The sequence below is a fragment of the Carlito syrichta genome, unplaced genomic scaffold (genome assembly GCF_000164805.1).
Source record: "Carlito syrichta isolate Samal-C Ts95f unplaced genomic scaffold, Tarsius_syrichta-2.0.1 Scaffold108870, whole genome shotgun sequence".
In the NCBI taxonomy this organism is placed as follows: Eukaryota; Metazoa; Chordata; class Mammalia; order Primates; family Tarsiidae; genus Carlito; species Carlito syrichta.
This window is the reverse complement of record NW_007052966.1, coordinates 553,089-625,177: the sequence shown is the minus strand read 5'-3', so window position 1 is coordinate 625,177 and position 72,089 is coordinate 553,089.

Sequence of the window (72,089 nt, the reverse complement as noted above, 5' to 3'; positions counted from 1 at the left end):
ACTGAGCGTGGCTTGTGCATTCGCATGTTTGTGTGCTGATCAGAGGTGGTGTGGCTTGGAGAGTGGTTGTCGTGACATGGAGACGTCAAGAATTCCATGTACTTGGGATTCAGAGCCCATTAAAAATCAAACTGGAGCAACCCCTTCAGGTCCCCTCCCACTATGGGAGCTTTTCTGTCCTCTCAACAAACCCTGCTTTCAAAAAAAAATAAATCAAACTGGAAAGAGAACCTAGTATGACCAAGGAAAAAAGAGGTACCTTACCAACCTGTGATGTGATCTTGAAATGACTTATTTTAACAAATATGCCTCCCTATCTATTATATTTTTAAAAAAACATAGATTATTGGAAAGAGATGGAGGATTAAACTGCCTATCCTTACTAGCTGAATGTCTTTCTACATGTTTCTTAGTTTCCATGAGTTTTTGTTTCTTCATGTGTTCAACAGAAGTAATAATAATACCCACTTTAGCAATTTGCTATAATAATTGGCAACAATCCCTTCTGTAGATTATAGTGTCGGGTATATAATAGAACTCTACTATCTAGTTGTATTTTTACTACTATCAAAATTTATTATTTAGATTTTTAGCTTGATCATGAACTTTGGGCCCTGACTATCTGACCTCCCTCACATGAACCCTCAGAGTCTCCTCTCTCTGACCATCTTGTAATCCTCCCTCTGACCATCAAATCCTCCCCCCTCGGCCCTTCTCCCTCTGGCCATTAGGCCTGCTTTGCTATCTCAGGCCAGCAGCCATTGAGTGGGTCTTGAAATAAGCAGCCAACAGCATCCAGGGACAGATTCTCTGGCACTGTTTTTCTGTGCAAACAATCAGAACTGTATCCAAAGGCCTGAAGCCTAGACTGACAAGACACATTGGGGTTATTTTTAACAGGGTAAAATGGAATCTTGAGGGAAACAACCCATAACAAAGAATATGAACTCCAACTGACTGAATTGCCTTCAACGATCCCCAAAGACTTTTGTGTTTGACCTATAACAAGTAATTACATCAATAAATAACTGCCTGCTCTTTGTACTTCTGTCCTCCCAAGGCCTGAATGACTTCTTCCTTCAAAATGGATTTCGGGACTTTCTTTGAAACAGTCTTGTAAACTTGTCATATTTAGTTTAAATTCAATTAAAGCTCAGTCCCAAAGCTTTTTTGTAAGCGTTTGATCTACATTTACATAAATGTATTTGCTCTTAAAATTGTTAAAGATATAGCTCATTTCTAATAAGAATGAGTGATATTTCATAAAATAGGATATATGATCATTTACTTTCTGATATCTTGCTTTTCCCAGCTCTAATTCTAGTCTTCTTTTATGGCTGTTAGTACTGGTGGCAGTGCTGGGTGCATCAGGGTTAAACTGAAGAATCACTGCTGTGCTCCCTGAGCATTGGGTTGGTGCCCACGTGTTCACTGAGTCAGAACCAGGGACCCAAGAGACAGACATGTTACCTGGCTCAGGGCTTACCTTGGAAATGAAGTTTTACAGATTTGTTTGTTGATTGGTTGTTTGTCTTACCCACTGTCTGAAGTCTTGAGTGTCATCATGAGGAAATATTCAGGAAAACTGTATGTAAAGTGATTAGCTAGAAGAAGATGCTCTTTGACATAGTAGTTAAAGAAGGATTCTCTTGGGCTGACACTTCAGCCAAGGTGTAGGGGATGAGAAGAAGCCAATCTTATGGAGTGCCCGCAACAGGGATAGAGAATAAAAGGATGAAAGGAATATTGAATCTTTAAGAGGGAGATATCTCCAGGGGGCCTGAGATGGACAGGTATGTGGCTCCTCATGGAACATATAAGAAGGCCAGTAGCAGTCACTGAAAGAGGGACAGCAAATAGCCTGTACTAGCATTGGAAGGGCAAGCAGATCACGCCATGGATTTGGAGTTAGTATTTTATTGTAAATGTCGTGGGAAGACATTGAAGTGTTTTAAGTGGTGCAGAGAGAAAGGACTAAATGGTTTTCAAAACAAAGCAATTTAAGAATTTGCTGATGGGTTTGACTTGCAGCAAAGGGTAGAAGGGTAGAAGAAAGAAAAATTTTGATAGCATCTGTGCTTTTGTTTTGTGAGCTTAGTATTGTTTAATATTGATAGCATTTTCTGTCATGGGAGACTCGAGAAAAGCAGGTTCCAGGTTAATTGTGTAGTGCCTGTTGCTGGGAGACCTGTGAGATGCCCCTGTAGCAATGTCAAATATATGAATATGGCATTCAGAGAAATTATCTAGATTTGAAATAAAGCATAGAAGTAGTTAGCATATTGATAATATTCAGAACCTAGAATTGATCACACCTAGAAAGAAAAGGCCAATAAGGCCAGGAGAGGGCCCTTAAGGATTCTAACAAAAGAGACTGAGAAGGGGCGTGTGGTGAGTTGGAGGACAGCCAAAAGAAAGCGTTATGTTACAACAGCTGAGAAGAGATCAGAGAAGAGCCATCAGTTATGTAATATGAAGTCTTTGGAGACATTGCTAGGAGCAATTTACTGAAGCTTCACTAAGAACAAGGATGGAGAAGCCAGATTAGAGCTCATGGAAGGGTGAGGAAGACATGATACTCTGATGTGTAGACTGTGAGACATCTTATGCAGCAGAATACTGTCAAAGGTGAACTGAAGCTGTGAAATCTCTTCTCTGAAGTTCTTTTAGAATTCTGCCTGCTTCTCTTTACATAGTGCCTACATTTCTGAAAATTCTAGTGTGAAGCAAACATGAACATATTAAATTATGTCAGCTTTACTTCTGTTAAATAAAACATGGTCACATTAGAGAAAAGCAAAGCAATGTGAAAGAATCCTAGCATGACCCCCACAGCGCAATGTGTATGATTGTAAAGGCATCACATGCTTATACTAGCTGGCTTTCAGTCCATGCACCATGGCCTCTTATAATGAAGCCAACCTTCTGACCTGCCATTATTAGGGCACAGGCTTTGTTTATCTTCCCAGTGGAGAAAAACGGATTCACACTGTTACTCGCTTTCTCCTGCTGATGGGCATTAGGTGTAATGGCTTCTTGGGTTTAGGGATGATGCTCGTGGCCCTTGAAGATAATGGGTTCACATTACAGAGGTTAAAACAGAGACTATCTTTATTGTGCTCAAAAGAGCCCAGAGTTAACAGGCCACAAACAGACTCCCTTCTGGACTACTTAGCAGAGCCATAAATTGTCTCTTGACAGTTCATTTCCATTTTGACACAGTGTTCTCTGACTTTGTGGGACTTGATTATGAGAGTCCTATTAGTCAAGTAGTTGCTCCAGGAATTCAGTGAACCTTACCTTCTGGGAGAACCAAATTGCCAATTTCGAATGGGCAGAACTCAGGCTCTCCAATTATTGATTCGATTCATTACATGCTCCCTACCAACAGAATTATCTCCTTGGAAAAGCAAACCAAGAAGGTCTTAGAGAAAGGACCATTTGTGATAAAGATGAACACTTGGGGTCATTGATCGTCAAGGTAAAATATTCAACTTCTCTGAGATTCATTTTGATCCTGGGAGAGGTAGCAAAACTCTCTATAGAAACTGTTTGTTAGCAACCATATATGTAAATAGAATTCAACATTTTGGTTGATTAAATATGCAATTATGAAACAGAGCTAAGCTTAATTGATATAATGGGAAGTTGAGCTATAAGTAAGATGACCATATAATTTGTCATCCAAGTGGGGAGCATGAGAGAGGTGAAAGGGTGCTATTAATATTTATGTCAAGACACCTGTAAACTGGGGCAGCCCTGGGAGACGCTTGGATATACTGTCACCTTATTGAGGATTCTTATCTGCTGAGAACATTTTGGTGGTAGTTTTCCTGGCATGGCATGGGAGAAACCAGTAGCCTGCCCTGTTGGTAGATCAGCTAAGCATGCTTTCAGGATTTTTGCTTCCAAGATGAACATGAGGGTAGTTTTCAGAAGTTTCCATCAGATGATGTGATTTGAAACACACATTTTTAGGGCTTCTCTTGTCTTATCACTCTTCCTCTTGCTACATGCTTTATTCCCTGCTTGAATTTACAACGGGAAAGGTGGTTGCAATATACTTGGTGCAGAACATGATGTTTCAAGCCTGGCTAAAAAGTTTACAGGGAAAGGATTTGTATGACAAGAAGAGACCTCCTAGTTCATGAGGCCAACTTCAGTTTGCCTTCTGAATACACTTGTTTTGCTGTCGTTGAAGCCTTTCTTTATCATTTGAATTAAAGTAGCCCTATTTTCTGGTCATACTGATTTTCCTCCCTTCTAAACGCCAAGCTATCATAACTGATTTTTCCAAAGTTTCTTATTCTTTCCATTTCCTCCCAGCTCCTTGGGGGATTCCAAGAGTGAGATCATGGGATGGTATTGGATTCAAAATAATTACCTTTAGTCAACTGTATCACCTTTTCTTATTTTCCTTTGGAATTCCACTGCTTTTAAAAAAATGCTATCTGTATTGTTGGACAATTATACATAATGCTAATCTTACAATGCTATCCATTATAATCAGTATGGTTTTGGCATTTGGTACTGAGTTATGTCATTTTAAGCAATTAAATTAATATCTCAAAGTTTAAAAACAAGCTAATTTGAATGATTGCTGTGGACATTTTATGAAAACACTTGCCAAGAGAAAAGAAATATAAAAAAATATATATTTTTCCCTTGCCAGGAATGCATTATATTTGTTTCAGATATGGATAGCAGGTAGAATTAAAATCTTTGGTGGGGAAATGGAGTCATAAAAAAGGCTTTTCTCAAAATCTGGATATGTTCAGTTACAAAGAGTATATAAGTGTATGAAGTGGAAACACTTTGGAAAGTTTACTGAGCGTGAAAACTGTAGTTTATTATTTGGTGGTTATTAAAAAGTACTACGTTGTGAACTGGAAGCAAGTTGACCACAGACTTAGGATTATTCTGATAAGGCCCACTTGAGCTCTTTTTAAAATATGTGTATGTGTCTTTTGAAGATACACAGAAAACTGATGATTTCAGTTTTGATCTCTAAGACTAGTAAAGGAGTCATACAGAGGTGAAAGAAAAATGTAGAACATGATTATCTTCTTTTGTGTCCAGGAACAGTGGGTTTGTTGTCAGATTTTTTTTTTAAAGTTGGGGTTTGGGGGGCATTACTTGCACTGAAGAAGAGTAACCTCTTGCACATCCCTCACCAGCTCAGCACAGAACGGCTTGCTGTGCACAAGATGTGGACCCAGGTGAGCTTTTGCAGTCCAGGTGTATTTTCAAGGAATGCTGCCTGCCTTTGCTTCCCTGGTTGTTCTGGAGTCAGGTTAGTAGGGGCCACACCAGAAGAAACAGCTCCCTCTGAAGTTGGGAATGAATCATTCCTTCTAAGACATAGTTGCCCAAAGTGGGCCAGGTTGTGAACTATTCCCATCCAAGAACAAAGACAACATACCTTTCTGAAGCTACTCTTTGCAGGCCCCTCATTTTACAGATGCTTCCCAGCTCTGACCTCTGTGGTTTCCTTAGCATCAGGCTGAGCCACACCTGACCTGCAGAAGAACAGTGGGTCAGTTCTACCTCATAGAAAGAATCTGGAGTCCTTGTTTCTATTAACTCAGCAATAAGGGGCTCACAGTTGTGCATGAGCAAATGGGGGAGACAGGAGTGGCAATGATAGGGTAAGGAAGTCCAAGAAAGTCTCCACAGAGGGACACAGGGCAACAGAGGAACCACTCAGCCAGTGGCTCTGGGGGTGATTTGCTTTCACTTCCCACTGGCTCAGGTAATGTTTATAGTTCATGCATGATTTGCTCTATCAATAGAGTTTATTTAAGTGCATGAACTTGTACTCTGGAAGAGGCTGTGGAGTGATCTGTGACCCTAGCAGTCCTGTGAACTATGGCTATTGGACTGCACAATTAAAAGTAATTTAACACATATGACAACAACGATGCCTGGCACATTGAGCCAAAAGCAACCTTAGCAGGGACACAAGTCAGGTTTTTACTGCTGAGTCTTCTCTCTGAGTCTGGGAAATTTTGCTGCAGAATCATTCACATTGTTAAGTAATTTGACAATGGATAATTTCCCATGTTACCTGACTTTAGCTGGAGAATATGCTGTTCTGGGCAGAAAGAAGCATGGTAAGTCATGTCAGTTTGAGCTTTCTTCTTTACTTTGCTGGGGACATATTAATTGGGAATTCTTAAAAACCTACCATATCCCCCATAAAAGAAGAAGAAAAAAAGTCTAGGAAATTCTTTTTGCCAACATACCATCTTTAGAACTTGGTGATGGAAGTATCTGATGCTGGGTATGTCAAGAGAGAGAGAAAGACTGTAGAAGTTGGTGGGAACTTAATGAATATTTTCTCCTGTCTACTCATTGGGGCTGGAACTGTCTTTAAAAAGAGATAGCTTGTAGCTAGCCAGAGCCAGTTTTGTACCTTGGTTGGAGAGTTATTTTTAGTACTACCATGCTGTACTTAGATGGCAGCTCCCTTTTAACCAGGAACGATTAGTCTCAAAACTGTGAACTAGAGTTCTTTTTTGAAGATGGAGTTGCTAAGCAGAAAGTGACAGGTGACCCAACTGCAAACCTATTCTAGTTCTGTCTCTGTCCACTTTACCCTCTGAAAACATAGACATGTTCAAAATAGGACATGGAAACTGAAGCTAGAAGGCAAAGAACTACTGAAGGATGTATAGCATCAGGTACACTGCTGGCAGGATGCATCTCAGAAGACAGAAATTCCAGTTTCCCTGAGGTTACTCCACCATCATTTCCTCCCCAAAATGGGTCCTGTGAGACTGACTAAAACAGACCAGGCATCTACCGAGTTGCTAAAACTTGCCAACCACAGGATCTGGAATATTTCCTTTAAACTGCGAATCAATTTCCTCTTCTGTAGAATTATGTTACTATAATGACCCAGATTTCATAAGATAATGCTACATTATCTTATAGGTTCTCATATAACCTGGAAGAGGGTCTAAAGCACTCATGATGTTCATGTCTCTTTTCTCTCTTTCTCTTTCTTTTTCTTTCTCTCTCTTTCTCTCTCTCAATCTCTCTCTCTCTCTCTCAATTACAGCCAGATACTACAAGAGTATACCCTATACACTCATTTTTCTCACAGACAGATATAGAACTTGGGTTGACTTTTCACATCTTTGTGTTTTACCTGAGATATAACCTCAGGTCTGACAGTCACTGGGACTTGGGTCTCACATCAGATGGGGAGAGAACAGAGCCTTCCAGCATTGATTTCTTTGGTGAGATAAATGGAATGAGCCCTTGGCCCATCTGCCTGCAGTATTGGCCTATCAGTTGTCAGGCTTTGGTCTGCAGCTTCACTGTACAAATGAAATAAAATAAGAGTAGACTGTACAAGTTGGGAAAAAGGCAACCTCGGAACAAATCACCATGTAAAATGCCTTAACCACATATTTTCAAGTCCTTTGGAAATACATTGACTATAGAGAAATATTCTTTTGTAGATATAGTGAGAGTCAATTTGATCATAAATGATGCAGCCTGCTTTAATAAATAAATCAGTGAGCTAGAAGTCAGTCTTTGAAAGATTCAGAATCAAGAACCAGGAGTCTTGACTGAAGGAACTTGGGAACTGAAGGAACTTCCTGGGTCTTACCTTTAAGGTGAGGAAAGGAGAGGATCAGATCAGTTTTCTATGAGTTCCACAGGATATTCGAAGGTGTTATGTAAGGAAAAGATAATCAAATAGGCTTAGAAACTTCTGGACTCAATGCAATTAAGTGTACTTATTTATTCGAAGTTTAGAAGTTATTTTGAGCTGATGTGAAATCCTACAAGGATTCCAGAAAGAGGAATGATATGTAGTGTAGCCCAAACTTACCTAGTTATGACATCTCTTTTCCAGGGATATCTGGATGATACCTAGTCTGGTGTTGCAAAAACTGATTTGGATGATCTCAAAGGCCTTCTCACTTTGGATATTCTCTGGCTGTGGTTGCCTAAAGGAGGCCAAGAATTAGAGTTCCATGTCAGAGACCCTTGTTACTAAACCAAGTCGATGTTCGGTGTGATTAGGAAGGCCCGTGTAGAACTATGTCACCCCCCTCAGCTACTTCCTAGCTATTGTTCTGTAATTACATAGTGTGCATCCAGAAAGTTATCAAAATCCTATTTGGAGAACATTGGATTAGAAGAATATTTGATTAAATCAATAATTGAAATAGTGAGGGATTTTTCTCTTACTAATTACATGTGGAGGAATTAATGTTGTCTATAGAGAGAGACTGTGAAGCTTTGTTCCTTATGTAAATGAAGATAGCTTAAGGAAAAAATATCTTGAAAAGGTGCCCTTTGGATTCTGGCTTATAAATGTCTAATAGAGAGATACTCAAGGAGAAAAGAATAAACAGTTTCATGAATCTTTACATAAATTTCTAATTATAATAGAAATGAGTTCAATTTATAAACCATGTACTCCTCTGAAAAGTTAAATATTAGCCTGAAAATAGAAAAAGAAATTGGGTTTTTACATACTTGGTTTCCTCCCAATAAATAAAACAACATTTTTGAAGGACGGATGTGGCGAGTATTACAGCTGAAGCTGAGACTTTATTCACTTCTTAAATGTAAGCCAAGTAGGAGAGATATTTTCAGTTACTATATGAGTTGATTTTTAGGTCTTGATGTTCTGTCTCGTCACAATTCTTATTGAGATAGAAATCATTGAACTCAAATCTTTATCAACCTTCAGTATCAGGGAAATTTTGAATGGACAGCTGATTGATTTGCTGGTTTTACTGCTGGCTTCATATTGATCTGACTAAGTATTTCCCTTGGCTTGCTAAATATATTCTGTATAAATCAAGTGAGGTTTTTGATGTCTTGAAGGACATGAGTAACTGACTGTAGTTAATGCCTAAGACCCAATACTCAACTCAGCTTAACTCACAGGGCACTTGCAGTGGGCCAGTTAATGGTGACACTATTCACTGCCCTGCTCAAACTACAAACAGTAGGCACACTTCTGATCCTTCCCTCTCCTTCCGCCCATATCTTGGGTCTGCAATTTTCATCATCCTCCCCACCCTTATACTATCTCTTTTATTCTCCTCCAATTTTCCTATGGCAACTCCCCGGTCTCAGGTCCTCATTTTGTTGCAATAGTCTTATAAGATGTCTCCTTTCATTCTTTCTTCCAATACATCTTGTATTGTACAGTGTGAAATATCTTGCATGTCTTTAGTGGGTTTAATTGCCTAAAGGATAGCATCTGTACTTCTCATTCATCTAAGAGCTTTCTATCATGTGGTCCCAACTGTCTGGCTTCGTACTTACTGTGCTACCCTTATACTGCACACATGACCCGTGTGGCATGGCTCCCAGCTCTGGTATATACAATGTGTTGCGGTGTCTCTACCCTTTCATCAATGTTATTTGCTTTTCCCAGAATGCTTTTCCCAGACTTTTTTGCCATTGGCAATATTGTTCATCATTCAAGCCTGGCTCATGTTAGCTCTTCTCCAATGCTTTTCTACTCTGTATGAAATGATCGTTCTCTCCTCTGTGCCCCATAAAGTTCATAGAGTATTGTTTGTCACTGTGTGTTGGACTCATGCATCTGTCTTTCCTGGTCTGTAAACTCTGTAGATCGAGAAAGAGAGAGAGGGAGGAAGGGAGGGAGGGAGAGAGAGAAGAAAGAAAAAGAGAAAGAGAAAGAAAGAAAGAAAGAAAGAAAGAAAGAAAGAAAGAAAGAAAGAAAGAAAGAAAGAAAGAGAAAGAAGGAAAGAGGAGGGGAGGGGAGGAGGGGGAGAGGAAAAAGGGGAGAAAGAGAGAAAGAGTCACTAGTACTGATGTAAACATTAGCTCTGGGGCAGGACTGAATTTGTTGCCTTAAAAATGGGAACTTATTTAGTCTTTAAAATAAATCACTTTATTGGACTTCATAGAAATTATTTCAGAGGGGATAAATACAATGCCCCAGGCACACACCTGGTCAGCAGAGCTGGGATTTAATCCAGGCTGCTTTGCGTATCACCCTTCCCATTACTTCTGCGTTTTCATCCCATCTCATCATGTGTGTCTTCCCATGGATTAGCCAGTGAATAAGAGTGGCTCCACAAATGTTTTTGAGTGGATGTGAAGAGCTCTCTGACACGCACAGAGTCCTTTCTCCGGAAATGTAGAGACATTCCAAGGAAACAGAAGATAGGCTGCTCATCCTCTCAAGCCAGAGAAAAGAGATAACTGTGTCCACTTTCGAAGATGACACTAGTCAGGCACAAGACATAATACTGCTGGGAGAACACAGGAAAGTTAGTCTCTTTCAACTTGCTAACTTCATAGGCTTTTGTACAATTTGGAGTTAATCAAAGAACAGATAAAGTGAGAAAAATGTGTGTTCAACAAGAAAAATGGCAGGGTGGGGCTGTTCTAAACCTGGGACAGCAGGTTCCTCGCTATATCTGGGACATAGACATTTATTTTCAGTAGCTGCTTTTGAGTCTATGGAGCCCACTTTCACTCCCATCAGCTCAGTGACTCATTCTCCCAGCATAGACTTGGTGTTATCCCAGGGAGGCAGAGAGGCCAACTCAGCGGTACCCACAGGACCATGCAAGACTCCGCAGTCTCCATCGGTCTCCTGTTGCCTCTGCTAATTAGGTCCACACCTCTGCTCAGCAGCTTGCTAACAGGATGAGACACACCTCATGCTGGAAGCGCTCTACACCCAAGTTGATGGAAACTCATGCCTGAAAGTTTAAAAGGCCAAATTCGCTTTACATGGTTTCACCCAGAGGGTTGCCACTTAGTTCAGCCTTTGAATTTAGAAACATTTCCTCTCTCCATGGGCAGTTTGACTGTTGAATGAGTGAGACAAGACGCGTAGTTTCCAGATATCACCCAGGAAATGCCTTGAATGTGCACATAAAACAAGGTTGGCTCTCCCTTCATTGTTTGTCCACAGGACACTCTCTTCCCCTTTGGGCTGAGACTTGTCCTTCTAGCAGAGACACCACGGGGAGGAGTCGGAATTTTGATGCTGGAAGCCTCCAAAACTGTGATGTAGTCCCCACTTCCTCTGACCCCGTTACCATGATGTCATCAGGTTCTTTCACAGCTATTTGTACAGGGAGGTGGCGAAGTGGAGAGGGCATCAGCGTGTGTTATAAGGTTGCCCAAAGAGGGAGAAGGACACTGTGAGAACACAGCCTGATTCCAGATGTGCTCGTTCCCACTGGGTCTTCCACAGGCTGGGTTCTCTTTTCTCCCTGTACACATTTTGGGTCCACAGCTTCCCAGAGTCACAGATGCAGAGAACCCAAGTGGTGTGTGGAGTTCATCCTCTTCCACAAGGAGCTGTGTGTGCTCTGACCCCTGCCAGTATCTCTGGCTTCTTATTGCACACTTCCTGTGAGTACACGTTTCTTGTGAGTGTACACTTCTTATGTGCACATACTTCTTGTGGATACACACTTTCTGTGAGTGCACACTTCTTTTTTATTTATATATATATATTATTTTTAAGATGTAGGATACAATTCAGGATTAGGTATGCAAGTGAACATCGTACAGGTAAAGTTTGGGCCTCCTTTTGGTCCCTACTTTGCCTGGTTTGAGATCAGGTACCGTTATTGATGCTGTGGCTCTCCCCTCTGCCCCAATCCTGGCACTATCTCACTACTGCCAATCACTTTCTTATAGTATTATGGTAAACATTCAGGGTCCATTTATGAGTGAGAACATGTGATACTCTCGTTTTTTATTTCTGTGATAGATTACTGAATATTATAGACCCTAAATTCATCCAAGTCGCTGCAAAGTCCACCTATTTATCTTTCTTTATGGCTGCGTAATATTCTATTGTGTATATGTACCACATTGTTTTCATCCAGTCCAGTTTGGATGGGCAGCACAATCGGTTCCATGTTTTTCTTTTGTGAATAGTGCTGCAGTAAACATGTGTGAGTGCACAGTTCTTATGAATGAATGCACACTTCCTGTGAGCACACATTTTCTATCTGTGCACTTTCTGTAAGCACATATTTCTTGTTAGCATGAGCACACACCCCGTGTGCATTATCATCTGCACGATCACTCTTGCTCTGTGACACACTGAATTCCTTACCACCACAGAGACTTTATCAAAGGTGTTGCTTTCCAAGATTTTTACCTCTTTCATGTTCCTCCAATGCCAGTCCATCCCTCTGATCTCTCCCTAGCTGCTGTTGGCCTCCCTGTGGTGTGCTTTCTCTGTGGCACTTATCAAAAAGGACTGTTAATTAAGGACAGTTGATATCTCCCTGCTAGATGGTAGGTTCCTAGGTGAAGAACCAAGTCTACCTTGTTCTTTGCAGTATCTCCAGGGTCAGCATTCCCTGGAATTTCCATATGTTCCTAACTGAATGGAGGTACTGCAGCTCAGCTTTCTCTCCCTAGGAGACATACTTACATTTAAAGTAGGTCTCATGTATTTTTAGTATGCATTTTTTACAAAAGTACTATAGAATTTTTATTCCAGATATTTGGAAAGGTGGACAGTTCATTTTATTTAGACTGGGAAGTAGTATTTTTGTATTTTGTTGTCAGTACGTTTTTCAGACACACATCACTTGTGCAACTCCTAAAATCCTTTCAAAGTGTTCTCTCAAGCCTTTAAACACATCTCTTCTTCCTTGTTACTCAGGTACTTCAGGCCTAGAAATCTGCTTTTGGAAATCTTGATTAGAATTCCTGAAAGGCAGTTTTCTTTAGAAGGTTAAACAAACAAAAAAAAAACCCTAAAATATTAATAATAGAACCTTGGAAATTTCTGAAAAGAAGATTAGTGTCAGACCAATAATTTAGGCAGAGAGTTCTGGAAAACATTAATCTATGAACATCTGCCTCATAGTAGAAAATTTACAAAAATGGCTATAAATATAATATTGTTCCAACTGGTGAATGTGCTTCAGAAACTCCCTAAAAATGTCAGTATAGTCCAATTGTAGGACAATGTGCTCTGAAAATTCACTTTACCTGTAGGCAGAGTCAATAGAACTGCCCTGTCTCACCCCTGCATATGTCCACTCAAGATACTTACAGGAACGTGGGAAAAGAACCTTAGGGTGACGTTCTTATGAACACCAAGTCTTCCCTACACCTTCCTGATAATTTCTTATAATTCCCTAAACTGTCTATTAGGGTAGAGAAATGATCAGAAAACTTTGTTCCCACACTCTTGAGGACTGCTTTTTAGGACTTTTTTATGCTAACCATCTGAACTCAGCTACATTTGATTCTAGTTTGGGGGCCATGTCTCCCCACCCTCCTGCATAATTCGTTTATGATTGAACTCCCTGCTGGAAATTAACCCTCTTTCTAGTGCAGTAAATGCCTTTTCCACACCCCATGCCAATGATGAAAAATTGTATTTCTATAAAGAGTTGAAGTCTGTGAAGGACAGGGTTACAGTGAGGGATGCATACATCCCAGAACAGGAAAGAGCCAGTTGGCTGGTGTCAGATTGTTTGCCAAGGTTCTGTGGTGCATCTGACACAGGAGAACAATGTTGAGGATGGTGAGGCAGCAGGAGGAGATGAATGGAGGAAAGTAATTATCCAAACTGGAAAGGGCCCAAGCCCCTTGGATTAGCATACACTTCCCTGTTGAAGAAAGTGCTCAGGGAATGATTATGACCAGCAGCTGCCCACCACCAGCTGCTGTGACCTCCACTTCTCCTCTCATAGGGCACCAAGCCAGCATACATCATGTGGATGGCTGTTAGTGATTTAAATGGAAAATGACTGTGGTGTGCAGGCATGTAAAATCAATGTGGCTTCTTCCTCCAAAAGTACTGGCTCATTCTTGCCTCAACTTGTAAGAATACACTGATCATCTGGTATTGCCCAAGAGGCTGTAGCTGACACAGTTCCTGGGGTCAGGGATTAGTCTATCCAAGCCCAGACATCTCGCAGAGAAAAGCATAGACCAATATTTGTAAATTGCCAACATGGCTTTTACTCACAGTCTGCTTCCTCTGAATCTATATCTCTTCTTTGCAAACGAGGTGTTTTTATGAACAGAAATATGTGGACTTGACTGCTCCACTTACTCTCTCAGAAGTTAATTAAAAGCTTGCGTACACACCAGTCAAGGCTTTTTATGAGACACAGCCAAGATGCTTTATGCGTATGGTGTCAATAAATACACTTCTCCAGAAGGAACCAGTACTATTTATGTAAAATAGACACTTAATTCAACTGAATGGAAATAGCAAATTAGGGAATGCTTGATTATGGCATTGAAGATACTTTCTGGGGTGAAGACATTATTTGGAAAATCTCCAGATGCTCAGAGCTTCAGGAATTTCAGGAACAGGCAGGTAACTCTCTGTGCTAGATTTGGGTAGACACTAATTCTATTTCAGCACAGCTCAACTGGAAAGCTCAGATCGACAGGAAAGGGGCCAATGCAATTTCCTTAACCTAACAATGGTGGATCAAGATTGTCACCTGAGCTCTTTGATCGGTGACTCAACACTGACTCTCTGTGGCAAGAACATATTGGATCCACCATGAAACTGGTACTGTTACAGCCTAGACCTATAATCTCATAGGTAAAGTAACAAAGGCTGGAGAGGGAAAAATGTCCCCATGGACATTGGGGAAGACTTCTGCTGCCAAACAATGAGGTTGAGTAATTATTTTTTTAAATTGAATGTTTTAAAAAAAATTAATTAGACAAGGCAGCCGTTGATGTGAACCGAGTTCAACACAAAGAACATTCAGGTCTGTTAGATGACTGAAGTGAAGTCTCCTGATACTAATGGGAAATGAATGGACAGCATCACTTAGCATCTGCCTTATCAACTCAGGCCTGACAAGGAAACATGTTAGTTATCTGAGAAACATCTGAGCCCTAAACACCTCCTGTTACAGTGGCAGCCCAAATTACTGTGCATTCCATTTAAGTGGCACTCTCTTTTTGTAACAGAAAGAGCTTCTTCTTCTAAGAGCAGAGGAAGTGGGTGTGGCCAGGCCCAGATGAGGTTCCCAGGCAGTGGGTGTACAAATCAGTGTTCTCCAGAGAAACAGAAGCAGTAGTAGTTATATATATATAGGGATATAGACACAGCTTTAGTTGTAGATATAGGTATTGGAGTGGGATTTATATGGGAATTGGCTCATGTGATCATGGAGGTTAAGAAGTCCCATGGCAGGGCAGCTCCATGTAAGTCCAGAGGTCTCAAAACCAAGGAGAGAGAGAGAGAGAGAGGGGAGGGAGGGAGGGAGGGAGGAAGGGGGTGGGGAGAGAGAGAGAGATTTGCCTTTTCTCTGCCTTTTTATTTTACCCATGCCCTTAACCTCAGCATACATTGACGGGCGCAAATCTTCCTTACCTAGCCCACTGATTCAAGTGCCAATCTTTTTTGAAAACACTCTAATAGGCATACCCAGAAATAATGCTTCACAAGCTATCTGAAAATTCCTTAGTCCAGTCAAGTTGACACCTAAAATTATTCCTCACAGTGGGACAAGGGAGAAGGTGGCTGAGTGCCTGCTTCCTGGTAAAGAGGGCACTACTCTTCTTGAATGACTTCATGGGTCCCTCTTAGCCTTAGGAGTCCAGTGAAATGCATCTGATCCATTGACTATTTTTCACCCCTATCAGTTGCACCAATCATCTGCCAGCTATCTTCCCACTTCATGCCCATCATTCTATGTACTCTTTATGCTGGACCACAACCATTAATAAATCTCCTTTGCATCCCTTTCTTCTCTCCAACAGTACATGTCCCTTTATGCAGCTCTCACAGCCACTCTATATGAGAGAGAGAAATAATGGCATTTACCTTGGGAAAGGAAAAACAGGTAAAGGATGCTTCTCTTTAGTTCTATAAGTGGGCAGCAATAAAAAGCCCTACAAAATTTAAAGTATCAAGGAGTAGCCCATGGAAAGATATCCATCAGACCCTCCAACATATGGATGAGATCTGATGGGAGCACCTACAGTCTGGCCATGATATCTTGCAACTTGTGCATCTAACTGCCTCTACATCCTTCTGTGATTAATCTGTCCCCAAGGAGCTCTCTCAAAATTTGAAACCCACCTGTATACTTAATCTAGTTCAACCAGATATCTTTTTATTTATGTGAAGAAAAGTGCCATGTCTAATTAAACAACTACGATTCTGTTTGCAAACACCAATCCACATATTATAAAAGAGACACCAAATGTCCCAACGTCATTGCTCTAAAGGATTGCAAAAAACAATCGTGTACACATGAGTAAGCCTTTATTATGGTGTAGTTCATGACACCTGCCCTATACAAAAAGCTGATCTTAGGAAACCTTTGAGATACCAGGAGGATTCAGCTTGTCAGTGTTTCTTTCAAAATTCCAGCATATACACAATAGCCTGAATAATTTACCCAGTGTGATCCAAATCCATAGAGTTTTAGAAACATATCTTTAAAAAAAAAAAATCCTCATTTCTAATAATAACACAGTGATTAACCACATTACTTGGAGAATTGCCCCAAAACCTTTTTGGAAGTAGGTAGAGTATAAATAAATCAGTTAATACATAAATAAAATGCTTGTAGCTTTATGACCTTCTGGTTCTCAGGTTTCCATATATCAAATTATGGATTAACCCACTAAGTAATCTCTAAAATCTCTTCTACATAGAAGACTATAAATTTTCTATTAATATCAGGCTTAGTTGGAGGCTATTTTATCTTTTTGGACAATCTTTGTTGGAAGTTGAGTCCACATACCTGCTAAGTTCAATGGGTCAGGATGAAGTATCATGTCTGGACATTGACGAACTCCAGGACAATTCGCATTTGGAGAATGTGGGCTATTGTTGGCTTCAGCACCTGTGTGCAAAGACATTCAATTTTAGAAATTCATAGTTTATTTTCTCATCTTATTGAAGGAGTCAGCTTGTTGCCTTCTGGCAAATTACAATTTCACTAAAGCTTTCAGTTGAGAAAATTTAGCTTGTTATAAAAATACCATGTGTGTTTTGTGACTCCTTCTCTTGCTCTGTCTCAGTACCAGTTCCATCATATACAGGTGGAGACAGAGAGGGCTATGACTTGCCTACTCTGAGCTTCCAGAAACATCAGGGTTTCAGTACTGTTTTGTTTACTGCTGTATTCTAACCACCTAGCATTGTGCTTGGCGCATAGTAACTGATCAATTAATATTGTCTGAATGCATTAATCAATCAATCAGTCAATCAATCAGTGACTGTCATGCCTGTTCCTACCTTTGGTCTGTGTGTGGACTTTGTAACACTTTCATTTCTTCTGTTTCTAGTAAAAGAGACCTTCATAAACGTGATGACCAGAGACCCCACACAACCCATGTAGACAGTGCTCTTAACTGGAGAAGCAATCACATTGGTACCTATTAAGTGTTTCTGATGGAGCCCATTTAATGAAATGGTTTATATTTTATATCATTAAAAGAAATCATCAATAGAGTATTTCTCAATGTTCCCAACAAAGGGAACACATTCATGGCAATCTTGAGGTCAGTACAACCGGGAACTTAAAAAAGTATACCTAAAGATCAGCAAAAAACCAGATAAATTATTATATCTGTATTTAATTTATCAATTTGCTTATGTTGAAAATAGATTTGGATATCATTTACTGCCCTGTAGTTAATGCCAGTCACTTGCTTGCCTCAGGACCAATCAAAAAGAGTTAAACTTTAAGAACCAGAAAGGGATTTAAGGGATTTAAACTAAAACTTATGCAGTTAATTAAACATCACCTATTTAGAATACTTTTCTTATTTGTGGCTTATAATTGAAAGATACCATACTCCTAAGAAAGGTACAAAGATTACCACAAGATAAATTGATAATGATCTCATCCTTAATTCATTCCTCAAATGTATTCGGTTAAGTAGCTTAAATAAGTGATAGAGGTTGTAACTTAAATTCAAGTATATGAGTGGGAAAATATTTGAATTTAGGTGAAATTAACACAATATGTTAAATATTGAATGAGAAATGAGTTTAGTTGGTATTGGATAATTTATTTGATTTGAGATTTGGGTTTCCAAATGGCATATGTAAATCAGTAGGTATAGATACAGAAACAAAATATACATAAATACAGTCCCATATTTATTGTCTACAATATACTACCAAAATGCACATGGAATTGGAATGTGACAATGATAAATAACTTTTTTTAAAAATATTTTTTATTGTGGTTTTGTGGGGTACAGTTAAGGGTTAGGTATACAATTACGTTTCATTCAGGCATCCTGTTGATAAGAGGTGTTTCCCCGTCCCCAGACAGATATTTGCTACTGTTAATCCCATCTCCCTCCCCCCCATAGTTTCCCAGTACCGTCAGTCATTTTCTTATAGTATTACATTGGATGTTCGAGGTCCATTATATGAGTGAGAACATGTGATACTCGGATCTTTGTTTCTGTGAGAGGTCACTCAGTATTATAGATTCCAGTTTCATCCAGGTTGCTGCGAAATTCATGATTTTGTTGTTTTTCATGGCTGCATAGTATTCCATCGTGTATATGTACCAAATTTTTTTAAATCCAGTCCTCTTTTGATGGGCAGCATGGTTGTTTCCAGGTCCTTGCTATTGTGAACAACACTGCGATAAACATACGTGTGCAGGTATCTTTTTTATAGAGTGATTTGAGTTCTTCAGGGTATATTCCCCGTAGGAGGATTGCGGGGTCATATGGAAGGTCAATTTTTAGAGCTTTTAGGAATCACCACACTGTTTTCCACAGAGGTTGCACCAGTTTACACTCCCACCAACAGTGTAGAAGTGTTCCCTTTTCGCCACACCCTCTCCAGCAGCTGTTATTTTTTGAGTTGTTGATAATTGCCATTCTGACTGGAGTTAGGTGGTATCTCAGTGTGGTTTTGATTTGCATCTCCCTGATGATTAGACTGGGAAAAAGTATTTGCCAACACCAGGTCTGACAAAGGCTTAATATCCTGTATCTACAAGGAACTCAAACGTGCTGAAAAGAAAAAAACAAACAACCCCATTATAAAATGGGCAAAAGATATGAACAGGCACTTCACAAAAGAAAATATCCGAGCAGCCAACAAACACATGAAGAAATGCTCAACCTCACTAAACAATAACTTTCTATGTTATGAGACGGAGGCAGGGTTTCTGGAATCTACAAACTATTAAAAAATTCACTCATTGGATCTCATCTTTAAGATGCAATATTCATCAATATATTTGCAATATTTACTTAGTTTTGCTTTTATCTCATTTAAGTTGCCAACTTTATGTGGACTTTCATTATGAGTCTTCACTATGCCTATTCACATAATTACTAAAACTATGTAAATTAAGTTAATATGACCATGCCCCTTATCATTGTAATCACTAGTTTTATTTTTGCATTTTTCTACTCAATTTTACAAAAGTAAGCAAGCAAAATGGGAAAAGAAAAGTCACATAAATGCTTCGGTGTAAGGGAAAAACAGAGATATTGCTAAAAATAGTCTTCTGTCAGTATCACAGCGTCTGTTCATCGGTCAGCCATGAATGAGGTTCAGAATTTGACACACCATAACATTCTTCCATATGCCAAAGGGCAGAGTGTTCCAAAGTCAGATGATCCCCTAAATGTATACTGTTTTATTTTCCTGTGCTAAATAGTAATAAGATACCAGAGAACGTGAGAAAGCTGCAGGAAAGTTGCCTAAGATTTATCCCAGTGTAATATCTGCAGGTTGTTAGCATTACTGGTAGGTTCAGTGACTGTGTCCTGTGTGTAGTAGCCTGTGTTGTGTGACCTGAAAGGTGAGGAGGAGCAGTGTTTGCTGTACCCAGAAGTAAAAAGGCAATCCATACAGTGTTTAGTGGCTTGCCAGATAAATCTTTCTTGACTGACTGATCACAATTCTGAAAGTTGTAACATGGCTCCTTGGTATTGTCTTTGAGGGAGGGGTGTCACAGTGAACAAACCATAGATTAGAATTCTGCTAGGAGATTTCAAAGCCATTGAGTGTATAACTGGGGGATGTAAGCTTAACTCTTAAATAAGCTTTAAAACAGTTCAGTGTTTTATATTTGAATAAGCAATAGATGTTTACAGGTTACCAAATAAATTAAAAGCAAACAAAAGCTAAATACAAAAGTGACCCATAATCTAATCACCCAGAAATAATCACTGTAACCAGATTGGCAAATTTTCTCTCTGGAATCTTTGTAGGCAACTATAGTTCATTCAGATCTAAATTTATCTACAGTACATCTATTTAGGCATACCAATACTTTTTCTCCACAAAATGGTGTCACTTTATTCTGAACCCTACCATTTTGCATAGAAATAAATGATGTACATATTTTATGTCACGGACTGCACATTTGTCATCTTCATAAGGACTTCTTGGTATTCATTTCTTAGGCTATACCTTGGTAGATATAACTACTAAATAGTTTCCAATATAAGCAGTGGTGCAACTTGCTTTCTTGTAGATACAATCTGTTCATTAAATAAATAATTTTCGTAGGATAAGATTTTTAGACATCGAAGTGATAGATATGAATTATTATTATTATTATTTTAGATTTGGGGGTACACATTCTTGTTCATTACATGGATATTTGTGCAGTGGTAGGGATTGGATCTCAGGTGACCCATTCCCCAGATAGTGAATATTGTACCCCATAAGTAAATGCTGAACCCTATTTCCTTTTCCTACCTTCCCCCTTATTTGTCTCCAGTGTCTATTATTTCCATCTTTGTGACCATTTGCTCCCACATATGCATGAGAACGTGTGGTGTCTGGTTTTCTGTTTCTGAGTCAGTTCACTTATAGTTGATATGTATTGAGGAATTGTCATTTAGAAAAGTTGTGACAATTTATTTGCTTACTGGCAGTATATGAGAGAACCTGCTCTAATCAGACATTATTCAACACAAGGCTTAGCATTTTAAAAATTTTTTGTATTGTCTTAATTCTTTTTAATATGTGGTAGATGTTACTAAGTTGCATTTTTGTTTACTAAGTAAGATTGAATTATTTTCATGTTTTTTTTCTTTGTCTCTTTATATCCATTGGGTGTGATTTCTCCCATTACTCTGTAAGTTATTTGCTTATTTACTTATTTATTTTTTAATTTGTTCATTCATGTGTTACTTATGTATCGATTCATTTACTTGAGATCTCTTATTTAATATGTGTTACAATGCCATCCCACCCCACACTTCCAGTTTATGATACGTCTTTTGATTTGATTCGTGATATTTTGTGACATATGGAAAGTATTCATTTTTATACAGCCAAATTTGTCAGTCTTTTTTGTTATGATTTCTGACCTTAACTATTTGAGATATCTGAGTTCATGCATACTCATGCAAAATACTACATTCTGCATACTCATACAAAAATACAATAGTGACTTAAAAACTTCCTCTCCTAAAACTATGACAATGTCAGCTGCAGTGAGAGTTAATGAAGTGGGGGTAGAGTCTTTCAGTGTTCAGATGAGAAAGAATTAGAAGAACGGCAAAGTTGAGCTTGATGCCATTTTAGATTGACTTGTGTCCCTCTCAAAATCCCTGTGTTTTATCCCTAACCTACCATGTGACTTTATATGGAGATAGTGCCTTTAAGGAGGTAATTAGAGTTAAATGATGCCATAAGGGTGAGGCCCTAATCTGATAAAACTGGTATCAGATTATAAGAAGAAGAGGAGACACCGGCGCTCGTTCGCTCTCTGTGAAGACAGTAAGAATGTGGCAATCTGCAAGCCAGGAAGAAGAGCTCACCAGAAAACAACCTGTCAGCACCTTGATCTTGGATTTCCGGGCTCCAGAACTGTGATAAATTAAACCTCTCTTATTTAAAGCCTCCAGTTATGACAACCACACAGACTAATATATGTAGGCTGATGCAATTACCAATTATAGAGAACACAGTTCTAAGGTGGTCCATGAAATGCTCGCTTGGCCCTGGTGCTTGTATCTACACACCCTCTCACAGTTGTTCACTCAAGCACTTATTTAGGTGCTGCTGCAGTGGGGTTTGCTGATATAACTAGACCCTGAATCAGTTGCCATTCAAACAGGGAGATTATCTGGGTGGAGCTACATAGTCATATGGGCTGGCCTGTTTCTGCCAGCTGGTCACATGTTGAGAGACATTTTGGAAGACCTGGAGGAAAAGAAACATCCTTGTTGTAAGCTACCCGTGGGGACATGTGATAAGGAACTGCAGTGCTTCTAGCTGAGCTAAAGGGAACACAAGGAACTCAATCCCACAACATCCAAGCATCCGAGTTCTGCCTATAGCCAATGAACATTGGAAGAGGACTCCAAGCCCCAGAAAGAAATGCTGCTCAGCCAACCTCATGGGACACTGAACCAAGCTGAGTCCAGACTTCTGACCTACAGAAACTGGGAGATAATACATTTGTGTTGTCTTAAACTGCAAAGTTTGTGGTACTTTGTTACTTGAAATGGAAAATGGATGTGCCCATGTTTGCATCCCTGCAGGTAAGGGGGTCACTGGCTCTTCAGCCGGGGCTCTGTTCTTATAGGGGCTTGACTAACGATGCAGCTGTACTTGAGAGATGGTCCCACCTTGCTCCTCAGTGGTTTCTACTGTATGGTTGTCCTTGTATTGTTTTCAACTCCAACAGCTCACCAAACATAGATCAGAAGTTTAGTGTTCTCAGCATGAGAAACCTATGTATGTGGAGGGCTGACTGTATATATGAATGGAACTTCTACCAGGTGAAATTTGCTGAGGCATCCATAAAAAGCAAAATGATAGACAAATAGCAGGTTACTGAGAAGTCATCTACAGCTATATGAGGCTCACCATGGGTAGTAAGAGGAACACAGGAAAATGTCTCTGTCTTGTGGTGTAAATATTATTGTTGGGGGCCTAGGTTTACAGCCACAAAACAGTAGCAGATATCATTGAGCAGTATAACCTGAATGTAATGCTTTTGAGCAAGCCACTGCCTCTATGCAGAACCGCCACATGTTTCTAGGAGCCCACCCCATATCCTTCCTGGTCTTCTCTTGCCCATCTCTCCATTTCTTCTACAATTACCATCTTCACATGTTCCAAGTGCTTTTCTGACTCCGTTTCCTTGTGGCATTGGGCAGACTTCTCATTCAGGGTCCAGCTGAAATACCATCTTCTCTATAAGGTCATCCCCAATTTCCTGGAACTAAAATCAATCCCACACCACTTCTAGTGTGCTTTGCTGACCAGCAGAATGTTTTTAAAAAATGCCGTAGACAGCAATTCTTATCTGTGTGTGTCCTGGGATGGTGAATCCTGTGGCCCATTCCTCACTGATTTTGTCTACTCTTCCTTCCCTTCTTACAGCACCTGGTCTGACGCCAGTTCTTCAGCAGATGCTCAGTATGGGTTTGTGGAAATCCATCAGAGGGTTATTGTCTGGATCAGATTGGTGTTTTTCCTAACTGAATGACCCCATTTAAGAATTTCACATAACCTCTGTGTTTGGCCTGCATTATTCATATAAATAGGCCTTGGGTCTGCCTATTGAAGCTGCTTGTACTGGAGAAAGACTGGTTAATATGTCAACGACCTAAAAAATCATAAAATCAAGGAAATGGGGTGGTGAGACTAAGCCAAAGGCTGTCGAGGAGGTGTCCTGCCGACTGTACAGACTTCTTTTTTCTCCATGCAGTGGGTTCCTTTCTTTGACGAATGAAGCTGGTATCTGGTTACAGGTGTCATGTCTGTCTGATTTTGCTCCAGGCAGCCTTCTCTTGTCTTCACACATCTGAGGTGATTCAGATAAGGAAAAAAGAAAACCCTCCGGCACAGATTTTGGAATAGTTTTATTTCCTTGCCCCTGTTTGCCATGACTTCTCCTGTCTGGCAAACATGGGAATCCACTAAAGGCCAGGAACATCGCACTCCTTCCCCTTCCATCCTCATTAAATCTTGACTGTTCTTTACAGGCTCCATCCAATATAACGAAAGTTTGATCATGAAGTCTCAGGCAAAAGTGAGAAATCGAGGAGGTCTCCATAATTCTCCATAATTTGCTTCTCTCTCTATCTCTCTATTTTCTCTTGCTCACTTGTTTCCCCTCCCCCGTCTCTCTCGCTCTCTCTCTCTCTCTCTCTCTCTCACACACACACGTACCGTACACACTCTCTCTCTGTCCCTCTCTCTCTTTCTGCCTCTCTCTCTCTCACCCCTCTGCCTTTTTATTTCTGTGAATGAATATAAGTGTAGGAATAAAAGAAAAAGTTTTAAAAGAAGCCTACCAAACTATTGTTACCACCTTACCTGCAGATCAGGTGAGGGAGTTTTACTTTTTATTTTATTATTTTCTGTATTGGGCTTTTTTCTTTTTTTTACAACACATTAAATACATGTACACTTAAAAAAATTTTTTTTTAACCCAGAAACAGTGCTCTCTGTAGGTCAAGTTTATTTTTCCTAAGTGAACCCAAGTCTCATAGTTATACCATCACCCTCACCTACTTGATCATACCTTTTCCAGTTGGCTCACATCTAAGACCAGCATCCCACATTTCCTAGGAGACAGAAAAGATCCCAGAAGGAGTTCTGATAGCAGAGGTCCTATGGTCATGTTGTTATTAATTTTCAATCGGCCGTGGAGCACCCCAGGCTCTGACCAAACAGCTGGGCAGGAGTCATCTCCTTCAAAGGAGCATTGGACAAACTCTTGTGAGCAATGACTTGTCCCCCTGAGTGATCTGCTCCTGCCTGTTGGGTCTGTCTTACTTCTGGTACCAACAATGACCTGGGGACCAGGAGGCACCAAGGGGCCACTTCCAACACACTGTGCACATTTGCTGGCTCGTGTTTCATCCAGCAGACCTGGTGGACCAGAGGGTGTTGGGTGAGGTGGGAAGGCAGACCCTCCTCGGAGGGAACTGAGAGGTGTAAGGGACCAGGCTTTTGCAGCTTGTGGACTTGTGCATGAGATTTGTCCCACATCAGACTTGCCTCATCTTGAAACTCAGGTAATGATGCTACCAACCACAAAGTCACTAAGAGAATTCAGTGAGCTAAAAGCATCCAGAGCTCACCATGTGCCTGGTCCTGCAGTGAACTCTGTCCCGGCTTCACGACATCCATCACCCATGATGATTACATGCTTGCTCATGACTCCAAGGCTTTAATTTTTTAAAGCAATGATATTTAATTTATTTTGAAATTTTAAATGTCATTAAAGGAGATATGCTATTTTTCGGCTATGTATTTAAAATGCTTCCAAAATACTTCATCTCCACTGCCCTTATTAAAAGCATATGTTTGTTGTTTTCAGGGATTTCTTAAGATCCACACACAGAAGGTCTGCTGTGATGGAGTGGGGTTGGGGGATAATGCCCAGGGAGTGCAGAACAACCATGTGTAACAGTGTGAAGAGATCACTCATGATAATACAGGTGATGCCTTGGGTTTGCACCATTTTCCCAGCTTCTGTGCGTGTTTACATGTAGGTAATACTGCCATGAAGAGGGACATGCCAACCACAAGATGGGGATTTAGCTAGGAAGTAAGAGGCATTGCCAAGTGAGTTTGGAAAGGAGTAACTGAAGAATGGTGCAGTATCTCCAGCAGACCCCCCTGCTGTACAGAAATACTGAAGTCTTGTCCAAAAGGCAGGTAAATGGCCTCCCATCCCTCCCATGGCCATTCTCCTAGGATAGCAGCACTGCATCAGCAGAACATTTGCAACAACGTTACAGTTAAGGGACCTAAACTTCAGCTGTCAGCTCCAGTCCCATGCAGAGTGCTCAGTTGGGCCCTCCAGAGACTGCCTGAGCACCTCAGCAGAAGCCCCCCAGGATGCTTGGCGCTCGGCCTGTTGTTTCCAGCCCTATCCTGCCTTCTGGCTGCTGCGTGGGGAATTGCAGTGAGATTCCTTCCCTCAGAAGCTCCATCTGGTGCAGCATCTGAAGCTGGTCCCACAGCCTGGGGAGGATGTGAGTGGAATGATTAATGACACCTCAGAACTGTGGTACTGGGGAGGGCTAAGCTGTTTCCAAGTACGATTGCAAATCTTAAATAGCTCTGGGGATTCCAAACGCTTTTCTTGGAGGGCTCTCTACCGAGAACAACCCAGGCCCTGTGCAGAGCAGAATTATAAAAAAGGCATGTGTAAGTCTTGATCAGGCTTCAGGCATTTAAAAGGAAGTGGATGGATGGAAGACACAGAAAAGATTACAGAGAACTGGAAAACAATTTACTTTTCAACTGCTGAGATGTGAATCCCAAGTGTTATAGGGGAAGTTCTAGAATAAAGAGGAGATGGAATAGAGCAAAGGCTGCCCCTGACTCCGTGATGTGTGGGAAATGGGGGCCATGATTGTTAGCGCCGCCTCTACCAGGGCAGCTCTGATCACCCTGCTTCCCAGATAAGGACAAGTTGTGAACGGGGTGCTTTTGATTTGTATTGTTACAATATTAGTGTTGATGTGTATTGTTGCAATTATTAGCAGTGCAGAACCAGGAAACATTTTCCTTTTTTTTTTTTTTTTTTTTTTTGCTTCCCTAAATTCTGTAGCAGAATTGCAAGAGAAGTGTTCGCCATGGAATTCTGATGGAGGTTTTTGTTTTTGCTTTTGGTTTGGTGTTCTAAGAAAAAAGAAATGGGCTACCTGGACATATAGAAATTTTATCTTCAACTTGGAACTTAGTATATATTCAGTCCATAAACAGGGAATAAATAAAATTTTGAGTATCACCTTTCTTGTTTGACAAGATTCCCCACCCCCTTGCCCTCAGCACTTCAGTACCCCTAGCCTTGACTTAGGAAACTCTAGAAGTAGCCAAGGATGGGAGAAAGCAATCTTGGAAACACAAGAGGACTCGTCCATCAATCTGCCGACCCCTGGGACCAGGTACCAAGAGATTCTTATGAAGTGCTTTTTCTGGCAGGATATACTGAAAAACAAAGCAAAAGAAGATACGTTTGCCATGTAAAATTGCAAAGTCAGTCCTAGGAAAGAAGAGCGCAGAGAGTACATTTACAGAAGTGCTGGAGGGTCAGTCCAAGCTCACATTTGTTAATTCTCGAAAGAATGGCGATGTTCCCAAATTAGGGCACCTAGCTAATGGTCTCAGAATGGGAAAGAAGAGGCCATTAGTGTGACACAATGCTTGATGCTTGGTAGCCACTCAAATGACTTGTCTTCTGGTGTCACACATGTAGTCTTTGAGCCTTGCAAGTACACAGCTGAGTCAGAACAACCAGCTTTTCTCAGTATTATGAACTTTTTCCTCAGATCTTCACTCTGTCTTACTCACCCCATAAAGCCACAGTCTCTGAAAAAGAATGCTTTCTCTCTGGTATTAGGAATGAACCACAAATTTCAATCAGAACAGCTTCCAGTGAGTGCCCTCAGTGGTCCTCCACATTTCCAGGGCCTGAGGGTCTCTGGACAATCCTCACTCCTGGAATGCTGGGTCAGGTCGGGTTCTCCAAGTCACTTATGTTAATATCCATGTATATTCATGCAAATGACAGACTTTGAGGACAAGTGTCAAGAGTATGGTGACTCAAATTGGAAGAATCCACCAAAGTGCTTCCCCTCCGTCCAGGTTCCCTTCCTTGGACCCCTCTGTTAGCGCTTCCACCTCATTCTCTTCTTAAAGATCAGGAGAGAGGCTCACAAGGACATCTCTCCCCTGCCTCTACACATACTCCTAGGTAACTGCTCTTGCTAGGACTCTGATCTTATCTGCTAATGGTCCAGATCATTATACTATCATCTAAACTTCTATTTCCAACAGCAGATTATCTCTGTCTCCACATACTAAGCTTGTCTCTAAAGTTCAGATGATGGCCTCCCTAATCCTTTTCCCGACCTGATGTGGTTCTCAGTAGACACTCCTTCAGTGGAAGCTACCGTGTGTCCTACCTGCTGGTGTGCGACCTGGAGGCACCTAGATTCCTTTTTCCTTCCCCAAACATGGACTCTCTGAGGCCTCCTCTCTTCATCCCAGCTCATCCCTTACCTGGACCTTTGCAGCAGCTCCTGGCTGGACTCCTGGCTTCCTTCTGTCTGTCCCAGACTGCCCTTCATCCTGACCCCAGGGCCTCCTCAGAACCAGTCTGGTTTTGTCACCACATTCCTCTGATTAAAAATCTCTGTGGGTGTCCTGTGTCTGGCAGTTCTGTCACTTAAATACACACACACACACACACACACACACACACACACACACATGTATTTTGGTCTTGACATGGTTCACACTGGCGATGCCCTGCTGTTATTACTTCCTATGGTATTGGTGAGAGACAGGGTGGACAGCCACAGTGCATGTTCTTGATGCCCACCAGATCCCCTTTGCTGGGAGGTTGCCCAAAGCTCCCACAGCCTGTCACTGATGGATGCAGGTACATATGGTGGGCCCCCTGCCCACAAGGACCAGCTCTGAAGTGGAGCAGGTGGCTCAGGGCTTCTAGGTAGCATCTGACTAAAGCTTATCTCCAGCTGGAACCATATCAATCTTCCACTTTCCCCTGCTCCAGGCTGTTCCCCACACTCTTCCTCCTAAAAGCAAGCCTCCCAGTCATTCTTGACTCCAAGACTCCTGCTTCTGGGGAACATGACCTAAGACAATAGTACCATTTAACTGGGACTGAAGACGATGCGTATGTTTTTAAAAAGGCTTTTCTACCACCGCTGAGCATCACTTGCCCATGTGATCAGACCCAGGCGTTTTAGTTTGGCACACAGCACTTCGCAGGGTCTGGCTAGCCCTTCCTTTACTGTTTTTTTTTTTTTTTTTTGAGTTGGAGTCTCACTCTGTCACCCAGACTGGAGTGCAGTGGCCGCTCCCGGCCACCGCAGCCTCGACCTGCTGGGCTCCGGCAATCCTTCCTCCTCAGCCTTCCGAGTAGCCGGAATTACAGGCATGCGCTACCACGCCCGGCTGATTTTTTTTATTTATTGTAGAGATGAGGTCTTGCTGCCCAGGCGGGTCTCGAACCCGCGGGCTCAAGCAATTCACTCACCTCAGCCTCCCAAAGGCGCGGGATTACAGGCTGAACCACCGAGCCCGGCTCCTTTACGGTTTTTATCTTTTGCCCTCCCTCCATCTATGTCCCACGTTATGGGCTTAGCATGGGATTTTCTCTTCAGAAACCAGATTCTTGACTCTTTCATGCTTTGGTACATCCTAGATACACTCTCAAGGTGCTTTTCTTGGGTGTACATGAGAGAATGAGACTGTGGGAGGTGCTATCTACAGGGCAGTGAAAGAAATTGAGGAGGCACGTCAAGTGGGAAGAAGAAGGGAGGGGAAAGAGAGTAGAGTGGAAAGAAGAGACATCATTTCTTTACAGGTGTCAGCTGCTCCCTGTCTGCACAGGGATGCCGGGAAAGAGAGAATGGGATGCAACCTGCTGCTTCTGCATCCTGGGAGTCTTGACACAGAATGTTTGCCATCAAGATAGAGTGTGGGGGTGCTCTCTGGGTCCTTCCTTCTCTGAGCCTGACATTTGACAACATTTGTAAACAACTAGGGGGCAGACCCTGTTCCACGTCTTCAGTCATCTTGTGTAAACTTTATTAGTGAGACGCTTCTTGCACAGAGAACTTTTCTTAGGAGTTTAGTGAGCATGGCATGACTTCATGACATTGGCTGATATTTCAGGCCAATCCATTTTGGGATTAGAAAGTTATCAGGAAAAAACCTTAGAGTTCATTTAGTTCAGATCTCTTAACTTTAGTTTCCTCGGCTGTCAGAATAAGGAATTTGTTTGCAGTCACATAACACAGGTAATCTAGGACCAGAGATCCAGCTCCATGTGGCCTGATCCACAGACAGCGAATGGGTGACTCTTCAGCTGTAGTGTTTCCCTGAGCGCAAGAGCGAGTCGATCAATAACATGCACTTGCTGAATTGTCCTCCCAATTAAAAAAACAAAACAAAACAAGCCTTTGACTTGCTGGAACTGTGGAACTGAAAAACTGCATGACACATAGTCAGAATGTAGTAGGTGCTCAATCAGCCTTGCAATGAAGATGATCAGGCTATGAAGACAGAGGAGCCATCTGTGAGCCCTGCTTCTGTGGTTTTCTCAGTTGCTAGGTGCCATATTTGAGGGTATTGTGCTGAGTCACAACAGAGTGGAGTCATCTGGAGGCTGAAAATCTCCGATGGGAGTGGCTGAAACAGCTGTGTATTAGCCAAGTCCCATTCTGACTCCACATTCTGTCTCCAGCAGGGTCCTTGGGTCCAGGGATCCAGGAGGGAGCATTCCAAGAGGACAAGCCCCAGTGTGTCCCTTGAGCTCTTGGCTGTACCTTCTGGGTCATCCTTACTTTTCTATAGCACATGTCCCATGTGTGCAGCTGAGTAGCTTTCTTGGCCTGCTTTCTTCCCATTGACATTTGGAGAGTTAGAGGCTTCTCTTTATTTCCACCTTTGTCCCTTTTAATCCAAGCTGGGAAATGCCTCCAAAATTTTGTGGACTTCCTATGTATCAATTGATCTCCTCCATTAGAAAAAGTGACATCTACAAATCTCTGCAAGATAGTCCCCACCACATTTGGGCTATAGGCAAGCATGTTGTGGGACAGTTCCCTTAGTGAGGCTGGGCATCCTTCTGTGTAGCTGAGAATGTACATGAGGAATCACCTTATATTTTTCCAAGTTTTAACAAAGAATCTAAGAGCCACACTATGGATTTGCTCTTGACACTAAGGCAACCTTTTACCAACAGTGCCTCAGGTTTGATATTTACCCTGAGACTATTTCTTACTTTGGACTCTTACTTGCAGAAGAGTCAAAGAATTAGAAACTCTCTGTTTTCTAGCCCTGTAAGCTGTGGTTGCAACTGTTTCCTCTAAGTTCAGCTTGAAAACTGAGCAGTTTCTTTAGTACATCTGTTTCTTCTCATATTTTATCATAGATGCTAATAAGCCAATTATCACTTTAATATTTTGCCTGGAAATCTTCTGCAACTTCACTTGTTTGCTAGGTGCATTTCATCCTTCTCAGTTATTACAGGATGCTGTCATGCTCATTGTTTCACCAAGACATATCTGATGACCCCTTTCTCCAGTTCCAGAAGAAATTTTCTCACCGTTCCTCTCATTTTCTGGCATCCTTTAAGCCTCTGTCTGACACCTGGTTTGAAAGCCAATACAACATATTTTAGATTTTTGTTCCTGGAAAGCCTCCAAGACTATCCTTTGCTGTGCAACAAACTATCTCTTAAGGTCCCAGTTATCATATGTTTGCTCACAATCCTGCAGTCGTGGCTGCCTTTGCTGGATGGATTCTTTACTGTCCTCATCTGAGTCAGTCGTTGGGCTGTAGTATTCAAAGGCTCAGCCAGAGTAACACACTCAACATGGTTCTCCTTACATGACTGCATTTTAAGGGATGGTCCTGTCCAGCCTCTCAGACTCTCCACTAGGTCTTTTCAGAGTCATAGGCTTCCTTGTATCATGGCAACTGAGTTTCCCAGGGAGCACCAACAGTGGATTGCTTCTCAATCCTCTCATGTCTCACTTCCTGATTTCCATTGCCCAAAACAAGTCACAAGGCCACACCCAGAGTCACACACCAGTGGGCGTCCCTGCACAGTCAGGTGCCACCTGTACAGCATGAGGCCCATTCCAAGTGACACTAGTAATAGTAGAAAGACAGTCAATAGCAGCTGCACTCACTCACCCCCACAGTTGTTTACATTATTCAGATGATTCCTGGCTATTTCTGCTAAGCATCCACAATTATCTCTTCTCACTTCCCTTCTCACTTTCCTTCTTAAATTCTCAGGAAGAAGAAACTTGTCGACAGAGTCAGTAGCAAGTCCTCTCCATTCAGATACCTTTCCCAGACTTCAGAAAGCCTGACTTTCATTAGCAGAGTTACTGCCTTCAGAGAATAACCTGGTCCTTGACCCACTGCCAATGTTTTACCGGGTCACTTCATTTGTTAACAGCATTTCCCCTTCAGATTTTTGCTAAATGTCCTTCAAACTCCTCCTTTGATTGTTTTATGTTCTTCAGCAGGCATATTGTTTTTCTTATTTCTCTTTTAAAAATCACAATGCTGTTTGGTGTCTGTCTTAGGGTGGGATTCCCTGGAAACCTGACCTGAGGTGGTGATGTGTGTGCAGGCATTTTGTTAAGGAGTACCAGTGGGCCAAGCTCTGTGGGAAGGAAAGGAAGTAGGACTGCATAGAGGGAAGACTTGAACTGCAGTCATGCCATGGGGAGCTCTGGCACAGGAAGGCCTGGTCTTTAAACCTGCACTCTCATCCTCATGAGCCTATTATGAGAGGTGGGCTGTCGGGGTGGAGGGGGGAACTAGATAAGACATTGGACAAGATGGTCTCCTGAGGAAGAGCAGTTCCAGAGGAGGACTCAGCTAGTGGCATACTGGAGGATGTTTGAAGTCTGACTCCCCCAGGAAGAACCACCTAATTTGTAGCATTTTCCAGTTTCTGGGGTATGAATACACCAACCAGGGCTTTTTCATGCTCCTTACTCAGTGTTACTGACTATGGAGTTAGGATGAGATTCAGTTGGCCTCCTGGGAGCTGGGGTGGGCTGTCTCCAGCATACAGCTAGTGTCAGCTGAGAGCTTTAAACTGCCAAATCTCCCATCTTCTGGGACACTGGGGACACCACTCTTTTTGGCAGGTACACCCATCAGATCCAGACCCTTCCACATCTCTGAGATGTTTATTACTGTTACCGTTTTATTCTGTTGGTTTGGCCCCCCAGCTTTCATGTCAACTTTCACCCAAAGTCACCATTTGATCATAAGCAGAGACACATAATCTCTTATAGACATAATAAGCATTCCCTCTCTCCCATTGTGAGGTTCCATTGACTTCCATAAGGGGATGAACCAAGATAATTTTTGAGCATACATAAAACAAGCAAAACATGACGAAGTAGCCTGCCTAAAAAGTAATGCGATGACTGCAATTGCAGCTTTTGTGTGCCAGATCTTGGTCTTTGAACTAATGTCTTTCTCTGGGTAAAGTGATGGAGAAATTAGCTATTAGCTGACTTTAGGCAGCAGGAAAATTCTGAACTCAGTGCAATAGCCATATTGATTAGCATTATCAATATCAATATCATTATGGCTATGACTAAGAAGAAAAGGTCTTAGGGGAACTTGTCATCCATATTGTTCATATTTCGCTGGTATATTTTTAATGAAATCTTTTTGAACTGAGAACCAGTTCACTAAGCGATTGTAGAAAAAAAAGTAAGTGATCTCAACTCCCTGTGACTTACCATAAAAAGATAAATATTACTTTTAGATAAAAAGTCACTTGTCAAATTGGGCATATCACATCCATTGGTAAATATGGGTGCTTCCTAGAGCCTCAACTGACAGCTAATGCTTTTACAGGCCTCACCCAGCTTGTCAAAGCTTGACCATGGTCAGTACTCAGTGGCCATCCCCACAGCAGAGGTCAGCAAAATTCCGCTTAAAGGCCCAAATGGTAAATACTTTAGGCTTTGTGAGACATGCAGTCTTTGCACCAACTACTCAACTCTCTTGTTTCCTGTTGTAGTTTGAAACAGGTTATAAGCAACACATTGATAAATGGGTGTGACTGTGTACTAATAAAACTTTATTTACAAAAACAACAGCAGTTTGCTGACTTCTGCCAGAGTCTGAAGTGGAGGTCAGAAGCAGGGATCTGGTAGTGAGCGGTATATTCTCTTGAACTCTGTGACACCAACAATTTCTTTGATCGGATCACTTTGAGTTTTAGCCACAATTCAATTAGTACTTAAATGTATATCCACTGTTTAGCCCAAGCACACGATATTCATTCAATTCCTGTCAGCAAGAAAGTGAAGGAGAAATCAGCTATTAGCTGACTTTAGGCAGCAGGAAAATTCTGAACTCAGCTGTGCAATAGCCATATTGATTGGCATTATCAATATCAATATCATTATGGCTATGACTGAGAAGAAAAGGGCTTAGGAACTTGTCATCCATATTGTCCGTATTTTGCTGGTATATTTATAATGAAATCTTTTTGAACTGAGAACCAGGACCATTTCTCTGATGGTAAAACTTTGTAGAATATATCTAATTATGAACTTTATTGCTGGTATTAAACACTTGGGTAACTTTGTGTGACATTTGTGTTAAAGACATCTCTGGATGATAATAATGATGATTAAACTGCCTGAGATTTTGATGTAACCCATCCACTCTTTCTCATCTTCCTCACACCAGATCCTTTACAAAGTAAATTGATGCTTTCAGTAAAATATTACTGATGCCATCTAGGAAATAGACAAAACAGCCCACCAAATTTACTCTCACTTTATCCTCTGAAGCCTATTCACAGTATTATCAGATTGTTATTTAAGTTCAGAGAACAAAATTGTAGATGGGGCCGAGGTGAGAGCATTGTCTGAGCCCACAGGCTTGAGAACAGCCTGGGCAACTTGGCAAGACCTCGTTTCTACAATAAATGAAAAATTAGTCGGGTGTGGTAGCACGTGACTATAGTTCCAGCTACTTGGAAAGCTGAGGCAGAAGGATCTCCTGAACCCAGCAGGTCGACGCTGGGGTGGCCATGAGTGTGCCACTGCTGCACTCCAGCCTTGGCAATGGAGACTCCAACTCAAAAAAAAAAAAAAAAAAGAAACTGTGGATGGTAACCCAAAATTCTCCTAGTTCAAGCCCATGTGAGAACTAGATTGACTGAGATCTAAGGAAGTATGATTTGCTCACTATCAAATGTCTTCTAAGAAATAGCCATAGGATGTGTGAGATTTCTTTTTAAAAGGACTTTACTCATGTTCCCTACACGCACATGCATGCACATACAAACCAAAGTCCAGATTCTAGCTCTGCTCACAGCTTAGGATCTCCATTGAAGGGATGTATAGCTCACAAATAGTGATCACACTCATGAGCAGTCCTGCTGCAGAGCCAGGCAGGACAGAGAGCAGATGCTGTTATAGGGATCAGTTAGATGGCACAGCTGGTCCTTACCTAGTTGGTTTTCCACAGGCAGGGTTTTCTGTAAGTTCCTAGGTTCTCAATGCCATCCTAATTAGAAGGGTCCTCTTAAGAAACACCATGGAGCAGGGAATACTGTGGGTGTCCTCCCGTCCTTCTTGTCAGCCCCATGGCATTTCCCACCCTAGTGGTAGTCCAACACATGTCCCATGACTTTAGACCCTTAATCCAAATCTGTATATAATAATCCATAGGAAAGGACAGGGTACAGAGGTTGCTAGATGCTGGTGCCTTTTCTGAACTCTGTTATGTGGGTGAGGTTCAACCCAGGGTATTCTTCAACCCTGTGCCCACCAGCCCAATGCATGGGTCAACTAGATGTCCCAAGGAGCACTGGGACTTGCACCTTGCAGGATCACTCTGAGACACTGTGGCTAGGCAGGTCCAATTCCAGGATTGTGGGTAAGTAAGTTGATCTCTCCAGTAAGCTGGTTTGGTACTTCCTTGGCAAGGTACCACAAGAAAAGTGCTGGCATGTTTATTTCGGATGGCTCAAATTGTTTTATAAACAGGGGCCCTGCAAAATCTATTTAGACAGGTCCAGAATACCATAGAGGTGGTATTCCCTGGCCAGATATACATTAACAAATCATCTCCTGAAACACCAGTCTCTTTTAGATTGTTCCTAGCAGTCTCGGGAATCATCAATATTAGTGGTTTAGGCTACAGAAACTATTAAACAGGTGGATTTGATTTCTATTGGATATAGCTGGCCCTTTTTGGTAAGACATGATCAGAAGAATAATTGAAGCACCAGGCTACATAATCTTCATTGAAAGTAAATTTCACATGCATACATGCACATACAGTTCACAAACACAATTTCTTCCTTTTGTTTAATAACATTTCTTTTCTAATTAATACCTCTTAATAAGTTGACCAAACCAGATTAGTTTAGTTCAGGTCAGTTTCTTGGTCAGATTTAGATTTTGAATCTAATAGGACTTATATATACAAATGACTCATGAGGATTAAAGGATTTCATCTGTATCAAATGTAGCCAAAGGAGACCAGAGTGATATAGTAAATTTCTTCTTATGGGAAAAGCACTTTCAGCAAATATAAGCCATGTTGATGGGTGGGGGAGGTATATATTGGTGCTCTTTTTTATAAAGCTTTACATTGTTTCACTAATAGTGATAAGCAGGCTACCTTTATAATTTTTGAAGAATTTAATTTAAAAGATATACCCTCATTGGAATAATTAAATCCTGATATGTGAGGTTTTTTCCTGTTTATCAGATAGAAGATGTGTTTGAGTATTCACATTGTTGTTATTCTGAACATTTTTGCTTTATGTGCTGCAGAATCACGGTACTTTAGAGAACAAATTCTTGTATCTCCTATGTATGACATACCCTCATCTAAAATTTCAGAACCAAAAGAAAAGAAGGAATCAGATAGTGATAACCTAGTGAGCTGGCTGCTACATATTCTGACTCTCCAACTTCGGTGAAAAAGTTAGGAAGAATTTTTTTTTTTTTTGAATTGGAGTAAAAAAAAAAAAAAAAATTGGAGTCTGTCACCCAGACTGGAGTGCAGCGGCCGCTCCCGGCCACCGCAGCCTCGACCTGCTGGGCTCCAGAGATCCTTCCACTTCAGCCTTCCAAGTAGCTGGAACTACAAGCACGTGCTACCACGTCTGGCTAATTTTTGATTTATTGTAGAGACGAGATCTCGCCAAGTTGCCAGGCGGGTCTCGAACCCACAGACTCAGGCAATTCACTCACCTCAGTCTCCCAAAGACGCGGGATTACAGGCTGAGCCACCGAGCCCGGCTTAGGAAGAATTTAAAGTCAGTATTCCTACACAGACCCCTTCCTAGTTTCTGTTTCTAGAAAGCCCAAGAACAGTAGAAAGACATCAAAAGAAGACAGGCTCTCTGAGAATGGGAATTTGTTCTATAACTCTTTTCTGCTTTGTGTTTGTTTTTCATTTAAAGCCATTTTAAAATTTTTATCTTTTTCAAAGTAACACATACACAAAATCTGTAAAATTAGGCTTTATTGGCTCATATTTACAAAACCAGTAGTCCTCTGCCTCTCTCCTCCTTAATGCCAGTTTTGCTCTACCAATTGCCAACATTTAAAATTCCCTTTGCTGTTTTTCACAACTACTTTACTACTTCTCAATAATATATGTAAGTATTTGCATTTATTCATGTAGACATTATCTGTTGCTTTCCTGCTATTATGGATGAAAATGAACTCTCCTGTATGACTCTTCACCCAGTTTCACCTTCCTTCATGTTTCCATATAGTTATGTTATAATTTTGGTCAAACCAATGTGAGATGATTGCATTGTTATTGAACAAGAGATGCAATAGTAGTGTATGTTCTCTTTTTATATGACTTATATTTCCCTTGGATTCGTAATATTCAAATAGTTCAATTTTCAGCCTGGGTTTTCTATGTCTTTCTCCTGTGTCATGAGACGCAGATTTTACTTTTTTCAGGTAATTACTTATATTTGATAAGAACATTGTGAACTTATCTTACAGAGAAAGGGATGCATGACAGGTAAATCTCATGACCTTGAATGTATGAAATTGTTTTGTTTCTGTTCTGACGCTTGACTCATAACCTGTCTGGGTAAAGAATTCTAGGTTGGGCATAACTCCCCCCTGGACAAGAAGGCATTGCCCTATTGTCTACTGGCTTTCACTGTTGCTATCTTCAAATCTACCCACAGCCATTCTGACTTCTGACCTCCTGGAATGTAACCTGCCTTTTCTCTTTGGGAATTTTTGAAATTTTTATATTTTGGGCCTTAATGAGCGTCACTTAATGATCCTCCAATCTAGAGAACTGGCTCTATCAGTTCTAAGAGATGTTCTTGTATCTCAATAACTACCCCACCTCCATTTTCTTTTTTCAGAGTTTGTGAAATTGAATCATCTGGATGGATATTTCTAAGTTTTAAAATATTTTATTTCCATTTCTTTTTTTTTTTATTTTACTTTCTGGGAGATTTATTCACCTTTATTTTCCAAGCTTTCCATTGACACTTTAAATTTGGTTATTATTCACTTAATTGCTAAGATCTCATTCTTGGACTCTGTTCCTCCTTTTCCTCTTCCTCCACTTCCTCCTCGTCTTTCGCCTCCTTCTTCTCCTCCTTCTTCTTCTTTGGCATCCCCTTCTGAATTTATGAATGTAAAAAAATTACATTTTCTGAGGCTATTAACAAAAAACAAATTTTATTCTTTTTTGAATTTTTTCTACTCCCCATATTGTGTCTATTGTGTAATTATGAAATGTTTATTCATTTAGTCTCTGTCTTTATGAAACAACTTTTCTCAAAAGTCTGATGATGTTTGTGTTTTATATTAGAAGTTTTAGAAGTTGATCAGAATTTTTGAGGATGAGAGTAGAGCTTTTCAACTGATAAGTGTGATTGTAAGTGATTAAGCAGTGAGCTAACTTTTTAATTAAGGCCCCCCCAATTTGACAGACTTTTCTCTGGAGTGCGATCATTTTCTCAGGGTGGAATCTCCCAACTTCTTACTTGGGAGATTCTTACTTAGGGTAGATTAGCCTGGCTACTGACTATCTTAAGACAGGTCAGTAGAGAACTTCTTAATAATCAACCCCAGGGAGAGTCGAGGGAGAGAATGCCAGAATCATGTAAGACCTCTGACATCAAGTAGTTTTCATTCTTTTGGGAATTACCGTTTATAATTAAGTACCTACATTTCCCAGATCTAAAATACTGATTCCACTAAAACCAGTGTTGGCTGATCTACCGGAGAGCTGTTAGATGCCACCTACAAATGCTACCACATACCACTGCACCACATCTTCCAGCAGACTCGTTCTTTTCTTCTATTTGCTTATTTGGCTTTACTTTTTTGAGATCAGAATCAACTTGAATGATCGTCAAACTCTAGTTTTGCATTCCTTCCAAACCTTGGTGCTGCCTAGTATCAGACTGTGTTTTTTCCAGATAATAACTTTGTTTAGCTGGACTCTGGAGCACATTACCTGCTCTCCATTCTCCCCTTCCTAGGCTGTCCTTGGTCCATTTTAACCTGTGTATATTTACTTTAAGGGGAGGCTAAGTTGAAATTTACAGATCTCCACTCTCACCTTTTTCCCAGTTCGACTGGTTGGATCCAAGGATGAATGACAGAAGGTGAAGTTCTCAAGAGATAGGAGCTTAAGAGTAGGAGTTGAGGTACTCATGTCTCCAAGCTTGAGGTTGGGGTTCCAAGGCTGGCTTTTATGCTAGCAAGGATTCTCCTGAGGACAGCCATGGTTCTGACGTTGGCTCTTGTGCAAGAGTCAGTCTCAGGTTCACTAAGTCCAGAATCGGCCAACACGTCTTCATAGCTTCATTTCCTTTACTCACTATTTAAAACAGATAAAATACCATAATTGCCCATAGGATGGGTTTCGTAGAAGCACCAAAAAGCGCATTTTTCTTAACCAAATAAGAATACATTTGATAGCTCTTTTAGGGGAAAGAAGAAAAAAATGCACAACCTGTCTTTTCTGAGTGAGAATCAGATGAGCCATTTGGAATAACTTGTCAGCAGGTCTGTGGTGATGGAAATATGGATGTTGCTGAACCTTTAATGATGTAGATAACACCTAGCCCCACAGCTAACTAAAATTATACATTCGTTATCATTCCTCTGAAAGAAACTTTTTTTAATAATAGATATATTTCAAAAATTTAAGGGTGATAACAGTAACAGTTGATGAAGTCATATCCTTGTTAGTTTTATTCCTTTGTTTTAGCATTGGTTATTATGTTGAGGGTAATATTATTGTTGTTGATGAGAATACAGTACCTGTGTGGAACAAGTTTGCCTTTTCAAAGCCCATACACAAACACACTCCTCTTCCACTATATGACATTTGAGAAGATGAAGACTCAGAAGATTTTAGTCACACAGTTTGCTACTGGGGAGGGAGAGAAACAACTGTCAAATCTTTAGACTTCAGACTAAGATTTTTTTCTTTTTCCTAAGAAAAGGACATTTTACTTAATTTTGTTCTCCATATGGAGAAAGAGAAGACTGAATTTGACCTATGTAAATCTGTTGAGTTAAACTACTTAAGTAACAAAATAATCTGAAAATTAAAAGTATAGGTTATCTCTAAACAATTATTCTGTGCATTAGCAAACATACTCTGGTTAAAAATATATTCTGAAGAAGGTTTCATTTTAGTTTTGAATATATGTGTACACATGCATATTATGAGAAAATGCACTGGAGTTTGTCTCAAAGTTCAAAGGCAGTGTGGTATAGGGCAGAGGATTAGTGGGGAAGCTGGTGTCAGCCCAGGAACCTGCATTGACAAGCCTGAGACCTGGTCCTCCCCTGAGGGAGGGGGACTTTAGTCTGCATCTCTGATTCTCCACATAGGTCCCATGTCAGCTTGTGGATCAAGAGCATCTTGAGAAAGGGTAGTAAACTGATCCAAAGATGAAATTGAACTCCCAGGCTCTTACGATGTGAATGACCTACAATTCCATAGACATTCATTTTTATATACACTTAAGTTACTAAGAGAGTTATTAAATGCTATTACACTCTTGCATATATAAACTAAATTTAGTATACTGCTACCATTTCCCCAGGAACCATTTCACATTCCACGGAGTCCTCCTCACACCAAGAGCCTGGCACATGGTGGTGTGTCTGCTTCACCCGGGAGGTATAGGGAGTCGAACTCAATACCTGGGATTCATGCATTGCTAGTTCTGAGTCGGTCATTTCAGTTTTTCCTGGCCAAGATTTTCAGCTGTAATTATTTTTATTTTTGTTTCTTTTTTTATTTAAAATTATTCTTTAATTATCTTTAGTATTTTCAATTTCATTCACTGGCTCAACCAGATAATCCACACAATTATGTTCTAAAGATACATATCTGTTCCAAAAAATATTTTTGGCCCTCAAATTTTTTTTTCCAAAACAAATTTGTAAAATTTATATGCATTGTAGTTCAAATGTAAATCATAAATGTCCTAACTGAGGCAGCAGTATCAATAAAATCTCCATATTTGCTAGGGCAATCATGTTTTTTTATACAAGCCAATTATGTTTTCAATAGGAATGGTGGGGCGGTGGGTTGAGAGGTGACTTATCTTATAAAAGCAGGAATCAGAAAGGTTTATGATCCTCGGGAGATATGCCTCCAGCATGCCCCACCAGGATGGAGGTTAAGTGTAAGTGATATAGTTTGAATGGCTGTCCTTTCCAAATCTCATGTTGAAATGTGGTTCCCAATGTTGGAGGTGGGGACTAGTGGGAGGTGTCATGGATTCCATCTTTCAGGAATAGCTTGTTCTCACCCTATTAGCTTTATTAGTTCACAGGAGACTTGCTTGTTTAAAGAAGCCTGGCATCTTTCTTGCTCCCTCTCTCGCCATATGACATGTCTGTTTCCCCCTTCACTTTCTGCCATTTCTATAAGCTTCCTGGGGCCTCACCAGAGCCAGATGCTGGTCCTATGCTTCTTTTACAGTCTTTAAAAAGCAGTCTTGCCTATTCCCACACTAGTCAGCAAGGATTTCAAAGGGTTCTGTGGAGTTGTAGGTGTGGGAGGCACCTGGGCCCATGCATTGCAGGTGTGCAAAAAAGGAGGCAGGATTCCACTTACCTGACCTCTCTTGCCTTCTAGGATTTGCCTTCTTGCTGTCTGTCCTCAGAGACAAGAGTCCTGCTCAACTTCAACTCAGGCTTTCCTCTCTGCTGACTCTTCCACTGGGACTAGTGGAAACTCCCCAAAGGGCCTCATCCCTTTCCCTGCCCCCTGCCAGGCTTGGCTACCACTCCTAAGTGTGGTGTTCTGACTGGCCCCACTGAACTTCCTCCGGGCTCCTGAGGCCTGGCCTCTGCCTGGGTCCAAGCCCTGGGTTGTTCTGAATGTGTTCTAATATAAGGACCTTAAGAGTTCTCTCTCTCTCTCTCTCTCTCTCTCATTGAACATTCTATCTCATAGTCATTATTTTTCAAAAAATGCCAGAAGAGCCAACAAATGACTGCACAATTCTCTCCATAATCCTGTTTAAAAACATTATAATTTTGTTTGCCTTAATATGGTACTTTATCTTGATCATTACTTTTGCTTTACAGCCTCACTGATGTGTAATTTACATACCATATAGCTCCCCACCCCCTCTTTTTTTCAGTTGGAGTCTCACTCTGTCACCCAGACTGGAGTGTAGGGGCCGCTCCGGGCCACTGCAGCCTTGATCTGCTGGGCTCCGGCGATCCTTCTGCCTCAGCCTTCCAAGTAGCTGGAACTACAGGCGCACTACCACGCCCGTCTAATTTTTTGATTTACTGTAGAGATGAGGTCTCACCAAGTTGCCCAGGCGGTTCTTGAACCCGCGGGCTCAGGCAATCCACTCAGCCTCCCAAGGCGCGGGATTAGAGGCTGAGCCACCGAACCCGGCTATAGCTACCCTTTTTAAACAAAATTTTTATTATAAAGATGTGGGGTACATTTCAGGGTTAGGTATATAAACATTGATCATGCAGTTACCCTTGTTGATGAGGTATGCCCCTCTCTCCCCTAGCAGTTTCCCTCAACTGCCAATCCCACCCCCACCCCGACAGTTTCCCATTACTGCCAATCATAAAGCTACCCTTTTAAAGCAAACAATACAATGGTTTTTAGTATATTCACAGAATTGTGCAACCTGCACCTCAGTCTGATCTTAGAATATTTTCATCATCCAAAAAAGAAATCTTGAGTCCATTAAGAGTCACTTCCCATTCATCCTGCCCCCAGCCTTTGGCAACCTCTAATTCACTTTCTGCCTCTGTGGATTTGCCTATTTTGGCCATGTCATATAAATGAAATCATACACTGAATGGCTGATTTCACTTAGCATAATATTTTCAAGGTTCACTCACATTGTAGAATGTATCTGAACTTCATTCTTTTTTATAGTGAACAATATTCCATTGTATGGACCTATCACATTTTGCTTATCCATCGGTTGCTGGACATTTGGATGGTGTCACTTTTCAGATGCTGTGAATAAGGCCTCTATGAATAGTCATGTTCATGTTTTTACGTGGATATAGTTTTTAGGTTTCTAATGATTTTAATTATCCATTTTGTACTTTTTAATGAAACTGGGTATTTTATTCCCTAGAAAGAGGATATTTGGACTTCTTTGCTTTTTACTTTTTTTTAATTTTAAAGATGTGAGTTATAATTCAGGAGTAGGTACACAAGTGGTCATCGCACAGGTAAAGTTTGGACCTCCTTTTGTTCCCTCTCACCTGGTTTGAGATCAGGTACCCTTATTGGTGTTATGTGCTCCCCCAACATTTGAACTTCTAAACCTAAATTGTATTTGAAAATATTGGTGCCTCCTCATTCTGGTATAAAATACTCTGTTTAAAATAAAAAGTTTCAAGATATTTGGTTCTGCTACAAATAATATCCTCCTGTAGTTTTTTTTTTTCTCTTTCTTTCTTAATCAGTTTATTTTTGTTGTTGTTATAAAATATCTTCTCGGCAAGCCCTGAACAATATATTCTGCAATAGGTTAAAAGAGCTTTGTTTCCAAGCTGGGATTTGGTCCCCTCTTCCCCCTTTTAATTACAATTCAAATCTACAGCATTATTAAACTCCTCCAGGCTGACACTTTCTTTCATTCTTGGTTTTAGATTTGTTAATCAAAGACACTACACAAAGCAGCTACACAGTGCAAGGCTTCCTGCTAGGTGCTGAGGGAAATTCAAAGCCATGCCTGACTCATTGCCGGTTCTAATCTGTGACTGGAGCCAGAGCTGGGAGGGAGGCCGTGTGGGGTCACCATGGAGGGTCCGCCCCTACATCTCACCATGTGAGACATTCTTGTCAGAAGATTAGACAGGGTCAATAGCCAAGGGAGTGGAAATCAGACAGGAGCTGAGAGAGAACATTCCTAAGAAGGAAAGGTAAAATAAACAAAGGTGGGCCAATGGCAGGGGTTGCTGGTAAACCACAGCATGGATTATAGAACCAATCTTCATCTGAAGAACTTGAAAATACTGCACAGGCCTAGGGGACCCTGTCTGATCCACTAAAGCCAAAACCCCAATGGTGCATCTATATTATGTGCATCTATAAAATTTTCCACAGGTTACTGAGTTTAGCTGAAAGCCTCTTGTCTTGAGAATGGGAATTGTTTAGGGTTGTGACCGTCAAGATTGGGCATCTGCTGTGTTTTGCAAGCCTGGGCATGCCCCACCAGGCTGGAGTTAAGGGTGAGTGACATAGTTTGGATGGTTGTCCTTTTCAAATCTCATGTTGAAATGTGGTCTCCAGTCTTGGAGGTGGGACCAGTAGGAGGCGTTTGGGTCTCAGGAATGACTTGGTTCTTGCTTTGTTAGCTCTATTAGTTCACAGAAGAGCTGGTTATTTAAAGAAACCTGGCATCTCTCTTGCTCCCTCTCCCACCTGGTGACTTGTCTGTTCCCCTCTGCCATGATTGTAAGCTTCCTGGGGCCTCATCAGAAGCAGATGCCGGCACTGTGCTTTTTGTACAGTCTTTGAAGGCAATCTTGTCCATTCCCACACTAGTCAGCAAGGATGTTGAGTATCTATTCAAAATTCAATCTTGTTCTAGTTGTTTGGAGCATAGAAGCAAATAAGGAGCATTTTCTTTCCAAGCGTAAATTGTAAGCACGTGTGGGCTCACGTGCAGATTTTGGTAGGGGAAATCTCCCCCATTTACCCCCTAGTCTCTCTGTAGTATGGAAACAGTCTTTAGGAAAACCACCAGCCGATAGGCATGGTATGTAAGGCATTGAGGAGAGGGCAGGCAAATAGGAATTAAGTACCTTAAAAGAAATCTCTTAGACTTCAGAGCTTAGCTGTATACAAAAACAAACCAGTGACTTAGCAAGTGGCATTTTTTAGAAAGTTGCTCAAATCAGTGCCCAACTTTTATATAAAACAGTGCTCTTGATTTCAGGTAAATTTTGAGCAAAGCCATGTTCAGAACATGTTACATTTCCATTTTTTAAATGAGGGTACTTGCTGAGGCAATGCCTTTTGCCCAAGGCAAATGATCACTTGGATGCTTTCAACTTTTCAGGTAGATCTTGATATTTAAGAAATTGAACTCTTTGCATAAGCATTTTACAGCTTCCAAAGGTACCTGTCTTCCTGCAGGCTCTCACCAGCTACTCACCTATGGTGCTTCCCAGGGCAGCTCTCTTATTTGGTTGAAACCTACTGCTTCCCAATACATGCAGACCCTGCAGAGGGCTTGGCAGCTGTTTCCAAGGGACATTTTAAGCCCTATACTCAGGCCCTTCAACATTAGTTGTGACTGAACTGGCAAGAATAATGTAGATTTTTCGCTTTATTTACTTTGTTTATTTTAATTTTCAGCTAATTTAGTGACTTTATAAACTTTATAAATTGCTCAGCACAAATGACTTCCTTTAATCCCTGCAAAATGACTACAAGATAGTTATTATTTTCCTTGTTTTTAGAAAGGTAAACTGAGACCCCAATGAGATTAAATGTGTGACTCAAAGTCAAAGAGCCTCATGCCTTGGTTGGCCTGCCTTCCCAGTCCATGAAGCAAGTTCGATCTCCCAGGGATGCAGGAATCAAATCTGTATGGAACTAATGCTGCCTGTGCCTTATTCAGGACAGACTGGCCTGTCTCACACCTGTCAGGCAACTTTACTCCTGACGCTGCTGCTTTCTGGGCCCCCATCCAATCTCATTTGGAGCCTTTATCAGTGAGCAAATCTGTGTCTTTCTATTAGATTTAATAGAGGCCAAGATAGACATTGGAAACAGATGGATGGCTAAAGATAACACTGAGGAAACCTGCCTCCAAGAAAGGCACAGAGCCACTGCAATTAAGATTTTCGCTCTCTCCAGAGGTTGTGGAGTCAACAGAAAAGCAGCTCAGGGTCTCAAGACTGTGAGACCTTGGAAACCCAGACAGAGGGGAGAGAGAACAACCCAGAAGGCCTTATTATTTCCACTCTAGGAAGATACACAGGATCAATAAAGTAAATGAGCTGTTCCATCCATGCTAGCAGTACTAATCCAGGGACGCAGAGACAGACAAATAAACACATTGATCACCTGAGAGTGCCAGCTGGTCTACCCTTCATGGAAAATGTGAGTGGAAAGAAGGAAACAAAAATGCACTCTGTACAGTTCTGACCACAGGTCACCTCCTTTCCTCTGAGAAGGGTAGTCATGTTGTGATCTTTTAAAACATAGACGGAGGCAGTGATGATAATAAAACTGGTGTGTTACCAGCAAACAGCAGATCTCAGGGCCAAGGCTGGGGCATGGATCTTCCAATTAGATTCTTGATATGGGCCACTATGAGGTCTCTAAAGTCAATAATCTATTAGTCATTGAATATGACTTGATCTATAGTCTATTGACATCAGGACTGGTCAGGGAGTAGGAATTTACAGTGACTTGTAAGAGAGATGGGAAATGTATTTCTCAAATAAGGATGACATTAGCAATAGTCAACATTCATTGAGTGCTCTCCATGAACCAGGACCTATGCTAAGTACTCTACATCTATTAAAATCTCACCACTACCCAATGAAGTGTGTTGCTGTGCCCATTTTTAGATGAAGAGTCTAAAGTTTAGAGAGGTGAGGTGATCAGGTATATTTCTGCAGCAAATGATAAAACTCAAATAGAATTAACACTAGCCAAAAAAAGGCTAAGGAGTGAGCAGGAGCAAGGCTGTTCTTAAAACATGACTGGACAGTGACTTGGATACACCTTCTCCTGGCTTCTCCATGTAGGGAATGAGGAGAGATGATCACTTGCTATTTTAGAGTTGCTTCTGTGGTCTATGAGAGAGAAGAGAAAGCTCCTCTCTTCCCGCTCCAGTTTGAAGAATCTCAAGAAGGAATTCAAGTAACCTGATTTAGGTCTTAGGCCCACCCCTTAAAGCAATTCTTGCAGCAGGCTGATGAGGTCCTCAGAGTACTGAGTCACTTGGCCACCCTGTGGCGGTGGGCGAGGCAGGATTCATCACCAGAAGGAGAGCACGGTGATGGGAGCTGGAGTGACTCAGACATGAACTTGGCCTCCACTTTCATTGGAGACATCACTGGGTGTTGCTAAGCCTCATGCAAGGTACCAGGGCTCAAGTTTCAGCACCAAAGACCTGCTAGCTATGGGTCTTTAGAAAAAGCATTTTCTCTCTGTATGTCTCAGTTTTCTTAATTTTAAAATGATAACAACAGTACCTAACTCACAGGGTAATTGGGTGAGTTAAATGAATGAATATGTTAGAACAGTGCCTAAAACAACATAGAAGCTTCATTCATGTTAGCTAATATTATTATTATAAGGTATTCTGTATCATGTCCAAGGTCCATTAACAACTTATAAGTTAGAGCCAAAATTCTTATCAAAGTTACAAGGGAAGATACCATAGCATGACGTCCTCCTTCTTGGAATGTCTGGACCCTTAATTGTTGCACTCCACCTTCATATCCCAGGTTGCACTGATTTGCTCACTGAGGTCATACTCAACAACTGTCTTAAAGAGGCTCTGATCAAAGTTGTCTTTGATCCAGCTGACCCAGGTCCCTGCCCAACCCCATCCAGGGCTGTTAGCTCATCCTGAAAGTTCTGCCTTATATAGACCCTGCCTTAGGGGGACTTTCCACTTCTATCTCCTGAAACTCTCCCCTAGTCTTGTCAGTTATCCTTTGTCCTTTAGTTACCAATGCTAATTTGTCTCTCTCTCCATACCTTGGGATTATCCCTTGCTTCTCAAAACCAGTTCTTCTATCTATCTTGTTTCTCATCCTGAAGACTATGGTTATTACCTCACCCAGCCCTGGGCGAGGGCTCAGATTCTTGCTCATCATAGGGGCTAGACATGGCCTTTGGCCTCAGGTCTGCATAGAGATGCCTTATTCATTACAATTTATTATCCTAGGTATCTTCCTAGGCCCTAGGTTTTTGTGAGACCAGTATCTATGGCTTGCCTTTGCCTCGCTGAAACCCCACCGTTTTCACAATGTGATAGGGTGCAAGAACTGTTACCTTGGTGGGGTGAGATATACAAATGAGATATCCACAGATGTAGAATATACTAGATTTTTTCTTCTGAACTAGACGGTACATATTAGTTCATGCTCTAGTATTGATTGACAATATTCCCCCTAACGCCTGGATTTACTTGTACATTGCCTACAGCCACTTTCTAAGTTGGAAAATTGGTTTGACCAATGTGACTGGACTCATTTCTTGGTGTTCCACTTAGTATCCTTAGTATTGATTTATGCTGTGAATGAATTGGCACCACCTTTTTAATCACAGTACTGCTGTGGGCATCTCATGCATTCTTTTCCTGCTGCTGGCTGGCAGGTACCGGGTCAATTAATTTACTGTCTTAAAGCAAAAAACATACTCTGAGTTTGTAGGTAAACTTCTAGCTGAACCTTTGTTGTTATGACCTTGGATTCTGTGACCTTGGGCTAGTTGACTGACTTCTTTTGGTTTCCATTTCTTCTCTGTCAAAGGGTTGGACCAGATAATCTTTTATGACTGTAAGCATCCAATATGCTCAAAGACAAATCCATTGCTAAATGTGCATTCCGATAAAGCTGGAAGTAGTTCGCATGATTTTCTAACCTTGGAAACTCTTGAGAGCAGTGACTTTCCAGCCCAGTGCCTAGCATGTAGTGATTAATAAACATGCCTTGAATGATGATATGGCCATATTCTTCCACTCTGGGCTGAGATAATAGAGAAGGATGTTTATAGTCCTAGTCCAGGAAACTCTTAAGCAAATTTGCCTTTTTTCTTAGCATATCTCGGTGCTACCTACTTCACAAGTCCCTGTTTGATGGTAGGGAGCTAATGGAATTTGGGTTTCAAGAATTCATCTCAAAATCAGTTTCAAGAACTCATGTGTTAATCAGGCCTTTCCTGTGGCCTATGACCTGCAACCCAATGGTAAGAGGCCATGATTCACAAGCAACAGAGACTGACCTTAGCTGAGAGCTGTGCAGCAGCTCAGGTTCAAGTGGAGAGTGTACTGGAATATTCTCCAGCCTTGCTGTCTACCTTTATAGTCTCCAGAAGGAGTCCAAGAGTTTCCACAAAAGCTGTGGCAACCGAACAATCCCCCATTATTCCCTATTCCCTCACCCTACTCCAGTTTAATTGAAACTAAATATTGTCCGTAATTACTTCAAATGCTGAGTCTCTAAGATGGTAATTTTTCTCTTGAGCACATTTTACATTGATGAATGATTTTCTGTTTTTCCTACTAACATTATGAAAGAAACAGGGCAAGCAGTATTATTCTCATGGTACAAACGTACAACCAGGGATGCAAAGAGGCTGTGTGACCCAAAGGGAGCCCAAGGTCAAGCCCCCTTTGACTTCTAACTTCCAATGAAAGGGAACTGCCTCTCTCAACCTGAGCCCCATTCCAGTATTTGTGCAGTTCCTTCCTTCCCTTTTCTCCCTCCCTCCCTCCCTTCCTTCCCTCATGCCTCCAGTATTTGATGAGAGCCAGCTGTGTGCCATGAACTGGGACACATACTGGATATAAAACAAGTTTTTTGCTTGCATTGAGTTTATATTTTGATAAGAAGGAGATGGTAAATAAACAAATATATGAATAAGAAAATACTCAAGAAGTGGTAAGAGCCTTGATGGATTTTTTTAAAACAATGAGATTACAAATGACATAACTAAGAAAGGGATAACTAAGCAATTGTAATTTGAATAGCTTACTATGGGAAGATGGAAGAAGAACATTCCAGGTGAAGAGATTGCTACTGTTAGACTCTTTACATGTTATTATTAGCTTCTTAGATCTGCTTGAAATATTAACCATAGGCCAGGCACGGTGGCTCAAGTCTGTAGTCCCAGTACTTTGAGAGGCAGAGGCAAGAGGACTGTCTGAGCCCAGGGGTTCAAGACCAACCTGAGCAACTTGGTGAGACCTCGTCTCCACAATAAATAAAAAAATTAGCTGGGTGTGGTAGCATGTGCCTGTAGTTCCAGTTACTTGGAAGGCTGAGGGGGAAGGATCACTGGAGCCCAGCCGGTCAACACTGGGGTGGCCTTGAGCATGCCACTGCACTCCAACATGGGCAACAGAGTGAGACTCTGACTCGAAAAAAAGAAATATTAACCATAAATTTCACTCTTGATCTTCTTGCCCTGGATAAAGTGCATTTCTAAGTGTTGAACTATCGCTTAGGAAGTTAGCAGAGGCAAATGCAATTGGCTCTTTCAAAACCTTAAAACCACTATGGTTGGAGGTTTTACAGAAAGCATCATTTACAAGTGTGTCTTCATCAAGAAATCTATTTTGTTCAAAAAAAATCCATAACTTGAAAGAAACTAGCAAAAAGTAGGTTATTTTTGCATTTAAAAACAATTTTAGGAATAAATGAATTTCCTGGTGGGTTACATTAGAATAAATCTGAAATCCCAACTACTTTAATTTCCTTCACAGAAATTTTGGCAAATAGAGTTTATTTCTTGGCCTAATTGAAGTCTTGGTTAATGTATCCCAATAACAATAACATTACCAGTATTTGTATAACAGAAATGGTTTCTGACTGTGCCCGCATGGGTGGAATGAAAGTCATCATCATTTGTTTTTATTTTATTTTATTTTATTTTTTTTTTTTGAGTTGGAGTCTCACTCTGTCGCCCAGACTGGAGTGCAGTGGCCGCTCCTGGCCACTGCAGCCTCGACCTGCTGAGCTCCGGCGATCCTTCCGGAGTAGCCGGAATTACAGGTACACGCTACCACCCCCGGCTAATTTTTTGATTTATTGTAGAGATGAGGTCTCGCCTGCCCAGGCGAGTCTCGAACCCACGGGCTCAGGCAATCCACTCACCTCAGCCTCCCAAAGGCGTGGGATTACAGGCTGAGCCACTGAGCCCGGCTCCATCATTTGTTTTTAAAAATAGAGATTTAGAAGAACAGGTTAAGAAACTTTTAAATGAAATATATGGTTAAGATTTTTATTCTTAGTTGTTTTTAAAGAAGTGAAATAAAGGAAACAGTTCAATGCAAGCCCTGGCTCCTCCCACTGGAGTGTTTAGGCTACTTGAGCAGACCTAGGAGGTAAAGTTGACACTTTATTAGTATTTTTCCTTTCGCCACACAAAGATCTTCCTCTCCTCCTCCCATCTCACCCCCTTTCATCTATCCTCAACTGTCTAATACTCCAACTCTTTAGTTGCCATTTCTTTCCATTTCCTCTCCCTTCTTTGTATCCTCATCAATCTCCCAGACCTCCTCTGTGTGAGCCATGTGTTCCCCTTCTTTCTTTTTGCTGCTAACCAGCTGTGTGACCCTGAGCAAATAAATGACTTCTCTTCAGATATTATCACTATATTATTGAAGGGGACAGAAACAGAATTCGTATTATAGTGAACACAGACTTAGCCCTCCTTTAGACTCACCAAGGAATAACTAACTACTCAGGTGGAATGGACTTCAATTATGGAGAATCATCATGACTTTCTCAAACTAGTTGGACACCCAGGGCTTTTGAATAAAGCTTGGATGCTTCCAAGTGTCAGGGCTCTGCCACTCACATTAGCTGTGACAAGTGTTCTGTGTATTCTGTGAAATCTAAATCCTGAAACTCCAAGTGCAACTCCTTTTTATATAATGACTGTCTGCTGTTTCTCTTCCCAGAGACATAGGTTTGTTGCCTATGATGCCAACTTTCCCCCATGTGCCTTTCTACCACCCTTCTGGCCATAATCTATTTGAAAATATGTATTTATTTTCCTTTTCTATTTATAATTTATTTGGGTGGGAAAATGGTATAACCAGAAGACTCAAGTCACACTATTTTGAATTAATGCCAGCTCCACCATCCACTAACTGCATGACTTTGGATATGTTTCTTGCTTTCTTGAAATTTTGTTTCCCCACTGAAATATAGAAATAGTAAACACCCAAATGTTACATGCTTTGGGAGAAGTAGATTAGCTGATCCATTTATAATGCATGTTGCATTTGATTCTTATTGTGCTAAAAATATATCAGAACAGCTAGAAGTCCAATGCACTATCCATTGTGCTACAGAGCTGGCTACCTTATTGCGGTAAAAATATATAATGTAGAATTTACCATCTTAGCCATTTTCAAGTCTTTAATTCAGTAGTGTGAAGTATATTTACATTATTGTGAAGCAGATCTCCAGTGCACACTGCATTATTATCATGGAAAGCCCTCTGCTGGCAATTGATCCTTGGGATTGATACATGCTACAAAACGATCTCCACCACTAATGATGATACTAGAAGACCAAGCCCTGTTGGCATCTAAGAGTGAACCTACCTATGCTCATAGACCTTTCTGGAAATGTTTTTTGTTGTTGTTGTTTAGAATTTTCTTTTCATTACCATTTCTTCATTACTGCAAGCCTGGCTCTTTGCAAATAAACTGATGTCTCCAAGGTTAAGCAACTTATTTTTCTTTACCTCACTAGAGATTTTAGATGTCTATAGTGAATGCAAGCTGGTTGTTTCCTGCTTCTCAAGGTTTGTCTTTCTTTTCCATCTTTTCCCCCTCCCCTTTCTTCGCCTACCCTCTTTGTTCTGTCATCATCACTTCTTGCCTGCAATTTCTCTTGCATATTTTTTCTTCTTCCTCTTCTCTCTTCTCTCTTTTCCAAAGCCCATCCTTCAAACCACTGCCTCTTGCGTAATTCAGTGAGTTTGAAATTGGTGATTTGGCCAATCATACATGATTAGAGCTTGATTTTCATATAAAATTGCATTGAGATGAGAAATTCAGGGAAGAGCACAGCAATAGTAGCTGAGGAACAAAGGGAGTTGACATTGTGGCTAAGGGGTACTTTTGTCCATATAACTACATCTTTGAACTTCCTTTTGGCAAAAATAACTATGGAAATAAATTATTCAAGAAAGTTTTAGAGGATTCTTGCTGGCTCTTAACCTCTGAAATTATCAGCAAACACTATGTTTAAGTCATTCATTTGCCTGTGTAAAGACTCTTGGATGAATTGATGTTCAATAGGGCAAAACCTCATTAATTTAATTTTTGTTTATTTTTAATATTACATAATATGGAGTCATTTCCCAGCTAAAATGTCTTATGCTTGAATTATTTTAACACTTAATACTACCCATCACATAAAAATCAATGTCACCGACCCATTGTTTAGGCAGAATTTTGGCTGCTCTAATCTCTGTCCCCTAGTGTTACACCCATGAATATGTTATGGTACCTGGCAAAAGGGACTTTGCAGATGATTATCTAAGTGGACCCAATATAATGACATAAACCTTCAAAAGCAATAGAAGAGGTCAAGCAATCCAGAAGAATATAAGAACTTAGTGTGCAGGGTATGGTTTAATTAATCAGTCCCCAACCTTTTTGGCATCAGGGACCAGTTTTGTGGAAGACAATTTCTTCACAGATGGGGAGAGAGGGATGGTTTTGGGGATGATTCAAGTGGGTAACATTTATTTTGTACTTTATTTCTATTATTACTACATTGTAATATATAATGAAATAATTATACAACTTAGCATTACAAAAAAAAAAGGAGATGCAGATGGAAGTGATAAATAAAATAATGGGTGGGCCACCGTTGATCTGACAGGAGGCGGAGCTCACCCACCTGCCCTCTGCTCACCAGGTGGGTGAGCCAGGTGTGGTAGCACATGCCTGTAGTCCTGACTACTTGGAAGGCTGAGGCAGAACGGTTGCCTGAGCCCAGCAGGTTGACACTGAGGTGGCCTTGAGCGTGCCACTGCACTCCAGCATGGGTGACAGAGTGAGACTCTGACTCAAAAAAAAAAAGAAAGAAAGAAATGCTGTGTGGCCAGGTTCCTAACAGGCCAGGGATGGGTACCAGTCTGCAGCCCAGTAGTTGGGGACCTCTGGCTTAATGGAAGAAGGCCTGAGAAAGTTCTGGATCCTGCCACCAGAATGAGCTTGAAAGCACGTTCTTTCCCACAGCCTGCAAAAGGAAATGCAGCCCTGCAACACTTTGACCTTCAACTTCTGCATCCTGAACAGAAAATACGGCCACACCAAGCAGACCTCTGGTCTACAGAACTATTTGATGATAAATGGGTAATGTTTTAAGACACTAAGTGTGTGGCAATTTGTTACAGCAACAACAGAGCACTAACATACCCACCATTCACTGGCATATCGTAGCCTAGAGTTGAGGCTGCTTTTTTTTTTTTTTTTAAAGGAGAGTAGAGTTTTTGCTTCAACTACTTTGTGAGCAGCACTGTTTCTGTGCGGGGTCTGTAGCTGAGGTGAATATATATTCTGTGTCCATAAAACAGAATGAAGTTAATTGACCTTTCAGAAATATGTGACAAGATTCCTTCTTAGAAATATGCCCTAATCAAGTGAATTAAATGAAAGTGTCAGTTCTGAGTTGGTGCTTGTAGGAAAGGCTATCTGGAAACCAGTTGTATTCTCAGGAAAAAAAAGTTAAAAGTGCAGAACTGTGGACCATCACGTATTTACTGAATTGGGATCTCTGGGGATATAGAGGGGTATGTATTTCTGGCATGTGCCCAGCCAATTCTTCATCATACCAACATGTGAAAACCATTACTTTACTCCAGAGTTTTCTTAACAGCTGGTTGAGATCCAGTGAATCATGAAATCAATGTACCCAGACTATCTTTTTAAAAATAGAAGTGCATGGAAAGAAAAGTTAATATTATCAAAATGCCTCACACAGTGGTAAGGACAAGTATATTTGGGGAATTTTTTGTTTCTATATGTGTATGTGTGTGTTTATGTATGTGTGTGTCTGTGTATGTGTTTGTGTGTCCAGAGTCACCATGTAAAATTACCAGGAATATTTGAGAACCACTGCTCTAATCTGATCCTACAAATCTCAAACCTTTGTCCTGTATGCTTCAAAGCATTAGACATCTTATCAACTCTCTCCTATCTGCCTACCTGGCCTGCTTGGCTCTAGGGCTATCCTGTAGAGTCTTGCAAACAGGGCGTTGCTGGGACTTTCAGGGATACACTTCCTTCCATCGAGGGACCTGCAAGATATGTCAATGGAAATAATTTTCTATTCCATTGTGGATAACATTTGGGGGGGGCATTTCCCAGCAATATACACAAGAGATATAAGAAGGTGGCTAGCTACAGATAGGTAGTAATGGGGGCTGTCATATACGATAAGTTTTTGGTTGATATGGAACAAAGATGCCTTGTAGACAAAGATACCCCTTAATATTAGCTTTGCCATTGAAATACAGTTTTTAAAAAGAAAGCATAAATGATGAAAGCTAAAGAGATGTGACTGTAAGTATAAGAATGAAAGTGATAAAAGCAAAATTGCACCTGCAGTTTTTAAAAATGAAAACTGTAATAAAGTAATAGAAAGGATGAAAGTACACAAGGAAAACCAAAGAGGGGTGACTGTCATTGGTATCCAAGTAGTCAGCAGTTTGCAGATAGGCCTGAGGCCTGGACTTTGAGCTTGACGCTCAAGTAAACATGGTTTCAACTCATTTGACTATGTGATGCTGATGATTGCCCTCAGAAAATGGGTTTTTGTTTCTTTACACACATTTTAAAATTTCATCTCTGGGATGAAAATACATATTTGTCTTAAAAGAGAGTCCTGGCCGGGTGCAGTGGTTCAAGCCTGTAATCCTAGCACTTCGGGAGGCTGAGGTGAGATGATTGCCTGAGCCCACAGATTCGAGAACAGCCTCATCTCGACATAAATGGCAAGACCTCATCTCGACATAAATCAAAAAAATTAGCTGGGCATGATAGTGCATGCCTGTAGTTCTGGCTACTTGGAAGGCTGAGGCGGAAGGATCGCCTAAGCCCAGCAGGTCGATGCTGGGGTGGTCATGAGCGTGCCACGCACTTCAGCCTGGGTGACAAAGTGAGACTCCAACTAAAACAACAACAACAACAACAACAACAACAACAACAACAACAAAATCAGAGAGCCCCCCTCATGACCTAACTTTGTTTGAGATAACAGGCAATGTTGGTAATAACAATGGTACTTGCATACTAGGAGTAATAAGATACTTCATGGTAGCAATGATGTACAACATTGACAGAAGGCTCATGTGAATGAAAAATTTTATACGTCATATAACCCACAGACAATATTATGTTTGCCATTTGAAGGCGGAGAAAAATAAGGCTCAGAGAGCTAAGATGAGCACTCCCTAATATTCATTGTCAAAGCTGAGGTGGAAACACTGTGGTCCTGAGTCCTGATCCAAGGCATGTCCCATAAAGCCAACCCACCAGTCACTGAGCAATTCCACCCATTTCACCAACCAGGGTTCTTCAGAGATCACTTGGGGTGAAAAAAAACCTGAGTTCCCATTAGGGAAGAAAGTTCTAAGTCTTGATGATACTCTGTCCCTATGGAAGGTGAAGCTTACTCACTTCTATGCAATGAGCTTTTGAGAACAAAAGGTCATTACTAATTTGAAGATAAAACCTTTATATAGACAACATCCTGCAATTACTACAGAAATCTTAGCATCCGCCATTTGCTCAGGAAGTAAAGAAGTCATTGTTGAACAAACTCTGAAATAACCAAGGTCTCAAGGACCCCATGCCTGTTTAAAGTGCTTTCATGCTGACCATCTTGTTTTGTTTTGTTTTTTCTTGGCTCCTATTTTCAGTCCCTGACCACAAAGCCAAAAACCACAGGAAGGCAGAAAAGTACAATAAATGGGCTTTCTCTAGCCATCCCCAGTAATCATTTCATGATTTTAATAAATCGTGGATACTTGCAGATGAAAAACTCTGAAAAACACCAATTCTAGTTGAGAATCTCTTAGTTCTCTACAAGATAAATGTGAGTAGGCAAAAGGTGTTCCACTGAGTACAAAACTTCAGACACAAACATCTGTGTTTTGGAGGGAAGTCACCAAGCATGGCTTTATCCTGAAATATATAGCCAATGTTGTAGGATTTCACAATTTGAAAAGACTCCCTACTCAGAGGTTACCCCGCCTCATTCTGTCATTGTTTTTTGAGATTCACCTGGAAGACCTTTAGAAACAGCAAGAGAAACAGCCTCAGACTGTGGAGAAAGGAAAAGTTGGCATGTCCTCCATTAACAGGGATCTGTGTCCTGCTTCAAGATAGAACCCAAGAGAAGTGGCAAGACCCCACGGGGAAGACTGGATGATGCTCTTGCAGGGGTGGGTCCTGCTTCCTGGCTCCCAGTCCCTCCAAGAGTTCTGTGTCCCAGGCCAGCACAGAAGCAGTAGGACTACTTAAAGGAGCGATTCAAGCCCTACGACCACGGCAAGTAATCAGAAGCCCTCCTCCTCTGTGCTTTGGCTCTGCATAAACCCATAGGACTTCAGAACAGGCATGGAGGAGAGGGTCTCCAATGGAGAGAATTAGTGGACTTCCTGCCAGCCTGTTAGAACAGAACATCAGATTCAAATTTTAGTTGCTCTAAAGAAAATAAGGAAATGCGATATTTCTTGCACACTTGCATTTGTAGATTAGATTCAGAACAATGAAAGGAAAAAGGGAGGGTCCAGGATGGTAGTGTAGAGCTTTAAGTAAAGGCTAAGTGAATGGAGTGTAAAGAATATTTAAGTGGCCATTTGAGGCAGTTAAGAAAGTATGGGTCTTTAAATTTTTTTTTTTTTTAATTAAAAGTCACTGGACTAAACATTAAGATTCTAGAGAATCTAAAATCTGGCCCTTATATATACAGGTGACTATTATTTCACGAATTTTGTCCCTGAAAAATAAATGTTTAGCATAAGCTCCCCATGTCCAGACCACGATGGTAGTACAAATAATGATTGTCACCTTCTTTTCCCCTAAATCTAAGCCTTAGGTTTATTTCAGGCTTATGGTCTTGTTCATCCTAGGAATTGCTAACTTGCTTTGGAAAGCTGGTATGATTTTATATCACTTTTATCTTTTTAAAGTACAAAAAATACATTTATGGTTGATTTTTGGTGTACTCTCCAATTCTATGGTATTTCACACTACTTTGTGCTTATACACTTTACAACATTGTAATAAGGCCAACATTCCGTGAAGACAGCTTCCTTCATGTACTTAAAATTCCATAAATCATTAATGTCATTTTAATACAGCTTAAGCTAAAAGTGGCCTCACAATTCTTGGTTAACCAGCAATCTCTTTAAAAGATTGGGAACCAGCTGGGCTCGGTGGCTCAGCCTGTAATCCCGCGCCTTTGGGAGGCTGAGGTGAGTGGATTGCCTGAGCCCGCGGGTTCGAGACCCGCCTGGGCAGCGAGACCTCATTTCTACAATAAATCAAAAAATCAGTCGGGCGTGGTAGCGCATGCCTGTAATTCCGGCTACTTGGAAGGCTGAGGCGGAAGGATCGCCGGAGCCCAGCAGGTGGAGGCTGCGGTGGCCGGGAGCAGCCACTGCACTCCAGTCTGGGTGACAGAGTGAGACTCCAACTCAAAAAAATAAATAAATAAATAAGAGATTGGGAACCTCACAAGAGGATTTTGTCTTAAAATGTTGAAAAAAACTTTTTTGTATAGAAATGTAAGGAAATACCGAATATATTAAAATGTGACTAATTAACAAAATATTTGAGTTTATGTTAATGTTTTTAAAACTTTCTCCTTTCCACACTGAGATTCACAAATATACCATTTATTGAGTGATGTGGAAGACAAAACTGTAAACGACTTGGAAAAAAATATTATAAGAATGACAGAATCTTTTTTAAAGCCTAGCATAATGAAGAAGTGCCAGAAACCTACCATATTTTAATCTTACCCATATTTTCAGTGATTAAAAGGTTTTTTTTCTGATGCTAGATCTCTCCGTGATTTGTTTCCAGGATTACAAATCTATCATGCCTACCTTTCCAAAAATCATATGAATTCAAGTTCACATTATTTTTATCAGCCATCAATTAAACATTAATCAGATTTTCTTGGCCTTTAGCCCATAGGTCTTACTTATAAGACTCTTTAAAAGGAAAATACTAGAAACACTGCCAGTTCAAATCCCTTGGCTTGGAACAATTTTGTCAGCAATACCAATTCCTGTAGCTATCTCTGTTGCTTAACTTGCGACTTTTCTTAAGAGGAGTATTAACTTGCTCTGTTTCCATATTGATATGATCAATAGACTACACACAGATCTGATGCGTTTTGATTCCCAAATACAAGAGTACGCCCCTTGAAAACTGCTGGTTCTGAATTCCAGTAAACCTTTAAGCTTATAAGATTATGGCCATTTCTTTATCTTGGTTTTCCACTCATATAAACTGTCTTTCAAATAAGAAGGAAATGCTGCTGTCCAGACAGTAGTGACATGGCATAATTTGAGAGGCACTAAAAAGTCTTCCCTCAACCCATCTCACTCCTACCGTACTACTTTGCAAGAGCCTGCTCTGGTATCAGAAATCCCCCAGTGTTTTGTAGGTTTGTGTTAGATATTACTGTCTACAGTATGAATGGCCCATACAGAGATAGCCCATCAATAAGTGCCTTAAATAAGGATCCAGAGTCTCCTGTCTTCTTCATTTAGCCAAGAAGAAGTTAAGCTCACCAGACCTAAACTATGCATTTATGCCAATGACGAAAAATGTATAGCTCATGTTATATGCTTAATATATAAGGCGGGATAATATTAATTTATGAATACTTATTTGGATCCCTTATCCCCTATATGAACTTCAATTGTGTCTTTTTGTCAATTTTGAAAACATTTGAGGTGTGGAATATTCATAAAAATGCACCTCTTAATGATCTGTAGGACTCAGACTCACAGCTGCCAGTCTGAGTGTGGAAGTGTGATCCTGTCTGGGTTTAGGAGGATGCAGCAGCTGATTTTCTCACTTAGAAAATTACAAAATACCATTGTACATTGAAACCTTCAAAAATCAACTTTGAGCTAATTACTGATTGCTTAGGGAAACGACAAATTAAGGAAATGACTTTTACAAGTTGTAACTGCCAGGACAAGCTAAGTAACAATTCCAAGATCTCCAAGACTTTAAGAAGAAAGGTTTATTTTTCACTGTTGCCACATGTATACTGCTGATCTACAAAGGAGCTCTGCTGCATACCTTCTCAAGCCAGCTGCCAGGCCTAAGGAAAAAGAGCTCTGGAGAGTTTTATGACGACAATTCAGGGGCTGATGCTGGAGTTTTTATGCTGCTTACTTCCACGACCCGTTGATCAGAACTGTTACCTGGTTCTTTCCATCCACAAGCAACCAGGAATGATAATATAACATGTCCTCATAGGTGGTGGGCCAGAACTGTTTGGCAATCAACACTACTTACACACAAAGGATCATGCTATGATTTTCATTGAAAAGTCAAGCCAGCAGTTCCCTTCCAGAAGTAAGTCATCCCCCATCTTCTTATGATGACCAAGAGACTTTTTCCGGCATCCCTCAGTGTACTCTGTGATCCAGAATATTGCCTAACCATCGAGGACATTCTGCTTCCCCATCAAGAGAAAACTCAGTGCTAACAGCTGAGGGATAAAGAAGATCAGCGCATTCTCAGGGGAAGGCATAACTTTCTCATTTCCTTGAAGCCAGGTCTCTCAATATTCTCTCAGAAACAGATTCTCGGTTCTCATTCTTCTTTCTCCAGAAGCCTCTTTCCTCACTTCTGTTTCCCCTATGTGCTTCAGAGTGCCTTCCTTTAATTCAAGGATGTTGCTCTTCCTGGCGTGTTCTCTTCTTGAGTTGCAGTCAGCCTGGCTAAAGGCTAATGCTACTGATTTCTGAATTCACTTCCCCAGCACGGATTCTTCATGGTTGTGTCAGCAGTTTGCCGTTTGTCCACTTGATATCGCAAACGGCAAGCTCTCTTGGTCTTCATCGCTTTCTATTCTTCTTTCCTCCTTTGCCCTCTTTGGTTTAATTAAGCTGCTTTTCTCAAGCCTTATGGATCACTCATTTTGCTCTGACCTGTAAGCCATCTTTTTGTGTGCATTTCTCTCACTGCACAAAAATAGCTTATAACAAGAAAACCCTCAAAAGACTGATGTCCATTCACTGCTTCTACACAATAGTCAAAAATTCTCTCAGTGCCAGCATATTATTATAGAGTTCATTAGAATGAAAAACAGAAGGTGTGGGGGTGAGTTGAAGTAGTTGTTTGGGTGAGACTCCTGATCTTGTAAAAAGGTCTGCATGTGAACTAGGTTATCTAAATATGTCCAGTCCTTTCTGCTAAATTTCTGTATAGGCAGAATCATCTTCCAATATGTGATGTGAACGCCCAAAGTGCCACACAGACAGTCTCAGCATTTATTAAGTTGTATCTTCCTTCTTTCCCTTCTTCCTTTCTGAGTTTCTGAGAGCTCATGTGGTTCCCATACTGTGCTAGCTGCTGATTAGGTACTAAGAAGATCATGGTCCAGCCTCTGCCCTTGGAACGTGTGGCCTCATGGAGAGAATGTGGGTGATTAAATCACCACAACACTGAACTGTAAAGCCCAGGAGAACAGATCAGGTGCCTGTCTGTCTCACATTTTTGCACCCTAGAGCTGGGAATAAAAAACTTGTGTCAAATGAATTACTCAACACAGGAGCTGTCACAGGAGTGTAGAGAACTATGGGTCGATCCGTCTGCGTGCTGCATGTCTCTGACAGGGACACAGAGCTATTGGTGGAGACGTCTGTAGATTTACTCTTTAATTTCCCAAACACTGCTTAATACTGCTCTGCAACAGCCCATCTATTCTCCCACCATAAGATTAAGTGGGTAATTAGCCAAAACTCTATTTCTCCAAGCAGCCAAACTTAGCAATCGGCGTTTAGCCTTTATCCGGAATCATGGATAGAATGCCTTGCCCTGGACATGCCACAGCCAGAACCTGGAACAGAAGCAAGGACCAGCCTTAGCACATCGGGGACCTTCAACCATCAGGTGGGTCATTCTGAGCTGAGACAATCATTAGTGTTTGTGCTTCTCAGAGCAGAATGTGATCTTCTATCTATGATGTAAAGCCCATACAAAGTAAGAAGAGAAACCCAGGGCCGTTTGGAAAACACCCCATTTTTCTCCAGGGAGGATGATTCCTCTGAGTAGGTCAGAGGCATCAGCTTGCAGTGGGGCATCTCCACTCCCCTCTGATCCCCGGAGGCCGAGAATGTTGCATTCAGCTATTGGTTACTGTGTGCTGCACGGCGAACTCTGTTTGTTGGTGAGCAGCGTTAGAAGCCAGGGAGTGTCTCTGCTGTAAGAGTCCCTGGGCATCGACTTGCTTCCGACACTGGCCTGTGTGAGTCCCACAGACGTCCTGGCAGCTGCAAGGGACACATTTCCGAACTGCGACTGGCAGGGATGAATACTTCCAAACTGCCCAGAGTGAACAGATTAAAACAGTTTTGGAGGGTGAGTAAAAGGATGCAAATCAATTTACTGGGAAAAAAAGTTTAATTTCTGAAGAAAAAAATAGCTAATCTGCAGTGTGAGATGTTCTAAGAGATGCTTGCATTATCTTACAAAATTTCCGTTGAGAGATTCAGTTATGCCTAATTGATGTCTTGCCAAAGGTTGAGAATTTAATTTTAACTAATCTTTAGCTGATGCAATCAGCAGCCAATTCAGTGTTGGGTATTTACTCCGAGCAAAAGTTTTCTGGAAAAGGCAGTTTAGTGTATGAGCCACAGTCTGATGGAAAACCATGTTTATTGCCACCCACGCACCAACCAACATATTCTGATCTTAGCCTCGGGGAACAGATTGAAGTGTTGAATGTGACGGCTAATGGATAGAGTACTGAAATTAAAGTGTATATGTGTTTTCTTTCAGATTGTCTAGTCTCTATCAGAAGCCCTATCTGGTAGAAAGAGAAAAGCTAGAAAATCTTAAAGTTGTATTGCACTATTAAAGCATTAGATAGTACTAAGGTAATTGTAATCACAAACCATTCAAATGTATGATACACACTGTAGACTATTTAATCCTATGTAATGAGGAGATCAGCACTGAGCCAGCCTAGTTGCAGACAGCTGCTGGAATTTCAACTTTTTCCTCTCCTCACAGAATGATGAAACACCTTGGAAATCATTGTTTATTTTGAGTTGCCAGAAGCTAGACTCAGCAACAAGTAAATAATTCTGTCCTGAATAGTTACTTGGGATTCAGAGAGATAGTAAATGAACATATTGCATGCCAATATCAGGGTCCAATTGCAGTGGTGCATCTCCACTCCCCCATCAGGTTTAGGGTCTAGGAAGAGATAGATGACCCTGAAACTGATTTTTGATGATGCCTTACACTTGTAATGCAGAGCTGGAATAGCATGATGAGTAAGTTTCCATCTTGCTCTAAGGTTACGTTTTTCTATGATTTTTTTTGAATGCTAGTATTGTCACCCTACTCATTAATAATCTCTTTATTAGATGAATAAAGAACAAGCAGTTTGTGAATCTAATACATTTCTGACAATAGGTCAGTAGCTTTTCTTTCTGTCTGATGCTCTAAGTCATTTGAGAAGGTCCTGTAGTTACAAATGTTCTTGGTCAATTACTTATTGAATCCTAATATGTGTTTATTTGGACTTTTAATGATGAGACAGTGTGAATATCCTAGTAATTTTGAAATCAGTTCTCAAGCAAGAATCTACATTCAACTGGGTAGAACCAAGATAATTTTTCTTCTTAGTAAACAAGAAGATATTAAAAACATTTAAATGATGAAATTGTACAAAAGCACCATATACAGTATGTGCAACTCTGGGCTGAAGTCGGACAACCAACCCAACCATCTGTGTGTGGGTCCTGCGCTTAGCCTCTCGATCTTGGGCAAGCTGCTTAGTGCCCTGCGTTTTCCATTTGAAAAGTGAGTGGTTCCTCCCAGCTCTGAGAGTTTATTTGAACAACATTGAAAGCAGATTATTCTCTGCTCTAAATTTGCAAAATGTCTGTCTAGATAGTGACTGGGAAAGTCTGATTTAATTTGTTTAGTGTCACACTTTTTAGTTGTTAGAGGACAACTTTCTTTACAATGTATTGTTGAAATCATACTCCAATCTGAGGACTCTAAAAAGTTCTTCCTTAGTGACATCAGGTATGATGGATCAAAACATTCATCACAGTGTAGTTACAGTGATGAACAATAGACTAGTTTGTGTTTTCTTCTTTGCAGACTAAACTTTATTGTGGCCATTACCATCTCTGAATGATCTGAAAATGTATTGTATACAACAACCCAAGGCTTTGGAAAGATCCCTCCCTATAAGCTACATTTGGAAGGGAGACCCAGGGGCCCTTTGGCTTCCTCCGAGAGAGGATATTCTTTCAGATGCACAATACACACAAGCATACAAAGTTGACTGACTCGGACTCTCAAACTAGCAGTACCCAGGCTTGGCCCTGTTCACTCAAAGAAGGATTCAGATTTCACTAGTCAGCAACACAGTCCATGATAAATACTCATTTTAAATAATTTGAGGAATTTCTTAATTATTTAGGAAACTTAAATGGGTGATGTAATTACCCTGTTGTTTCAATTCTGAATTATTCATTCCCTTTTTAATGGTAGTTTTATGTTAATAACTCTAGGCTATTATTAATATTTTTTTTAAAAATCAGAAGTAGATTAGAGAACAGTTTCAAAGAAGGCATTTAAAAGCCTCTTACTGGAGGAGTGACTGTGCAGCATCACATTCAAATAGCCACAGCTAAAGCCTGACGTGACTTCCTCCAGTCCGCCTGTCTTCCTGACCCAGTTCCCACTGGGAACTCGTCCCAGTACCATGACTTAGTCTTAGAAAATGCCACACCTGTGAAGGCTGACTTTTTCTCACCTATAAAATTGAGGAAGAGGGGGTAGATAAACCATGATAAATCTACATGATTTAAATACATGATTAAAATCACCCCTGGCATGATCTGCAGCCAGGGTTCCTTTCAAGAGGATGTGTATGGAATTTCAAGAACTAGATTCTGAGTACTGATATGAGATGAAACTTTGTTACACCACAAATCCATTCCCATTAAAACTGGTGCTAATCTTTCCATGATTTTAGTAACCTCTATTTATTTGTATATTTTTATTGGTAGTAAGTGGGAATAAAAGGGAAGTTGTTTAAACAAACCTAAGAATATTCTGCCTATAGTAGTTAGAAACAAAAGTTTTGGAATCACAGTTTTAAATGGCTTTGCTAATTAGATTGCGTATACTCAATAGCCAATTGACTATTTGATATCACCAGAAAATCTGTAAATCCAGTCAGTGGATCCTATGAGCGGCTATTTAATTCAACAGATGCTTAACAACTGAAATCCCTATACTAGAAAAGCTGGTTTAAATTTACAAGAGGAGGCAGAATAGGGTTTTTCCCCCCTACATACTCTATATTGTTGATTCCAGTAACATGAAACAACTCAAATGTGAACATTTAAGAATAGCCACAATTGTGAAAGATAGTGTGAAACAGAATTGTAAACAAGATGTAAGAAATTCCATCTTCCCTATTGTTTTATTCAAAGTGGTCACTTTATCTCCCTAAGCTTTGGTTTTCTTTTCTAGAAAATTGAGAAAGAAGGTGCAGATAAATCATGTTAAATCTACATTATTTAAATACATGATTTTCCATGAAGGTGGTATATTATAATCTCCCAGAAACTTCTTTTTTTTTTTTTTTTAACTTTCAATGCCCAGAGTCTGACCCACTCCAGTTAAATCAAAGTCACAGTGGGTGAAGTCCAGGATATCAGTGTATGTTTCTTAACGCTTTCCAAGTCATTCTAACGGGCAGACAGATTCAAGAACACTTATACCATCTGAAGGTCTCATCTGACTCCAACATTCTGTATGCTGAGATTCTAATGACTATTTCTCAATACCAAAGCACTATACAGGCTATATTGTGGTTGTGATGGTTCTTCTGATTATTCTGGTCACATCAAAAGATGATGAGTAGAAAGTAGTAGGGGAACTGTAGTACTCCACAGTGGAGTTTTCAAGCTAAAGGTTTTGAATAGACTCGATGTGGACAAAGTATTCAGGGACCATCTGAATTTTTAATTCCCTTTTGATCTTAAGAGCAGTGAACTCTAGTTTCAAGGGGATGAAATAAGTAAAAGTAACACCTTCCCCCAAATATAAATTTGTCTTTGTTGCACTATCTAATCAGATGTCAGGTATACAAAGCTTAATAAGACACATTTCTTATCATAAACAAATTTACAATCAAATGGAGGTAAGAGATAAATAGCAATTGTTTAATTTGGGGTTATCTAAGTCTGATGCTGCTTAGTTGTGCAGTTTTCCAGGACCAAAAGCTTGGCTAATAAATTCAGAGCTGGAAGGAAGACCTCCATCCCCTGTTTGTTGTCCACTTAAAGGTAGTTGAGTTTTATGGGTGAGTACTTTATTATGCTTCCCAAAATTTCTGAAATACAAAGATATCTAACAAGTACATACAATCCCATACCTATACACACAAATACTGTGACATTGTGAAATGTTTATTTTGATGTTCAACAAGCATCTATCTATTTAAATATGCAAACCTACATTTTCACATTTCTATAAAATAACAGAATACAGTGGGATAGTTCACAAAGAATGACACAAAGGTGAAAACCAATTTAAAATACTTGTTAACCTTTGATTTTGTCCTTAAACAGTTAAAAATCAGCTCCTGTATTAAAAATGTTGCCTTTTGGCCCCACATAGGCCCCACTATCTAACCTCATTCGAGACTTTGATAGGTCAGGGAGAGAATTAATAGTCAAGGTACCTGAGTTCCAGCTGCAGCTTTGCTTCTCGATAGTTTGGGGAAATCACTTACTCTCTGAGAGGGAAAGAGGGAAAATCACTTCCTCTCTGAGAACCTTTGTCTTTCTTTTGTGACATAACCAGGTTAGATAAGATTTCATTTTTTTGTCTTTTAAATTTTATTATTATTATTATTAATTTTTATTGTAAAGATGTGGGGTACAATCCAGGGTTAGGTACACAAACATTCATCATGCAGGTACCCCTGTTAATGAAGTATGCCCCTCCCTGTCCTAGCAGTTTCCTTCAACTGCCAATCCCACCGCCCTCCCTAGACAAGATTTCTGTAAGTCCCCTTCTCATGTCCTGTGAGTCTACCTATGTCCTGTGAGTTAGAACGTAGGAAAGACTACTTCAAAACTTAATTTAAAAAGCATAGGATAGTGATTTCTTGTCTTCCAAAGGACTAACCAACCCACCACCCTACCAGTTTTGTTTGATAGAAAAGGCCCTGGCACTGCAACAAATCAAAGTCTGAATTTTGATTGCTATCTATATGAGCTTAGGCAGATTTCAATCTGTCTGCACCAAATTTCCTCCTTCATAAGCTGCCCCCTTTGGAGAAAGTTCTTAGTTGCTTTTTAACCAACACTCAAAAAATATTAATTTGGTTCTTCATTCCTGAACGTTAAAAGCTGGAGGTTAATAGAATCATACCGTATGATTCTAAAGTTCCAATGCATATCTGACTGATACTGAGGAATGAAGAACTGAGAGCAAGAAAAGACCTCCTCTTTCCAAAATTTGCAAAATCAGTGTAACTCAGACTTTCACTAACCTGCCAAGTGTGTAACCAACATTGGCTAGAGCAGGCAGTCTCTGTTGGAATTGCGCTGACAGCAAGTCCTGGTGCTGCCCCTGAGAGGTCTTCAGATGACTTAGGGTAGTACACCTCTCCCTACTCTTCCTGGTGAGGTGGGCTAGAATCCCTAGGGGAGGAAGACATAATTTATAGTTACATCATCAGCTCCTCTCATTATATCAAGACTTGAGAAAAATATCTAGTAGCTCTGCCTTCTCAAAAGGTGAGGGGTTCCAGGGCTAGAACGTATCTTTGGAAATTAGATATCAGTCTTGGAATAATGAGCAGGGAAGTCTTTCTGCCAGTTACAGTGTACTTAAGTACACAGTTTAGTTCATACTGTATAAGCTTTTTCTGCAAATATGTTCAGGAACTCACTGCCTTGTTGGTTTTCTTTAAAGACTATTTTCTCTCCTCCTAGTTAGCCAGAGCAGATTCTCTGGGGTTGCTATTGATTACACAGATGGATGGGACTTTCTGATGCACTAGGAAAACAAAACTAGGATAGAGTCTATATTTTTTCCAAGAGTCTAAAAAGCACATGAATTTACCTTGTGTGCTGGCAGGAGCTATTACTCCTTAAAGAAAAGGGGTTTTCATGGTGTACTTCTTCAAAGAACTATTCTTATTCCACAAAATCTGTTAGAAGCTTACTTTGCTGTGTACGCCTATAGAAACTAGAAAATTTCTATTATCAAAGGTGTTTTAAAAGAAAACATACTTTAAAAAATTTTTAAGTGAACAGCTAATATATGAAATATATATAAATTCTCAGATGACTTACTTGATAGCCAGTAACCAAAGAGCAACTGCTATTGATTGCAAGGAAGGTCATTGAGCAAATTTGTGACTTGAAGGTCTGTTGAGATTTCATTATTAGGGGAGGAATTTGCTATGCTTTGATTGCTGATACCATTTTTTTCTGAAAATATTGCCTGAGCCAAGTCACTGATGAGAAAGGTGTGTATGTGAAATACAAACATATTTATAAGATTTTTAAAAATATTACCATTTAAACATGGTTACCGACTTTTTTTTTTGGAATTGGAGTCTCACTCTTTCACCCAAGCTGGAATACAGTGGAATGCTCATAGCCACTGCAGCCTCCACCTGCTGGGCTTAGAAGATCCTTCCACCTCAGTCTTCCAAGTAGCTGGAGCTAAAGGCATGTGCCACCATGCTTGGCTAATTTTTTGATTTATTGTAGAGGCGAGGTCTCACCAAGTTACCTGGGCTGGTCTCGAACTCACGGACTCAGACAATCCATTCACCTTGGCCTTCCAAAGTGTTTGGATTACAGACTGAGCCACCAAGCCCAACCGATTTCTGTCTTTTAATGTTTAAGTATCATCTTCCTGTTTTCCATGGCAGGAATGCTGGGAGTGAAGTAAAGACTGATTTAAAGGAAAATTCTAGATCCAGATGCCTTCTCTTGTCAAAGATTTTTAAAGATGAAACAGTTGCTAACTGAGCAGGCAGTTATCATTAAATTTATTTTTACCATTGAATTTCTATTTTTTTCTATTGTATATATGTTAATAGCATCAGTGATTCTTCATGAAAATACATTTCCTATTTGATGAGCCCACCTACAAATAACAAGTCTCTCTTATCTCTAAAATCCTCCTAACTTCGTCCCTACAAAAATTAGCTAATATCTAGTCACTAATTAATCTAATAGATCTTTCAGTTCTTTAACTATTTCTAGGTACCAAACATTGTACAAGTACTGCAGGAGGAATTAGGTTAGAGGCATTAATAAGAAGGCCCTCGTTAAACTTAAAGCCAGGCCTGGGAACTTAGCATAAGAAAGCATAGTAAGGTCTGAGAATTGCCAGATAAAGACAGGAATAAAGTACTCTTGAAATACTCAAACAGGACAATTAATTTTGCCTAAAAGACAGAGAGCTTGAGAAAGACCACAAAGAGGAGATATTTCAATTCGATGCTTTAAAAAAATGAGTTTAAAAATCCCCATATGGATCAAATGAATTCTAAGCAGAGAAAGCAGTGTGATCTATGGAACAGAGTATGGAATTACATAGACTCTCAAACAAGAAGTATTTATTTCAGCTAGTAAGCAGTTATTTGAATTAGGTAGTGAGGAGTTTGAGTGGGGCTTGAGTGGGGTAGCCATCAGTGAGGCCAGAAAAGACCCCAGGGAGCGGAACACATCCATATCATGTTGCAGTCCAGAGCTAGTGATTTGAAGCTCACACATCATTTTAGATAGTAAACATAGGAATTAATGCCTTTGCTATTCAAGAGGTTCAATAACTAACACTTGGAGATAATTCTTCCTCTATACATAGTTATTTGTGTAAGCAAAACCAAAGGTTCTTAGGCCTTTTTATCTGTTACTGCCATGAAAGAGCCAACAGACTATGCACCTCTGTTGCAGCAGTCCTTGTTCATGACTATTTACATGCAAATTTCAATACAAGATTTAAACATTGGAATGATTTTGCTATAAATAAAAGTACATTATACTTTTAGATTCTCTTCAGAGTCTGTTTGTAAGCATTACCTGTGAGTGCAGACATGTGCAAGAAATCTTGGAGGTGACATTAAGAACAGGAGAAAACAGCAGTTATGTGTGCAATAGACTGATTCCTGTTTTATGGAACATTCTTTATATATTTGTCATTTTATGCATGCTTTTGAAGAAGCAAGAGTTGGATATTAGATGGAATCCTATTTGGGTAAAATTTAAGCAGAGGCATTGCGTTTTGATGGAAACCTTGAACAGTAAATGACATTTGAATAAAGAGAGACATTTGGTTGAGGGAATATGAGCAAGCATGGAATGGAAGGGCTAAGACTCCGGTGACAGCACTGACACCAAGCCTACAGGTTACATGTCAGGAAAGGATAGTCAACATGTTTGGAATGCTGGGTAAGGCATGAAGGTGGGAGGTCATGAAGCACTTTATTCTCATTGGTGGTTTCACTCATGGGACAAGCTAGGGTGGCAGGTGTAACCTGTGAAAGACAGGAAGAGATACATCAGTATAGTAACATTCTCAAGATCAAGCAGCAATAGGAAAATAAGAGGAAAGCACAATTATTTTTTTCTCCTTGATAAGTAGGTTATGAAAATTCCAGTGTCCTTGCATGCCTTACAATGCATTCACCACAGAGGTGTGAGCTGGTCTTAAGGGCCAAACAGAAATGAGCCTTCTACCTTCTGGAGTGTAATTGTTGTAATATTTGTAAAATAGCAACTTTTTTCTAAAGGAACACATTGTGCCCAGTTCGAATTAGCTTTGATGGAGTCTAGAAAATAGGATTAGTCATCAGAGAAAAATATGGCCTCTATATAACCCTTACCTTGATAAGATTATTTTTTTTTAATGTTTGTCACTATGAAACTTAAAAACCCATCCCATTTTCAGGTGCCGTCACTGTTAGTGTAGTTTGAAAAATCAATATATCATTTTCCTACAACAAGGGCTGCTTATGAAAATTTGTAGGTACGAGGCAAAGAAGCAGAAAAATCTAGAAGTAAGTAAATACACCCAGAGGGTGAAATAGAAGAGACTTAATCACAAAAATCAAGACTTACAGATTACATGCATATAATTAGTTCTATTTTTAAAAACAGTTGTATTGAGGGATAAATGGCATACAATAAGCTGTACATATTTTAAAGTGCACAAATGAGTAAGCTTTGGCATATGTATACATGTAGAAACCTACCCCACAATTAAGATAATGAACATGTCCCCCAGAGCTTTTTTCTGCCACTTAGTGATCTCTCATCTTCTACCCCCAACCTCACGCAACTAGTGATCTACTTTCTGACACTACATGTTGTATACCTTTCTTAAAACATTACATAAATGGGATAGCATAGCAGAAATTCTTTTTTGTCAGACTTCCTACTTTATCCCTTCTACTGAAGGTATAGTGATATCTAATTATGGTTTAATTTGCACTTCCCTAATGAGGAACATTGTTGAAAATCTTTTCTAGAATGTGTTTGTCTTCCCTGTATCGTTTTTGGTGAAGGGTCCGGTCAAATCTTTTGTCTGTTTTATAATTGAGATTTTGTTTTATAATTGAGATTTTGTTTTGAGAGTTTTAATATATTCTAAATACAAATTTGTCCTTTGACAAATATGCAATTGGCAAATTTCTCCCAGACTGTAGCTTTTCTTTTCTTCTATTCTTGCAGTAGTGTCTTTTGACAAATAATTTCTTTTTCACTTTGATGACATCTAGTGTACCAATTGGTTCCCTTATAGATCATACTTTTAGTGACATAGGAAGCCTTTGTGTAACACAAGGTCACAAAGAGTTTCTCCTATCTTTTTTCTAGGAGTTTTATAATTTTAGGTTTTACATTTAGGTCTGTAGTTCATTTGTGGATAGTTTTTCTATATTGTATAAAGTATGGATCAAAGTTCATTTTTTTGAATATGGCTATCCAATTGCCCCACACCATTTACTGAAAAGACTACCCTTGCTCCATATAATATGGCAGTAATAAATGGTAATATACTTCATATAAATGACTTCCAAAGTCACACTTCCAATGTACATTAGAAATATCTGATCACAAGTGTAGCTCTAGGTGACAAATTGGACGA